The sequence below is a fragment of the Ixodes scapularis genome, unplaced genomic scaffold, assembly GCF_016920785.2.
Source record: "Ixodes scapularis isolate PalLabHiFi unplaced genomic scaffold, ASM1692078v2 PGA_scaffold12__126_contigs__length_90152505, whole genome shotgun sequence".
Taxonomy (NCBI): Eukaryota; Metazoa; Arthropoda; class Arachnida; order Ixodida; family Ixodidae; genus Ixodes; species Ixodes scapularis.
Window position 1 is genome coordinate 82,924,879 of NW_024609838.1, and position 60,948 is coordinate 82,985,826.

Sequence of the window (60,948 nt, forward strand, 5' to 3'; positions counted from 1 at the left end):
GCATTCGCATATGTGTTCAACTTCACTGAGTGAGTCATCCTACTATTTCAAGTAAAGCACCGCCAGGCTCGTGCTGCAGCGGATTGTGACTCAGCTTTGCCCGCTGGGTATTAGTGATGTGTGCGGCCAAAAGCGTCGCTGTGGTCAGCTTTCAACAATTGGCCAAACCATGGGCATATGAGCACCGTCAGACCGTCAACTTTGACGGTGTTAGTTTCGGATTGAAATGGCTCCTAGCTTCTACTGCGCTTTTGAAACACACCATCGAACTCGTCGTCGCCCGCGATCGTAAGTAGTGTGGGGATTGTGATCCCTCAACATTCTGGCGCGTCAGCGTTTTGGCGCGCCATGGCGGCCGCGCTGGCGTAGCGAGAGGTGGCGCTGCTTACCACTGTGAGTGGCTTCCTCCTCTCCCCCCTTGGGGCGATTTCCGTAACGAACCCCCGCACAAAGGAGATCGACGTGTCGCTCCTTGATTGGCCACTTCGCCCCCGCCGTTATCTTAAAACCAGCGGACAGCAGTATCTCCGCTCTCTTCTTCCTGGGATTCGGCGGCGTCGACAAAGGGAAACCTTCCGGCGCACCGGTGAGCGTTTACCCCGTCCTTTGTACATTTGTGAACGACCGTTCGGCCGTGGGCGATCTCCACACCGACGGCGTTAACCAGCTTATAGCCGCTGTGTTGTTGTTATTTTGTTTCATTGTAAATAAACAGTTTATCACCGTTACCAACGTGACTGGTGTCTGTTTGCGCTCAACGAGCAGCATGCCACGCGAGTACGAACCCGCTTCGCGGTAGAGCGTCTCGCCGCGAACGTGGTACTCCCAAAGGCAGTGGCCCCAAGGAGAACCACAATTTGGCGCCCAACAAAAGGGCTGACGATCAGAATTCCGGTACGTCTGTGTGTGGCGACTGCTGCCGAGTGACGAGTCCTCGCGCGACCAGCGCTTACCGTGACGATGCAGACCGACTTCTCGGACTTGCTCACGCTGGCGACCGCGGCCGACGCATTCGCGCGGCCCCCACTTCAACGGGAAGCCGAAATGCCAACCCTCCAACGAGAAGCGCCCTACGGCGCAACCCTGGAGCCGAGCGTGGTTCCGACGCCATTGCGGACGGGCGCTATCGCTCCCGGATCTTCCCTGAACGCACGTGCTCCGCCGCCGGCACAAAACGAAGACTACCGGTCTCCCCACGGAGAAACCGCTGCGGCGCCTTATCACACCTTGCTCGAAAACGCGGCACGTGTAACTGAGAGTCTGACAGGTGCCTTGCGAACGACAACACTCGCACCACCGGCCCAACGACCGCCGGTCCGAATTCCCGTCCCGACTTATCGGGGTTACGCAGACACAGCGAGCGCTACGGACTTCCTTGGCGATTTACGGAAGTACCAACGCGCGATGGGAATGTCCGATCGTGAAATACTTGAGCGCATTCTGCCGATCGCGCTCGTCGACGAAGCCGCCCGCTGGTTCCGACTTGTCGGTGACCAACCCGGAACGCTCGATCAGTTCCGAGAGGCGTTCCGCCGCGAATTCCTTCCCGCCGACTACGAGAGAAGGATGCGGCGGGAGCTCGAACAACGAAACCAGCATCCGGACGAGTCCCTGCTGGAGCTCGTACGAGCCATGCAAGAGCTCTTCGAGCTCGCAGAACCCTCAGCTCCCAATGCAGAGCGAGTGGAACGCGTCATACGCCAAAGCCACCCGACTTTCGCTGCGTATCTTCGAGGCAGCCGTTTCCGCGACCTGAACGAGCTCGCCTCCGAGGCCCGGCGCCTTCAGGGTGACATTCTCGCTGCCCGTGCGTACCGGCCTCCGCCTCCAGCGTCAGCGGCCCTCGAACCGCGCTGCGCGTGGAGCGGGGACACGCCATCCCGAGCACCAAGGCGCTACGATTCCGCAAACTATGCGGAAGATCGGGGCCGAGACACGTACGCAATCTCAGATCGTGCGCTGGACCCGTACTCCTACGGTAGACGAACAAGCCGGCCGACGCCGCAGTTCAGAACCACCGACTCGCGCCCCAACGAGGCAGCGAGGCAGGAGGAAACGAGGATCCCCCAATCTCAGCGAGCCGATGCACGCTACGACAGAGCCGGCGAAAACCAAAACGCACGGCGGAACCTCCGCCGAGACGACGACAGAAGATGTTTTCGGTGCAATCGCCCCGGTCATCTCGCTCGCCAGTGCCCGGAGCGGCCGAACACGGAATCGCACCGTGCGGGAAATGAGCAAAGCCACCGGTAAACGGCCCTTGGACGGACAAACCGGTGGCTAACAAAGAATCAGAGGGTCCCATGGCCACTCTTTTACCAACCGCCTACAGAATAGGCTTCCCGACCGGCACACCGGCCCCGTTCATTTCTGTAACGATCGCCGGCAAGCCATTCAAGCCACTCCTCGACACCGGAGCAAGCGCTTCGATGTTCGGCGACGAAGTGTTGACTCACCTCCGACAGAATTCTGTCCGACTCCGAGAATGCAACACTGCCTTTCGCCTAGCCTGCGGAACTGCCCTTTCGGCTGGTACCGCGCGGCTGGTCGCGAGATGGGAGAATCGAGTAAGACGACAACGCTTCGTTCATCTCCCTGGCCTATCGGTGCCCATTATTTTGGGCAGAGACTTCCTTGCCAAAACAGGCATTGTAATCGACGTCAGCAGCGCACGCTATCGGGAGGGCACGTTTGCACCCCTGAAACCCTTCTGCGAACCCCCGGCCGTACCGCCAACGCCACCATTGGCGCACGCGACGAGCCGTCGAGAGGAAGCGAGGGACTCCCTAAACCGGGTCACTGACCCCAAGACACCGAGTCCAGCGCCGATGGCAGCGAGCGCCGCCCCCATCAGGGAAATGACGCACCCACTGCTCACGCAATCATGCAGCGTGTCAGGGCGAGAAAAAGCCCGACTGTCGTCGTTGTTGCGCCGCTATGACGCAATGTTCACGGACCGACCTGGCTGCACAAATGAAGTGCGACATCGCATTGACACGGGCGACGAACTGCCAAGAAGGCAGAACGCTCGACCCGTAAGCTTGGCTAAACGAAAAGCCATCGACCGTGCCCTGGACGAAATGATCGACACCGGAGTCGTCCGGCGATCTAACAGCCCCTGGGCATTCCCCGTGGTGCTGGTCCCGAAGAAAGACGGCAGCTCACGTCTTTGCGTGGACTACCGCCGTCTCAACGACGTCACACGAAAAGACGCCTACCCGCTACCGAGCATCGACTCGATTCTGTCCAACTTGGGCAGTGCGCGGTACTTCACCACCCTGGACGCTAGCCGAGGCTACCTCCAGGTTCGGATGGAGCCAGGTGACGAGGCAAAAACAGCCTTCTGTTGTCACCGCGGGCTTTTCGAATTCACACGAATGCCCTTCGGTCTGTGCGGAGCGCCAATGACGTTCCAGCGATTGATCGACCGAGTACTGGGAGAAGCCAAATGGAAACACGCGACGACATTGTCGTCTACCCCAACACCTTCGAAGATCACCTACGTCATCTCGAGGACGTACTCGACCGGCTAAAAGCCGCGGGAATGACCCTGAACCCCGAAAAGGCTCAAATAGCCGAAACCCGCATCGCCTTGCTCGGGTTCGAACTGGATCGCGGGCGCCTTGCGCCACACCCCGACAAACTACAGGCAATCCTGGAGTTTCCTGCGCCAACCGACGTGAGTTCCCTCCGTCGCTACCTGGGAATGGTGAACTTCTATCGCCAATTCATTCCAAACTGCGAGACGCTTCAAGCACCACTGACACGCCTATTGCGAAAGTCCGTGAGTTGGAGCTGGGGTCCCGGGCAGGAAGCGGCCTTTCGCCGCACCTCCCGAGCGCTCGCGGACACAGCTGAACTCAAGCTACCCGACTTGAACAAGCCCTTTCTGATCCAAACAGATGCCAGCAATCCTGGCTTGGGCGCGGTCCTGCTCCAACAGCACGAAGGTGTACTCCGACCGGTGGCCTTCGCCAGCCGCTCGTTGACGCCAGCTGAAAGGAACTACAGCACATGCGAACAAGAGTGCTTGGCCATCGTCTTTGCACTCCGGCGTTTCGACATTTATGTCGACGGGACCACTTTCGTGATCGAAACAGATCACCAAAGCCTAATATGGCTCTCTCGACTTCGCGAACCCGCTGGTCGCTTGGCAAGATGGGCTTTGATGCTGCAAAAATACGACTACGTCGTGCGGTACCGGAAAGGCAGCACAAACGTGGTGGCGGACGCATTGTCACGAGCCCCCGTAGACTGCACACAGATTTCCGCAAAGACCCAGGCCTGACACTCACAGTGTCAGGCGAAGCCGTGACTCAGTCCAAAAGGGAGGCAGCAGATCTGACCACCCCGGACGAGACGATCGACCACCTAGACGCAGTGAGCGCCGTGGGAATCGGGTTCAGCAAAGAGCTTCTGAAAGCCCAGCAGAATGATCCGTTTTGTCGAAAGGTGATCGACGGACTCGCGGAAAAGTCGGACGCCGTGGAGGCGGGCGGTGCGACCGCCGTGCGCAACACTACTGGTATTGTAGTAGGCGCCGAGTGCCGGGACGTATCTGGTATTGGTGCGGGCACGGAGGATTCATATCTGCTGAGAAATGACGGGCTCTTGCTGAGGTACATACCCTCCGAGAACGACTCCGACGAGGCGTTCAAGGTAGTGGTACCCCGCAGTCTGAGAAACGCAGTTTTGCGCTACTATCACGACTCGCACTTGGCCGGACACGCGAGCGGCTCCAAGACTTACTCTAAGTTATGTCGCATCGCCACCTGGCCGGGCATGAAACGGGACGTTTTCCGTTATGCCCGCACCTGCCACTCTTGCCAAAGCTTCAAACCGAGAGGCGGCAAACCGCCGGGCCTAATGCAACCGATTTTGAGCCAGCAATCATGGTCTCTGGCAGCCTGCGACGTGGTCGGCCCCCTACCGAGGAGCCCTAAAGGACACCAGTATCTACTGGTTGTAACTGACCACTTCAGCAAATGGACGGAACTTTTTCCGCTCCGTAAGCTGACAGCCCGAGCGATCACGGAGAAGCTCATGGAGGTTTTCACCCCTTTTGGGTTCCCCGTAGCTCTTTTGACTGATCGAGCGAGCTACTTCGTCGGGAAGGTATTCGTGGACGCGTGCAAGGCCCTTGGCATAAAGCACAGAACAACCACGCCGTACCACCCGCAGTCGAACATCACGGAGCGATGTAACAGAAACATCAAACCAATGCTGGCCGCCTTCGCAGAAAGGCACCGTGACTGGGACGCATATATCCCCGAGATCGGGTTCGCACTTCGGACCACTCTCAACCGTTCGACGGGTTTCACCCCCGCTTTCCTCACATTCGGGAGAGAGCTTCCGAACCCCATGGACCGTGTCCTAGGGGGGAGCGCCGGGGTGGACAACGCGCAGCCGACGCAGACGGACCACGCGCGGCAGCTACAAACTCGGATGACGGAAGCCTTCTCAGAGGCGCGTCGCAATCTCGGGGTAGCGCGAGCGAAACAAAAAGCTCAGTACGACCGCTCGCATCGAGATCTCCGCTACAAAGTGGGCGATCTCGTCCTCAGACGCAACCATGTTCTGAGTGATGCCAGCAAAGGCTTCTCGGCCGCTTTGGCTCCGAAGTGGTGTGGCCCGTACCGAGTGCAGGAACTTCTCTCCCCACTCGTGTACAAGCTGACAAACTTGCAATCAAGAAAAGTCGGTGGGCCGGTACATGTGTGCGATCTGAAACCCTACTATGAGAGGGAAAACGGGGCCAACGAGCAAACTCAGCCCCCGCAAAAACATGCACCCGCAGCGCGAGATAACGCCGACGATGAACAACAGGCGTCTCGCTACAATCTGCGTAGACGGAGGAACTATTATCCGAAGTTTTCGTAGAGGCAGCCCCATTAAGTGGCGAAATGTCACATTAAGGGAAGTGCAAAGCACAATACACCTGCTGCCTTCGCGAACGCGCCAGACACCATTGTTTACTGGCAAGCAGTGACCTACATACGTCACCTCAGCGTTCGCTCCCGGATGAACCCGTAGGGGAATCCCCCAATATTAGCGGAAAACAAACAGCGCAAGGACAAGGACAGAGTGGAAGGCGGTAGACACACACAGCGCTGACTTACAACTGAGCTTTATTGGCACTGACAACATGTATAAATACACAATTTGCCCTGCCCAAAAGCCAAGAAAAGAAACACTTCTCTGTCCTTGTCCTTGCGCTGTTTGTTTTCCGCTAATATGAATGACCAACTAGCCCAATCGTCAACACTACTGAATCCCCCAAACACGGCTTCCGAGGGAAAGGGTACGCGTAACTGCCATTGGTCAGTTATTGCCACCTACGCTCACGTGTGCCACATGTCAACACAAGAGCGCGGTGCGAGCGTCGTCACAAGCGGTCGGAGACCAAGTGGACATTCTACCGCAGTACGTTCCGCACCTACGAAGAGGACCTCCAGGCTTTGCTTCGCGCCGTTCGTGAGCTGCTGTCTCCTGGCTGCGGCAGTTCAGCGGCGTCCAGGGACCACGGCTGCGCGTGACTCGTCAGGCGGCCCCGCTACCCCAGCCGGCCGCGAGCCAAACCAGCAGCCCGTCGTTTTCGTGGGCCGTCAAGATCGACATCAGGCCAGGGGCGGCCCGCTCATCATCTTCGGGACCCGCGCCGCGGTCGGAAAGCTCGCCGACCAGGGACCAGCTGTTCCCGTTCGTCCCGTGACAAGTCCAAGGGCCCCAGGGACCTGGCCGTCCGGAACGTGCTCGTCAACGAACACGGCTGCCGGGTCGCCAACCTCGGACTCTCCGGGAGCATTAAAGACCCCGAGACGGACGTCTACCAACAAAAGTTCAAGGGCGCCCTCCCAGTGCGGTGGATGGCTCCGGAGTGCGTGCAACTCCTGGTTTCCCCTTCAAGTCCAACGTCTGGGCGTTCGGCGGACTACTGCTGTGGGACATCGTCACTTTGGGCTCGACGCCCTACCCCGGCCTGGGCGCTCAGGAGGTGACCCGCTAGGTGCGCGACCGTCACAGGATGACGGAGCGGACCGACTGCCGCTGGGAGCTGTGCCGCTGGTGAGCGACCGCTGGACGAACTTTTGAAGCATGGACCTATGAGCCGGGCTGTTGTTTCCCGTGTAGTTGGAGCCGCCTTTTTCTTCTATTTTTTTATTATTTTAGTCTTGTTGTGTGTTTGTGTTGGTCCACCCGTTTGCGGGTGACTATTGGCTAAGGAGGGGGGAGTGTTGGGATTGTGATCCCTCAACATTCAGTCGCGTCAGCGTTTTGGCGCGCCGTGGCGGCCGCGCTGGCGTAGCGAGAGGTGGCGCTGCTTACCACTGTGAGTGGCTTCCTCCTCTCCCCCCTTGGGGCGATTTCCGTAACGAACCCCCGCACAAAGGAGATCGACGTGTCGCTCCTTGATTGGCCACTTCGCCCCCGCCGTTATCTTAAAACCAGCGGACAGCAGTATCTCCGCTCTCTTCTTCCTGGTATTCGGCGGCGGCGACAACGGGGAACCTTCCGGCGCACCGGTGAGCGTTTACCCCGTCCTTTGTACATTTGTGAACGACCGTTCGGCCGTGGGCGATCTCCACACCGACGGTGTTCACCAGCTTATAGCCGCTGTGTTGTTGTTATTTTGTTTCATTGTAAATAAACAGTTTATCACCGTTACCAACGTGACTGGTGTCTGTTTGCGCTCAACGAGCAGCATGCCACGCGAGTACGAACCCGCTTCGCGGTAGAGCGTCTCGCCGCGAACGTGGTACTCCCAAAGGCAGTGGCCCCAAGGAGAACCACAGTAGCCAGAATAACAACTGGTGACGTCACCGCGAGGCAAATCCCAGTCGTGACGTGACGGAGGGAAACCATAAGAGAGCGCCACCGAAACATCTCGGCGCTAATAATGTGTACACTAAGGCGAGAGAGAAGTTTGCAGCGGGCATTGGATGCCAGCAAACAATGATTCATGAAATCCCTATCTAGAGATCTGCGGCAGAAGATGTTCCCACTGGTCAGCATAGTAACAATGCCCCAGCATCTCCTTAACCCTAACGCCGTCGAAACACAAAAAAAAAAAAAAAGAAAACGCCGCCCGAAAGGTTTTTTTTTTCTTTTTTTAAGAGGCGGGAGAGGTATTTCTCCAGAAATGTAATGAAATACATTTCATCTTGATTGTATCGTGATACAAAGAAACATTCCAAATGTATTTCGATACAGGAATACAGAAATATTGGTAAAAAAATGTATTGCGATACAGACATACAGATACGAAATGTATTTCTGAAATACTATCGCCACACATTTGTATCACGATACTGCCCGACGCTGCAGGTCTCTAACTCATATTTTGGACGCTGCATTGTAACCTACCTATTACGTCATATTACATGTTTCAATTGCGAAAGTGGCTCCGCACGTTTCTTGCCGACCCGGTGAATAAGTAGGCGCGTGGCTGAAACAACTCAAACAGCCAATTACCGCCAGTTGTCTCGGGGAAACAATTGTTTACTGGTTAACAAAATGCAAAAATAAATCAACATGGAGCCAATAAATATCCAAAAATCACGAAAACATTGAAACCACCAAAGTACACGAAGTCGCTCTGAATTAGGCTCTCACAACACATGCGAGAGGATCTCAGGTTTGTCCCTCCATTTTAAAGGCGATTAAACATTATTTTGTAACTTTCCTCTCTTTGAGATAATAAGGAGAAATATATCGTGTTCACCCTGGGGGGTGTTGTACTCCCGGTGAAATGCTGCATACCCTTCCTTCAATAGTCAGCGCCTCTCTACTGCCATACGCAGCAGTATGCAAACATCCCGGAACTTTTATATTTAAACACCAAAACGTTTTGATTGGCATGACCACTACGCGGGATAAATACTATAGGGAAAAATATGATAAACTTTTATACCACAAAAATCTCTCCACAAAAAAAAAAAACACACGAAAAAAAAACACTGCGTGAAATAAGTTTTGTCGTGTTATCCGAACAACATATAAAGCGAGCTGACGAGAGGGGGTATCTGCGCCGTCGTCTGCTCTCTCTCCTCCTGACTACGTCACAAACGATGGTAATGATAGCTAGCAAAGCATTCCCTGTATTTCCCGCACGCCGCGAACTACACAGAACGATTTTCCAGCTCTTGAGCCCTTTATTGGTGCTCACTAAACCCATGTTGGCTGACGGTATCTGATAATGGGTGACGCGCATTTTACACCGGGGGACCTGTACTCGTGTACCAGGTGACCCGTATACGTGTACTGGAAACCGGTATAGACGCTTTGCAGCAGCTGTGCATGGACGCCGCCATAACTGACCTTCAGTTTTTGTTTCCTCTCATTTCGTTTACTTCACTTCATCATTACCATAGCAGGCCAGGTTATTGCCACATTAGATCCAACTGTGTCCTTTTCTAAAGCATCGGCCTTCGTAGAGGATCGTCAACTACCGTTTCAGTTGCTCGGCATCTCGGTAAGACAAGAGAAGGTCAGCAATGGCGGCTGTAATTTAGCGCGTGTGTAAAGCGTCTATAAGCATCTTTGTTGACTGTTTGTCAATACTGGTGGCCGTTAGGGGCCCGTATATACCGGTATAAAGACGTACACGCTTTCGTCTAAAGGATTATTATTAAGAAGTCAAAATAAACCAAAGCACGTGAAAGCACAATCAGAAAACGTGCTTCGTCTTAAAGGACACATGCAAAGGAAAAAGAAAAAAAACATGTTTTTTAAACAGCTTAGATGGAAAGAGAATATCATAAAACAATTTTGCAACGAAGGAAAAAGATTAGAGCTATATTTACGGCGCTATACGAATTTGTAGTTGGCGCCCGCGCGAGTCGCCGCTGGTCGCGAGGTAGGCCTTTGCGCCGCCGCGATGCGTCGCCTCCGCCGCAAAGTCACGCGGCCGCCGCACGCTGAGCATTGTACGACGCCGCTTCAACGCGTTTCTCCACTCCGCCGTCGCCGCCGCCGCACAAGTTCGTCCGCTTCGGGGCGCCGCCGACGTCGTCTGACTGGCGCACAGGTCTATCACGTCTACTTGCGCTTCTTCAGGAGTTTCCTTTGGGCTCTAAAAGTTACTTATTAATCATCGTTTTTTTGCTATACTTAAACAAAGATGAATAAGTTACTTTTAGAGGCCATAGGAAGCTTCCGAAAAGCGGAAGGCACCACGTGATCAAGAAAGACTAGTCACGTGGTAAATAAGGGCCACTCTTCCGCGGCGCCCGCGGGCGCCAACTACAAATTCGTACAGAGCCGTAAATACAGCTCTTAATTTTTTTTCTTATCGGTAAAATCGTTTCGTGACGTCCCTTTTTTCATCTAAGCTGTTTAAAAAATGATTTTTTACTTTGTATGTCCTTTAAACGTCTTTTATAAAAACGATTTGGTGGGATAGGATATATCCTAGGCGAATGGTGTTCCAGATTTCTAAAACTTTTTATGACAATTTGGGTATCACAGCTATGCAAGAACAACTGCAATAGGACTGCAAAACATATAAAGCAGTTGTAACGCAGCACTGTACAATTTCGTGGCTTCGAAAATTGGTGGTGTTCAAAGATGTGACTTGAGACAGAAAAAGAGCTTTCAGCAAAAAAAAAAACAAAAAACATCTCATATGATATGAACAATCAAGTTTGCGGGCCCCTCAGTGTTCATTTAATTTTACAACTCGCTCTTCGGGTAAGGGCAGTCATCAATCGTGTAGTTGAACACCGCACCTTTGCAGTGCTCTTCGAATTTTCTCAGGCATCTTATTGGAGGATCCATAAAGCCCTCTCTGTTCACCATCAGGTTACAGGCTGAAAAATAAAAGCACCTTTAAATATAACATCCAGCTGTTGTCCGTCAACGATTTGCACTTTATGCTTTGTTCAATACTGCGCTCAAACAAAACGTGAAAGCAATCTTTCGTTTGTATATCCAGGATTTCAACATACAGAACGACTGCAGCACGCTGGTGTATTAAAAAAGCCGCAATTGTCCAAATTAAAAAAAAATTGAGGTCATGTGCCCCTATCTTTCGCCAAAAAATAAACAAAATCGTTATTAACTTATTACCTTCAAAACAAATCATAAAACGTCCTTAAAAAGATACTATAGCTAAATTTCAAGCTCGCAAAACAAGGCTGCAGCAATCGGCGGGAAGCTGCAGAACCCAAAAACAACACTCATACAGTGATGTCTCTAACGGATAACCGTATTTTGGGAAAATGAATGGCGCGATTGCACAGAGTCGACGAGCCCCAACGAGACATTCCCTTCCCCCTTCTTTTCGTTTCCTCGAGATGATTAACCGAAGCCAGGAGGACAAAAGCGAGGCCGCTTCGCCTCATGTTCAAATGTTCCAAGAGGACTGTGACGTCATAGTCCTCGCTTGATTGAGCCCCTTTCCAAAACTAAGGCCATCCGTTTAAGTAATCGATGTATGAGTGTGGTTTCAGAATTTGTAGGGACCCGTACAACGCGCTTCGTCGGCCAAATTTTTTCAAATCGAATTTCCGGTTCAGCATCTTTTAATGGTAGTGCTGGGGAGATGTACTTCAAAACGTATAGCGGCATGCAGATACTGAGATACAGGCATTTTATGGACAAAACACGAATATTCAGGTACACTTGTTTTAACGCAATGGGATACCCCTGAAATACTTCTGAAATAACGGGAAAAAAGTAACTTGGGATACAAATATTGATACATACAAAGATACATTATTTCCCGAACGTGGCGCTTGCAGATAGTGCTCGCGTTCAGGCCACTGTTTACGTCATATTGGGATTTTGTTGCAGGACCCCGGCGCCAAAAATGTGGTTTTCAGTTTATTAAAAAACAAAATAATTTTCGACAACAAACGTAACGAAACGTTTCAGCCTAGCAGAGTGTCTATATAAAACGTTACGGTGTAAATACACTTCGCTAATCAGATACAAATGTATTTTTAAAATGTATCTCCGTACAGAAATACACTTATATGAAATTATTGATAACATACTGCGATATATTTGTTTCGCGCTTTTGTCCTGCCCTAATCTATTGCAACCGTTTAGTCGTTATTTATGTTTTGTTGTGTTATCCCGTGTGTAAAGCACTTGCATTTTATTCTCTGCTTCGTTATTCTTTGTTTAATAGAAAAAAACACCTTAAACATTTTAGCGTGATACGTCGATTGAATCGTAAAACCGTTTAATAATATACAGGCCAATAAGCATGGATATGACAAAAACAGGTATTCCGTGGTGCATGCCTTACATAAGTTCCCTTATAAACGACGCCTCTGTCATAGATGTTATCAGTACACGCTGGAACGAGGCAACTCACATCTGGAACGCAGAAATTTGAAGCAAAAAGGCTTTTTTTTATATATGTACTCTTTTTAGGGGTAAGTGTCGGCCTCATAAAATTTGCTTGAAGTGTGGTCACCAAAAGTGACCTCAACACACAAGCGGGGTCTAATTTCATGCAAGATCTATTATGGCGGCGGGCGAGGAACTGCTCCATCAGGTAATTTCAAGGAACAGCCCTAGGGGGCAGGCCGCTTGCTGGATAGTGGACACGACAAACATTTTGAAGGCCAGCCAGTCTATACTTATCACCACCCTTTAATATGAAGGTGTATGAATGGCGTTCCAAAGCAAGGGTTTAAATGATGCAATTACTAAACACTCGATGTTTCGACGGTATGAAGACGAATCTTACAATGGGCCAGCTGAACAAATCTACCACGCAGAAAAAAACTCCAGTCACACTACTGGACTAGTAACTGTTTAATGCTTCTGCTTTTCTTTTTGTTTTTGCGTGTGATTGATGATTTCTTCTTTATTTTTATCACGTAATTCGTGTTTCCTTTTGTTTTTCTTTAGGTCGGTTTTCTATTCTTTTTTTCTGGATTTTGGCAGTTGCGCATGCTTTTTCAGGGGTGAGGCTGGCGTATTTTTCTTTCTTTTACACTTCCCCGGACACCATAGCTCTCCCCAGGAACGCTTGCTTCTGGTGGTAGAGTGCAACTGAAGGGCACTAGCACATTTCTCCCCGTTGACCTTGACTGCAAGGATAAAGGGAAAATCGCATCGCTGGCAACTTTGCTATGTTGTCTCCTGACCAGCAGCGATTATGCCCTTGAGTGAGCCACCACCCCTGCTCGCGAACTGCTCCCCCCCCCCCCCCCCCCCCGCTTCCCCCCATTGAGCGCTGCATCATGCAGTACTTTTTAGAATGCCACCAGAGTAGAGCTCCCATGAGGTAAGACAACGATCCGGTGTCCAAATAAACTTCATGAGCAATGTACGATAATTTTGAATGCAATGTTTCATTTCAGTCGAGCACTTCTGTATAGCTAGGCTTCTATTCACACATACTAAGTGTGTGCGCGGTCTATGCTACGTGCCGATAGGACCAATCAAACGTCAAAAGCGCAATGTTACGGTATTCTTTATGGCTATCTTTGTGTTCTATGATCGCTTAATCATATAATATATAGAGACGATCCAGTAACTTGCGCGTAAAGTATTGTGCACGTGATTGTATCTAATTATGCATTTGACTGCGCTCGTACGTATCATGAAAACAAAGCACAGATATAAAATATTAACATTTCCCTATAGCTACCGGAACTAACACGTAATTATAAAACGTTGTAGCAAAAGTCTTGTAACTAATTTGCGCCACAAATTATTTACCGGAAATGAAACGTTCCTGTTACACAGAAAAAAAAAACAAGAAGCAGAGATGAATAGAAATAAACCGTTATCGTAAGGGGTGGTCGTTCAGTAACATATAATATTTCATCACTAGCAAAAACATTCATTGTTAGGCTAACTTTCAATTTTCCAATTTTGTGAATAGAGCACTTTTAACTTTGCGTTCCAAAGCCACATCGTTGGAAGCCCTGCGCGGGCCGAACACCACACTACCTTTAGATAACTAAACACGCCAGCCACCTTCAGGATAAAAAAAAATGTGGGCCACCAATCTCTCGGAGCACGAGAAATTGAAAGAGGACCAAGACTAAGGCGAGGAACATTTCATTTCATTTCATTTCATTTATTTGGCTCAGGAGAGTCGGGAGTACAGCAGAAAGGCCGAAGGCCCATACCAGTTGGTCTGCAAACACCCAAACTAAAGGGGGGGGGGGGGGAGGGGGGGGGGAGGGGAAAGCAAAAGCAACAAAATACTTTTGACAAATACAAGTTCAAAGAAAAAAAAAAAAAAAAAACTAGATACTTGCACAAAGGCTATGTGAGCGAATGACGGAGATGGCTAGTTACTCTATGGCAGAAGTCCTTCACTTCGTCTCGTGCCGTGGGTGGGCACAGGGTGAAGCTAGGTGGCAATGATCGCCAGTGCGTCACAGTCCTCACAACAAAAGACTGGCGATGCCTCTCAGTTCTGGCTAAGATAGGCTGCAATGAACCGGTCCGATTTTTCCTTAAAGGCAGCACAACGCCAGACTGGCTTGAGTTCAGAATCAAAAGGTTGGTCAGCAGTCGTAGGGAGGCCACCTCTCGCCGTAAGGCAAGCGGGTTCCACCCAACAGCTTGCAGTAAATCGCCCGTTCGCATTTCCCGGTAACGTGCTATGCGTGTGTCGTGCCGCCTAACCAAGGTGGCGTACGCGGCCCGACGCTGGACGCTCTCCAGTGCCGCTACAAGGTGTTCCTGGTGGGGGCTCTATATGGGGCAGCAATACTCAAGTTGAGGAAGCACAAGTGCAGTGAAGAGATGTCTTAAGGTCTCGGGTCCAGCCCCCTTGGTTACACGGAGACAAAATCCGAGCTGCCGACGCGCCCTCGAAAGTACCTCTCCAACGTGAGCGGAGAAACGTAGCTGGGCGTCCAGGGTGACACCCAACAGCTTTGCGCTTGATGTCCACCTGAGGGCAACACCATCAAGGCAAAGACTAGGAGGGGCCAGGGGTTGCCGGGCGCAGGATATCACCATAGCCGAGCACTTGGCAACATTTAGAGGGAGCCTGTTCTTAGTGGACCAAGCAGACGCTGCATCAAGGTCATGTTGGAGCTGCTGTTGGTGAGCAAGGCTAGAGATCGCGTGCAGAAGAGTGACATCATCTGCATAAAGCAGGGGCTTGCAGTACAGGGATGTAACAATGTCATTGATGTAGACGTTGAAAAGTGTGGGTCCAAGCACACTGCCCTGAGGAACACCGGACAAGACCCCAACTGTATCAGACACTGCACCACGGAACACAACGCGCTGAGTTCGCTCACATAGAAAGTCTGTGAACCAGTTGAGGAGTTCGCCACATACGCCAAAAGCACGGAGCTTGCATATGAGGATCTTATGGTCTACTCTGTCGAATGCCTGCCGGAAGTCCAACTGAACAAGCGCAGAGGGGGTACGGCCATCCAGGTACTCACTGGCAGTGTTGGCGAGAACAGCCAAGGCCGACTCGCAGCTCCGACCGGGCCGAAAACCATGTTCACACACAGTGAGTAGATTATGCTGTTCGAAGTGAGCAAGCAGCTTTCTGTTTATTACACGCTCCATGGTCCTGCAAACTACGGAAGTCGTGGAGATGGGGCGGCATGATGAGGCAGTGTCAGCCGGCGCCTTGCCACCTTTGTGCACAGGCGTTACCACGGCATGTTTCCACTGCCGTGGCAACTTTCCCGCCGAGAGGAAGTTGCCAAAAAGCTGAGTAAGGACTGGGCATAATCTGGTGGAGCAGGCTCGTAGGAATGCAGGGTGAACGCCATCAGGTCCTGCACTTTGGGAAGCGTTGAGGCAGCGCAGCGCTTCTTTAGTGTCGTCCTCTGGGATCACTGGTCTGGTAGGTACATTACAGTCAGATGATTGGGCACTGGGAGTGCCGAGAGCTAGAGGCACATCTAGGACAGCGTCGGAAGCCCATACCGAGGAAAAATGGTCACTGAACAGCTCAGCAATAGTTTTAGGGTCACTGAGAACCGAGCCGTCCCTTTCGAACTCTGGGACAAAGGAGGACCTGCGCTGGCTCTTGACGTATGCCCAGAAAAGCTTGGGAGAGCGCGCAGCTTTCTCGGCGACCACGCACAGGTACTCCTTGTGGGCCGTATACACCAACTTTTTCAGGTCTCGTTGTGCTCTTCGTGCTGCAGCAAGGACGTCTGGACGATTTGTCTTCTTGGCTTTTCTGAAGAGTTTCCTCTTTTTTGGGAGAGGCGTATAATATCATTGGAGATCCAGGGGGTCCTCCGACGGCCGGACAGATGCTTGGAAGGCACACAATCTGCCTCAATGGCGCTCATGATGTCCAGCCACATGTCGTAAGCTTCATCTACAGATGGAGTGTCGAGGACCAGACTCCAGGGTGCGAGATGTAGGAGGCTGTTCAGGTGCGGTAGGTCCATCCTGGAGAGGTTCCGTACCATTTTAGAATAATGGCCAGACTTCGGCAGCGTCAAGAGGCTCGAAAAGCGAATTGCGTTATGGTCGGACCTAGACAGGCTCGGTTGTATGGAACAGTCAGTTATGAAGGGAAGGTTGCTCACAAACACGAGATCTAAGAAGGAAGCTTTGCCTGTGATCGACATGTATGAGGGTTCACCGCACACCTGAACAAAACCAGACGTTTCCATAACATCAAGGAGAGCATCTTCGTGCGGGTTGAGCAGGACAGGTGCAGAGAGGTCAGACCAGTCTATGTGAGCGTTAAAATCTCCAAAAGCGCAGAAACAGGAGTAGGCCGAAACGTCAACATGTGCCAGAGATTGCCCCAAGAGATCGTAGGAGGCAGCTCGCGTGCTAGGTGGACAGTACACACAGCAAAGCAACATCTTGCCCTTCCGATGTGTAACTTCGACAAAGACTGCCTCAAGGTCCTCTGACTCTAGGTCGCGCCTCCGACGGCAGGGCAGTCGATGGGGCACCATGATCAATACACCACCCCCATAAGACGCACGGTCCCTCCTATAGACGACGCGCCTGGCGGTATCAATGAGCTGACCGTCGTGGACAGACGGGTCGAGCCACGTTTCGCAAAGACCAAAGACCGTGTCTGGATCCGCCTCGACCAAGGCTTGGAAATCAAGTGTTTTGTTTTTCACTGAACGGACGTTTGAAAACCACACTGCGATGCGGGAGCTCCCAGGTGAAGGGCCGACCGGAGCCGGCGACAAGGCGGGCTGCTGGGGAGCGGTGTCCGCGGGCTGGCTGCTCGGAGCCGGAGCGGAAAGATCGTCATCCAGGGGTGGGAGTGCACAGACTCCGAAGTACCACTCGGTGGATGAAGAGGAGAGTCTCCTGTAGGCTTTAAGTGACAGCAGCTCACACTTGCGATGGTGCCAGGAGTCGCATCCGTCGCACTGCAGCGCAGCCACATTCTCGAAGACCGGTCGGTCACAGCGGGGGTAAGTAGGCCGCGGCCCAGGATTGGGAGGAACGTCTCCGGCGAGGAGGAGGAGCAAGGTGACGGGCGCTTGCTGGAGCGAGCGGGCCGAACGGGCTTCGAGGGCAGCCGTTTTTCTAATCCCAGTAGGCTTAGCCCATCCCACGGCAAAACCGGCGTCACGGGGGCAGGCGACCGCGATGTGCAGCCCAAGTGGTACAGGCAGGCGGGCGAGACGTTCATCGATGCTCGAGATAGCAGGGCATTGCCGGCGAAGGCTTGCAAGTACGAAAAGATAAAACAAAGTACGGAGACACGCAATCTCGGACGCCATGTTTGAGGTACATCAAATTCGGAACTATGGCGGACTCGAAGGGTAAGAGCAGTCTCGCGACTCATGCTACCGAACGCCACGCAAACTAAGTAGGGGAAGCAGAACCAACTCCGCCTCTCAGTACTATTCTCCATTTCGCGCTAAGTGGGACCGCAGCCGATGCTAGGACTCGATGGAGCCAATCAGGCAGCGGCAAAAGTACATCATCACGGTGCTAGTCGTCTTAGTGCGTTGTTATAACCAATTAAAGCCAATCACGCCTTGTAATAGCTCCGCGATCTTGCACATGTTTGTGCGTGATTCGTTTAGCCGCTGATAGCAAACCAACTAAATCAACGAACGCCATGACACTGCACTTTTGGCGCTCCATGATTGGCTCCTTTAGATCGAAGTGTCGTCGCAGGCCGGGGTTGAAGTGCAAAGCAGTATAGAAGAGTTAACGACGCTTTTTTCGCCCAGTGCGCGAGAGGGCGAAAATGAGTGAGTGAGGGTACAAGGCTGAGAGGAACTCTGACGGGCGTGTCCTTAAAGACCGACGTGCACTTCGCGCTTGCTACTTTGGCCCGCCTCCTTCTTTCCTATATCGTCTACACTTTTTACCTTGCCCCAACTGTGCTCCCCTCGCAGCTTAGGAAAGGAGGAGCGCTAAAAAAAATTATCTCCCCTAAAAAAAAAAAAAAAAAACGAGGTAGTACGTTGGCCTTTAAACTCTACTCGACTTAAGTCCAACTCCACGCAGTCGAGCGGAGAACAAATGCACACCTCAACTCATGAACTATTTAGCTTTAAAGGCGGTTCCCGGCAAGCCCTCCACAGACTAATTCGTCGAGATTCCGTACTCCAATCAACCGCTCCCGTGGATGTCTAAGACGGGTTTATACCACATGTTTTGTCTGAAACGTAGTTATGGCAAAAAATATGAATACATATATGGTCGTTATCTTTAAAAATATTGAAAACCCAATTTAAACTGAATGCACCAATTCAGTGCTTGAAAAGCACTGAAATGGTGGATTTGAAGAGTTTTTGTGGCCAGCTTCAATTTATATATATATATTTTTTTTTACGTAAACAAGCAGAAGGGTTTGCCAGTCTGTCTAGAGTTGGCAGAAAGACTTTCGAATTCGAGTACGTTTTGAACCTTTTTGTGTCCTGGTATCTTTGAAGTGTTTTCTACATTCAGCTATTCTAACCGTATACATTGCTAACTGGCCCAGTTTTATCGTTAGCATCCTTTGAAATGCTGCTGCAACATGAAAAATGTTGAACATGATTGTAAACCTGAGACTAAGGCAGAAAAGAGAACACAACAGAAGGTAGTAAAAGCACTCTGCACTCTGACTATTTTTATGAAAAATGTGGGTGTCCACAACAGCCTACGCCCGATGAGGCCCGCCTCGACCGCCGCGAACGAGATGATTCAGCGGACGATACGGAGGAATCGTCCGCTGAATCATCATACGGAGCGAGAAGATACGAATGATTTCCTGTCTCAAAGTTGGATTATCCGGAGGCAGTGCTTTGTGCTTTCACCGGTCCATCACCAACAAACAACCCTTGAGCTCGCCGCCCAAGCTATGCCTCGTGACATCTTCTATTCACCTGGCCTCCGCGTGCTTATGTCCGGCCCGCTCTTGACCACGGTCCTCACTCGTCCGCCCCTTCAAATGTGAGACTGCGAGGGCTCTAGAACCCGGATTCTTCTGAGCCTTCAAAGAAATTGCCCTGGCCGAACAGGGCCGCGTCCTCGACGGCCACTGGAACAGCGACTGGCGTGGAATTAATTCTTTCTGGGCGAAGACGGCTTGTTGCTTCGCTACATTCCTACAATCGACGAACAGGAGAGTAATACACTCCCTTCAGGTCTCTGTCTCGCTACTAAAGAGGTTTATGGCCAGAGACTCCGCTCTGGCTGGTGGTAGTAATGACAGCAAGACTTTCTAAAAGTCATGTCGCGCTGCTACCGGGTCGTGGATAAAACGGGACGTACTCAGGTACACTCTTGGATGCCCGAATTGCCAGAAAGAAAATTCAAAAGGCGAGAAGTGTTTGGGTTTGATGTTAATTGTGTTAACTGAAATTGCCAAAATTTTCCCCAACGCCCGTTGAAAAACCCTATCTGCTTTCTGTTCCTCAACAAGCTTTTCTGTGCTTCCCACTTTCCCTCAAGTAACGAGAATCTGCTCTCCTGTGTAGCGTCCTTAAACTGCTACGATACCCATCTGGGAATCCGCGGTCTTTCCTGTCCACACGCAGCCGGGCTCCATGGTGTCCCCGGCTGGCGGAGGGGGCTGTATACGCATCGAGGTCCTGTAGAAAATAGTGAACCTACATTCCATCAGAGAATGTCGACTATGTTTACGTCGGGACGTTGAACCCCGGTCGGGGAAAGACGTAGCCCTAGCATTCCCAACATCCGCAACAGCGTCTCGAACGTAGCCGTTGAGCTATGATCGCTGGACGCCGGGACATCCGTGCTCCAGGCATGGCAACCAATTCAAAGAATAGCTCTGCGGGCGACATACGAAGCATGAATTTTATGGTAACTTGTGGTCGTATCAACGAGTGATGTTAAGAAAACGTAGTCGAACGCTAGTGAGTGCATAGGCTTTGTATATTTTTCGGGGCTTCTTGTTTACATGAAGCAATAAAAATGAAAGAAGGTGGAACACGATAGCTAAATATAAACCCTCGCTCGTCCCCAAACCGTGCAAGCTTGTTTGCGTGGCTTACTCGGTAGCGTGTCTGGCTCGCAACCAGACACGCTACCAAGTAGCGTGTCTGGTTGCGTGGGTTCGATCGCGCTCCGCTTAAAATGCTTCGTTCTTTTATTTGAAGGCAAATAAATTACTGATCGACCAATCATAATTTTCTCGTCCTGCCGTCGTCGAAGGTGGCTTTTCTGAGGAACGAGCTCCTTAACGCTACCAGTTTAGAACACAGGAGAGCAATTTTGATGTGTTCATTAGCAGCAGCTATTCAGCGGACATGCACAAGGGTTTCAGCCCACAGTTGAAAATGAAAGCCGTTTACAACTCCCTGTAACGCCGGATTAGAGCGCAACTCTTTAGGAGGACGAGGGGAAGGGTGCTGAGGGGAAGGAATATCCCTCCTCGCTCCTCCTCACCTCCTCATCCTGTCTGCTTCTCCTCCCTTCGAGCGGCGTCGTAGTCGTCTCATGAGAGCCACGTGACCTCACGGGGGTCACGTGACGATGACGATGACGTCATCGGTGACGTCCCTGATGACGTCACCAGTGACGATGCCGATGGGGATGCCGATGACGTCATTAGTGACGTCACTCCTGATGTCATCAGGGACGATGACGATGACGATGCGGATGCCGATGACGTCATCAGTGACAATGACGATGCCGATGACGTCACTGATGACGTCATCAGTGACGTCACGCGTCCCATAATGCACCCCCGGGTACGCCGACGGCGACGCCGACGCCGCTCAAGCCGGAAACGGGCGCCTAAGAGCTCCGCTGTAAAAAATACCGAAATGACAATTCAAGCCCACACTGAAATTAGCATGTTGAACACATGGTTTATACTGACACTATCACAATCATTAACTCCTCGGTACCAGATGCCTGTGGTTTCACACCAAAATGTCTAACTAATACGCGTATTTCTGCTGGCGTAGAGACGTCAAGAGGCACCAGTACTTGTCATGAGTGTCACGGCTGCATTTGGGATGATGCCCACGATAAAAAAAAAAAAAAAAAAAAAAAACTGGGCTACTTAGGAAACTCCGGTAAAAAGAACTCACTGCAAAGCACATCTTCTAAGAGACAAGTCTGCAACAAATGCCCGATGCCTCGTTAATTTCAGGCAAGAAAAAAATGGCCACTATTCTTTTTCTCACATCGTTACCGGACAAGAAAGAGCTTATGATCTTTTTAAGATAAAATGACTAAATATTTTACGCTGGCTAAAGCAAAACTCGAAGTCTACCAATTGAATGCCTGTAAAGCAGATTCGTTTCAAGGTGACCGAAATATAGGTGCATCTTTTGCACAAAAATTATGTTTTAAACGAAACATGCAGGTATAATCTCGTTTGTAGAAATCCCCGGCAAAGCTGCAGAGGAGTACGAAATTTCGAGGAACTCATTCGTGGAAGAATCGCCGAGACGTATGTAAATGCAAATTCCTCTTGAATGAATGTGGATAATTTTTTCTCCACTCCATGGAGTGGAGTTGGAGTTGGAGTTGAGTAGCGTCTTAGAATACGGCCGTAAATATGTACAGTGACTTGAGTCAATCAAAATTACGTCATACACAAGCAAGATGCTGCTTGACGCAGAGGAGTGCGTAGTTGTGGCTCTGCTGTCTTCTCTAAAAAGATACCATGGTAATAATAAGTGACGCGGTGCTGCCCACGGATCTGACATGAGCGCTACCCCAAGTGCACAGATTTGGACATTCATTGGCCAATTCCTTGAAATGGTCCTCTGGCCAATAGCCAGACAGTGACCGGCCATTGGCTGATGATTTGCCTTTCTCTGGCCATTGGCCAATGACCATTGGCCATCAGTCATCGGCCAAGCATTGGCCGATGAATGGCCACCGTCTGGCCACTGGTCAAAGGACCATTTCCAACCATTGATCCATGATATGACAAATCAGTGCTGCTTGGAACGTCAGCGTTCGGACTTGTCTTCAGACAGTGAGGACACAAGTTTCAGCAGAGCGCCGACGCAGCACTCCTGTTCAATATTTGGCCGCAGATTTGGCCTCCTATAGGTGACGCTGATATTTCAGCACTGCGTCCTTGGTACTCTGGAGGTGCAGGCGTTGGACCGCTCTCGGACGCCAGCAGCAGCAAGCGATTGCCGCACGTCCCCTATAGCCAATGCTACCAAATTCATATACTTTATTAGACAAATACTGGATACTTTTATAGCTCTCGAGACACGGAACTTATAGAGATGCCAAGCCAAGGGAAGGCGGTCGCTTCAATGACTAAAGCCTAGCGGGTAAGCAGGCCTTTCTGTTCGGGCGGAGTGTTCGGCATTGTTTATTTATTTATTTATTTATTTATTTATTTATTGTACCCTCAGGGCCCGAAGGCATTACAGAGGGGGAGAGCGTAGGCAGGGAAAATATAACAATTCAGCAATACTAAAACAAATAAAAAGTGAACAAACAGGTCAGAAATCAGCGCAAAAATGGTTATTTATGGCACTTCGAAAAAGATTAGAGTCTGTTATGGCAGCAATTAAACCGGGAAGGTGGTTCCATTCTTGAGCTGTGCGTGGTAGAAAAGATGAATGAAATGTGTTGGTTAATGAGCTTGGGACTCCAACTTTGTGCTGGTGATCTACACGAGGCGAGATGTAATAGGGGGGAGTTATGAAATGGTCGCGTAATAGGGGATTATGAAAATAAATTTTATGAAAAAGGCATAAGCGTGAAATTTTACGGCGAAGTGAAAGAGATGGTAAAGATAAATTATTCTTCATTGACGAGACACTGGCGGTGCGGTGATAGTTCGATAGAATGAAACGAGCTGATCTATTTTGAATGGATTCTAAAGCAGTGATGAGGGTAATATGATCGGGATCCCAGATGGATGCTGCATACTCAAGCTTAGGTCTTATTAATGTTTTATAGAGGACCAATTTAAGTGAAACAGGTGCTAAAGAAAAATTCCGTTTTAAATAACCCAGCATGCAGTTAGTACGATTAGTGACATATTCTATATGGGGTTTCCATGAAAGGTTAGAAGTTAAGTTAACACCAAGATACTTGTATGACGACACTTGTTCCAAGGAGTTGCCATCAAGGTAGTAAGAAGGGCTCTCACTAAACTGACGGGTTACTCTCATGTGTTTACATTTACTAGTGTTTAGTTTCATTAGCCACAACTCACACCAACGAGACACAGAGTTAATATCAGACTGAAGTGTGAGCGTGTCTTGGTTACTTCGGATTTCACGGTATATTACGCAATCATCGGCATAGAGACAGACGGATGATGACATATTAACTGGTAGGTCGTTAATATAAATTAAGAATAGTAAGGGGCCTAATGACCTTCCGTATTTAACATCGCCGGGAATTATTAATTTTGAGTATCCAATGCCTTTCCTGAATAGAAAAAGCTCCAAAGTCTTCAGGTTATTGTTGCGTACACTAGCATCATCTCTTCGTTAAGTTTCTGATTTTAAAATTTGTCACTACCAGACCGTTTGCACTTCTGCAGGGTGTAGAGACTTCACCACTAGTAAAGTATTTCCCGGAGCGTCCAACGCTCAAGGGTGGTACCGCAATACAGGAAACAGTGCCATGTACCATCCGCACACAGTAAGGGATTTGCTACAATAAATTCATTCTTTCAGCCTATTAAATTTTAGTAATATTACATTTTTATCATGACACAACGTGCTGTGGCATGAAATTGCCTGCATATATTGAACTTTGTGAGAAGGCTGTTGAAAAATGTGCTACACTAAAGTTATTCGAAAACACTTTCTTAGAGGTGTTTGCCCTTTAAAAACAATTTAGCAAAGGCTATTTCAGTAACTAGATCGAATAATATTTGCTTATACCAAATTATTTTGGATAAATTTATTGCTGTTAGATATATTATGCTTTGCGTAAAATACTGACGTAAACATAGCTAAATTCTGGTAACCTCCTTAATTGAGGAGATCACCTGATAATAACTCTATTTGGTTGACGAGTTTGTTAAGTGATAGAGCAGTAAGCAGGGTTGTGATTCGTTGATATGCCATTTGCTCTGTTTATAGGGAGTATCCAGGTGACATCACGAATCGCTTGGTGCGACGTGCACGCCATTTTATTAAACTGCATTCGGCTGTGCTACATTCTACAGGTTTGTATCAAAAAAAAAAATAAAACAAGGGTTCTGGGCTTGCATAAACAAGCTAAGTACTGCTGAAAGCTGAAATGCCACGAAAACGTAGTGCCAGCGGTGGTGACTGAATTCGGAGTATTTAGAGCATGGCATTACTTGAAACAAATAGAAAATACAAACTAGTTATATGAGCCAAAGTCTTCCTCAACCTAGTATTTCTCTAAAGGACATACAACATTGTCGCCGAATGTATCATTTATTGTAATGATAAAAAAAATCTCACCAAAAGAAAAGAACTGTACATTCTTTCTTGCTAAAAAGATCGTTTCCTTACTTTAGTAACTGCTTCGTGAATGCTACATGCGTCCACCATTTCAGATCTTGCTTTGATAAACATTGGCTCTGGGTGTTCTCCGGCTCAAGTACAAATTGGATTTTTTTTGTGTGTTTTGATTCAGGTAACGTCATGTTCTCAAACTTTTCCATTTTCTCCCCACAGTAGCGTCGCACTCTAACGGAGTTCCAGCTTTCTGTGATGCGCAATTTATTCATTCGACCAAAAACCAGGCTGTATTTATTAGATCAAGTCTGATGCTTTAAAGTGAACGCCAGTGCGGGTGCATACAGACTTTCTAGGCTTTTTGCGTCTTTGCCGCGAATGTACGTTTTCGAATGAGCGTGAAGTGGGCATCATGATCTTACTTTAAGGGCCCATGAAACGACTTTTCTACTTCTGCTAAATTCTACTCAGATTCCATTTCTAACGTTCATAAACCAAACAAATTTGCCTTACTCTTTCTTTCTAAGCAATGGATGTAGACAAAAAAAAAATCAAGAAGTATGAACATCGCTCATCCCCTCAACTCGGAGCAAGAACCTGAAGTATAAACAAACTAGCTCAACTTAAGCCTGTTACCGTTGCTTGGCTTTTCGCTCAGGAAAATCGCGAATATGGGGTGCACTCTAATGAAAACACGGTCGTGGTTTTTTATCGATCTTTATCCAAAAAAATCACGGTCGTGGTTTTTTATCGATCTATCGATTTATCGATCACGCCGCCAAACTTGCATTAATCGAAGAACTTCCTTTTTGTGAGCGCCTTTTCTGCTTGAGTTTGCTGGAAACACAGTTACTTCGATCCGAGGCAGTCGATGATAGCGTTGTTGACATCAACAAGTACGCGACTCAGAGAGTACTGGTAAACACCAACGTTTTCGTCACTCCCGACGGTTCCCTGCAAGCCGCCGGCAGTGTAGAAGCGTAGAGCTTCGAGGACTTGTTGTTCGACCGTCAGCACACGGGGCCCTTCGCGACACCGCTGGAGCTTTCCGCGAAGCTGGTCGCACAGCCAGCGAGTCAGCCGGTATTTACCCAGAAGCCTCGCATCGCTCGTCTCGAAATAATCGCGGTGGTCTTTAAGAACTCGATCCGCTGGCGAACCCAACAGTAGAGATGCATATATTATGGTCGCCATCTTTTACGATGCAGAACGATCTCCGGCTTTGTCTCGACCGCTCAGTAAACTGCCTCGTCAAGGTGCACCGGACGACATTTTGACGTCCCAGCCAGCTGCATCATTTTACGAGCATAACTCGAACTGCATAGGAAAAAACTACATTTCAACGTCATGTCACGTCACCCGAGAGAATAGCCAATCAGTGCCCGGTGCAGTTTTCTACATCATTTAGTTCGCGTTCCAGCATAGATAGACTGCTGAAAACAAGTGAGGTGGGCAAGAATTGCTGCCAACTTGATGTGTGGGACGGCTGTAAGGGTCCTCGGCACCAGCATAGCGAGACCGCTTGGGCCGGGACGAGGCGAGTGACCCTGCCGGTGAGTGCGCTCACATTGTTCGAAAAGTATTGTAATGCATAGGGAAATATAGAACGGCATCCAGAGAAAGAAACTAGCAGAAGGTAAGTGAGAAGGCGAAGTGGTGAAATTTATACATAAATTAACCTGGGACAGGGAAGGAATAGAAAGACGCATTACCGGAAGTGACAGCACACAGCGTCTTGGGGCACACCTTAGAGTTTATTGAAGACAGGACCCTTTTTTAGGGACAGGGTGCCTCAGTCAAAGCCGGATAATTCTTTACAAGATCACATCTACAGCGCTTTTACATGGAAACAATGAAAGCCCTTTCTCATAAGAAGCAGGCCCGGAAACCAGCAAGAGACCTTGATCCCACGCTAGTATCCCTCGCACTTTTCTCGTCGCAACACAGCATGCACAAAAAACAAAATATTTATTCATTTATTTATCAATACGGTTTCCCCTAATCAGGTCGGCTACAGGACCAGAAGAAAAATGCGCGATTACAAGTTGTAACAATAGACTTCGTGCACTTTATGAGAATATTCAAGCGTAAAATGATCCGCATACACTGAAAGCTAAAGTTCCATACGCGTTAAACTCTCCAGCTAAAGGCAGCATTATTATTGTTCTGTTCATAATATCACAATGCAGCTCGTTCCATAATTGTTTTGCAGTTTTAACAGCCAAATAACATTTGTAAGTATCATTATTTAGACATTGCATTTCAAAGGTTTTATTGTTTATCAACCATATAGACGAAGTTCTTAAGCATTGTAGCAGATGTGGGAAGTGTCAATGTTAAGCAGTCTTCCATAAAGCTGAAAAGAAGTTTAAGTTACACTTGCAAAACATATTTGGCTTGCTTGTCTTAGGCAACCGAGAAGACACTAACACAAATTCCTGCAGAATTAATACTATAGTATCATTTAATGCTGGTTTAACCTGATTAGATTCTCTCCTTACAATTCTAGTGTAGTTTCATTCCAGAAGAACTTTTGTTGCACTCTTCTAACTGTTTTAAATCTCTTCATTAGGCGACTTCAACGAAACCCCTCTAGTTTATTTTAAACGTTTTAACGTTTATGCAGCGGCCAGCCTGACTGAAGTACGACAAATAACAGACCAAATCGATGAAACATAATGGTTTCTATGAACGCAATAACCGGATATGCGTGCCTTGCCGCGCAACCTTGCTGAATACCGTAGAAAGGCGTCAGCTAGCTAGGGCGAAAGTCAGTAAAAAAAAGCACGAGGTGCGCCTAAGCGCTTATGAGTTGTAAACACGAAAGCAAGTACGTCATTCTTCCGCTCCCTTATTTCGTCTGCAGCGTATTTCCGTCGACAGCGGGGCGCGCCCTCTTCTCGTCGCTCTGACGTTGGACGTTTCGTGTTAGCGGCGCGCTGACGGATACGCAGCGCCATGGGGTGGCGGTGGCTGAAACTGACACGCAGCGGCCAAGGGGAGCCTCGTCAACGCTCGCCAGCCAATGGGACCGAAGCCGAAATCCATCAGCTTTACTCCGCTCCTTTGGGATCGAGAAAACCACGGCCCATTAAAGGGCCCGTTTGCTCGAAGCGCTAACCGCGGCAAAACTTAGCCGCAGTACCTGGGTGTCACGATTGTGAAGGAGAAAGGAGAAGAATCAGGGGAAGGCGAGCGGCCTACAGGCAAGCCGAAGGGTAGAAAGAAGAGGAGATAAGAAGCAAAGGGTATACTTGAAGAAGGACGTCCTTGGCTCTGCTCCGAGGCGAGGCCACCAGCCACTGGCCACGCTCCAGTGTAGCTAAGCAACCTCACCGATCTCCAAGACTCTGAACTAGCGACATCGCACCCCAGAGAGGACCACGACAAGCAGCTGGCCCGGCTTCAGTATTCCAAGGTCGTGAGTGACGATCGACATTCAGGGGACTGGGTCACGGGGACCGATAGGGTTGGACTTTTGGGTTTTACTTTCTTGTACATAACAGTAGTGTTCTTTACGTTGTAAATATATGAATTATTATTCTACTTGCTCGACCTCTGCCTCCACTGATTCAGTGTACCGTACTGGTCCAACGCGACAATTTGGCGAGCTTGCCAGGATGCCCTTAATTTGATCACGCCGGCCGGAACGTGCACAGATTGGTGGGGTCGTGTGAGGCAGTAGCAATAGCGAACGATTATTGGTGGTGGGGAAAGAGTTAGGCTACCAAGGAGACGAGATGAGGAAATGGTTAGAAGACGAAAAGGCTAGCGCAAGGGAGGAAAGAGCGATGGCTTGGCAAGAACGAGAGTTAGAATGCGCTAAACTAGAGAAAGTGAGAGAAGAGCGAGAGAAGAGCGGGAAATTTTGCAACTTAGATTAGCGGTACAGGAAGCCGCAGGGACCTCCTCTGAGAGAAGTAGGGAAAATAGGGAAGGAGGGACGAACGGACAGCGACACCACTTCAGTCCGCACAAGCTGATTCCCCAATTTAAACGATGCCCGGGATGACCTCGATGCATATCTTCAGCGGTTCGAACGTACGGCGGTGGGACTTGATTGGCCCCAGCAAAAATGGGACACAATGTTAAGTCTGTGCTTGACCGGCGAAGCACTTACAGTATTCGGCCGTATGTCCCCAGCGGACGCATTGGATTATTCGAAAGTGAAACTGGCACTCATGCAGAGATTCCGATACACGAAAGAGGGCTACCGAGAAAGATTTCGAGAAGCAAAACCCGATGACGGAGAAGCGAGAAAACAGTTTGCCGCCCGACTAGCAGGGTATTTCGACCGATGGATAGAGATTGCAGGCGTGGAACGAACGTTTGAGGCCCTCCGGGACAAAGTACTCGTTGAACGGTTTCTACAGAGCTGTTCTAGTCGCTTGTCGGTGTTCCCTAGGGAACGAGACTGCCACACACTAGAGGAGGTAGCTTCCAAAGCCGGTTTATATCTGGAAACCCAGATACCAACAGGAGCAAGCAAGCCAAAGGTGGAAGAGCTGACTAAGAAGTTGAGCACGGAAGACACAGAGAGAGCGGCCAAGGGTGGAAGTAGAAAGACCATCCGCTGCTTTCTCTGCAACAAGGTCGGCCACAAGGCAGAAAACTGCCCCAGCCGTCCGTCCACGTCCAAGACTTTGACTTGTTGGAAATGTGGCCGCACCGGGCACCGAGCGAACACTTGCGGGTCGACACTAGACAACCGATCTGAGGCGTCCTGTGTATGAACGTCGCCAAACCACAGGAGGGGTACCGAGGTAGATGAATCCTACGTGACACTTCAGGACGGCGCCAAGATTCCAGTGGTGAACGCTGCTGTTGGACGAGCTCCAAAATTTCTGGTTGAAAACATGCCTGTGGTGGAGGGACGTCTTGGTGACCGCAAAATAACGGTTTTGAGAGACACCGGTTGTAACACGGTCGTATTACACCGTGCCGTGAGGTATGTTCCGGAAGCGGACATTCTGTTAAGGACCCCATACTTTACGGGAAAAGTAATGGCAAGATGCGTGAGCAACCCGTTGTACGACTTAGTGCTCGGGAACGTGCCCTTGGTGCGAGGCGTGAACGACCCCGACCCAAATTGGAATCAGGTTGAAGAGATGAGACCAGCTAGGAGGTTGGTAGCGCGGACGTCGACAGGAGAAAGAGAGGAGGACAGCCGGGAAGGTATCGTCGAAAACGTTCAAGAGGGTTCGTCAGAACCATTGCAAACGGCCGCACCAAGCTTTGAGCCGCGCAGTAACGAGCCTATGTTCACTACGAACACGATAGAGGCGGGAAAAAATAAAGATCTACCAAGACAACCGAAAACCGGACTGATAGCACCGCAGGTTTCACCATTAGAGGCAACAGTGGAAGAGATGCTCACGGAGCAGAGAAATGACGAAAGCCTCAAGAAATGTTTCCGTAACATCGGCAAGGTCACTGCTAGGCACGGTGGCAGAACGACGCTGAAGTTTTTTTAAAGAACAATTTGCTTTACAAGAGTTGTACCTTCAGCTCGGGAAGGAAAACAAAACAGCTGGTTCTTCCCGAAAAGTTTAGAAGAACTGTCGTCCCCATGGCCCATGATGGCATAATGTCGGGTCACCAGGGAATTAACAATACGATAGGCCTGGTCGCGGAAGAATTCGTCTGGCCAGGAATGCAAAGCGAGATTCGCCGATACGTGCGGTCGTGCCACGTGCGCCAGCTGACCGTGCCCAAAGGAAGAGTGGGCAACCCTACTGAAAAAAAGTATATGAATCTATATAAGAACTGATATGAAATATCTCAAAACTGATATGCGACATATGAAACTGATATGAAATATCCAAAAACTGATATGCGATATAAGAACTGATATGAAATACCCAAAAACTAATATGCGACATATAAGAACTGATATGCAACATATGCCAACTGATATGAAATATCCAAAAACTGATATGCGATATAAGAACTGATATGAAATACCCAAAAACTGATATGCGACATATAAGAGCTGATATGCAACATTTGCCAACTGATATGAATGTGTCCAATAAACATATAAGAAATAAATTCATATAAGTTTCTTCAGTATACGACGTGCCGCGCGGGAAAGCAAACACGTGACTTGGAACCGCAGTGGAGCGGCTTGATTTACTGGCTTTCAAATAATTACGGCATGAGCGTTTACTTTTTATTAGGAGATTCGTCCCCTGAGCCGTTCTAAATACTCTCAGAGGTACGACATTACTGAAAAAAATCCAACACGCTGAAAATATTATTTATTGCGTAGGAGGTCACCGAAAAACTTCGTACTTACAAAACGACCTGTATAAAAGGCGGAAACGCAGAGCTCCGAAGTAGTTATTGGGTGTGCTGTTGTATTCATGTTTGTTGTGCCGTGTATGTGTATATGCCCTCAATGTATTTGTTCAACTGATGCTAGTGGTATGCGTAATGTATCTACATGGTGGCGTGAGTAAATAAATATATTTTTGCAGCACATGAATTGGGCGGTACCTAGCGCCACCTAGCCTAGTGTAACTGATATGCGGCATAGGAAACTGATATGAAATAATAAGTTCTGATATGAAAAAGGTGTCCAATAAACATATCAGAAAAAAATTCATATAATTTTTTTTACTAGGGAAAGCGCCCTTGGGCACAATGCCAACCATAGCGACGCCCTTCCAACGGGTAGCCATCGGTATCATTGGCCCTATTTCGCCCAAGTCAGATTCGGGAAAGCGATACATACAGACCATGGTAGATGTAGCCACTAGATACCCGGACGCTGTGGCTTTGCGCACAATCGGGACCCCTGAAGTGGCAGAAGCCCTAATGGACATGTTAACGCGGTACGGCGTACCGGAAGAAATTCTCAGCGATCGAGGATCCAATTTTACATCGGATATTATGAAGGAGGTGATCCGTTTGTTGTCGATGAGGCACCTCCTGACAACCCCTTACCATCCTATGCCTGGTTAAAGGTTCAACGGCACCATTAAGCAGATGCTCAGGCGAATGTGCCAAGAAAGACTTCGAGATTGGGACAGGTACTTACCAGCGCTACTTTTTGCTTCCCGAGGGGTGCCCCAATCTAGCTCAAGATTTTCTCCATTTGAGCTATTGTATGGAAGGAGGGTACGAGGAGCGTTGACCATTTTAAGAGAAGTATGGTCCAATGAGGCAATGACTCAAGAAATGAAGACCTCTTACGGATACGTCCTGGATTTAAGAATTAAGCTCGAGGAGACGTGCGAGAGGGCACACCGCTGTCTGGAGGGTGCTAAAGAAAGATACTAGGGCCATTACAACCAGGAGAGTGTTAAGCGAGAAATGAGAGCAAAAGACAAGGCGTTAATACTCTTCCCAAGTGACATCAACAAAATGCTGATGCAGTGGAAGGGTCCATTCGAGGTCACTGCCAGAAGAAACGAGGTAGATTACGAGTTGGATATAGGAAGTAAGAGAAAAGTGTTCCATGTCAACATGCTGGAGAAGTATGAAGAAAGAGAAGAGCACAAACAAGTCGCCCTAAGGTGCGATTTCGCAGTGGAAGTCGACGGTGACGATGACGTCAATGACGATGGAGACGGGGACGATGTCCCAACGCTGCCACTAAAGAAACAGCAAGATGAGCAAGATGTAGTCATTGAGGCCACTTTGGACACGGAGAAAAGACGCCAAGTGTTGGACTTGACGGCTGACTACAGAGAGGTCTTCTCAGATCTACCAGGCGAGACTAACATGATCCAGTGCGACCTCAAGTTGACCACCTATACACCAATACACATAAAACAGTACCCATTGCCGTTAAAAGTACACGAGGTGGTGGAGGAAGAGATAACGGAGATGTTGCGAATGGGCGTTGTAGAGAGATCAAATTCGCCGTATAACGCACCTATGGTGATGGTGAAAAAATCGGACGGTTCGAACCGGTTTTGCATAGATTTCCGGCGACTGAATCAAGTACTGGTGTCCGATCAAGTACTGGTGTTCGTCTGTGCCTATTGCATAAAGTCTATTATTCCCCTCTACTACATCAGACTCTTCTCACTCCGCCAACCTATTCGTCCTCTAGACTAGATCATCATAAAAAAATAGCCCGGCCACGATGTTTTTCCACAGCACATCAAAACGCCTTTCTCCCCGACGCAATTGTGGACTGGAATGGCCTTCCCGGTGACATCGCAGCCATCAAAGATTCCGCCTCATTTCGCGAAGTGATTGAACAATAATGTAATACCCACTCCCCTCTCTAACGCCTCATGGCCTTGAGGGTATTGTAAATAAATAAATAAATAAATAAATAGATGCAGAACCCATACCAAGGGTAGACGTCACTTTTGCGAAGGTGGGACGCAAAAAGTTATTTTCTAAACTTGATTTAGTCATAGGGTATTGGCAGATCCCCATGGATGAAGTGTCTAAAGAAAAGACAGCATTTTCATCATCGAGTGGGCTGTATCAATTTAGGTTCATGCCCTTCGGTCTGAAAACCGCAGCAGCAACTTTCACGAAGTTTATGCGGAAGCTGCTAGAGGGTATACCGGACGCATACCACTACATTGACGACGTGCTGGTGGCGGCAAACTCGTGGCAAGAACACATCGACACACTGAGGGAAGTTCTGAACAGGTTGCGCTCTGCCGGTCTAGCAATAAAACCAAAAAAGTGTGAAATGGGATTTCACTAGATAAGCTTTTTGGGGCATCGGATAGGGTTGGGATTAATTGCTCCGAAACAAGAGATCCTGACGAGAATACAGGACTCACCGAGACCAACTACGAAATGACAAGTAAGGTCATTTCTCGGACTGACGGGATTTTACAGGGAGTTTATACCCAACTACGCAGGGCTCGTAGCTCCCCTGACAGACCTGACAAAGAAGGGGGCACGAAATGACGTGGAGTGGGAAGAGGAACATGAAGCCGCGTTCCCTCACTTGAAGCAGTTGCTAGCTGAGCCACCCATCTCTATGGCTCCGGATTTGGGAAAAGAATTTACATTGCGGACTGACGCTTCAGACGTAAGCTTGGGAGCGGTGCTCCTACAAGAGAGAGACGGGGTGCTACATCCAGTTGCTTACGCCAGCCGAAAACTTAGTAGGGCGGAGAACTTCGCATCATAGAAAGGGAATGTTTAGCACTGGTTTGGGCGGTGGGTAGATTTGGGATTTATTTGTACGGTCGAAACTTTCAGATTAAGACAGATCATCAACCACTAGAGTTCATTAATAAGGCAAAATACACGAACAACCGTATCATGAGGTGGAGCATGAAGCTACAAGATTACAGCTTCCACGTGGAGTACATCAAAGGGAGAGATAATGTGGGCGCTGATTTCTTGAGTCGGATTTAGACGAGGGAGCAGATTTAGATGATAATCACGGAGGAGTGTGTCCTAGTATTTTTTGGGTTAACTTAGTGTTTGCTGGGGGATGATTGAACACGAATTAAGGGACTGAGGATTGAAGAGTCCACAATCCTATATTTTGTTGTGTATAGGGTAATTGCAGGTCAAATCACGTACCTTCGTTTCCGAGGTTGAGAAAGTCCTGCTGCGACACAAGTGCGGGTGGTGTTGAGAAATAGAATAGGGCTAGTACCGCACCGACGGTTTAGTACTCGGTTGGGCACGCGGGCGCTGGGCGTGATAAGCAGTGCGCTATGAGTGAAGTGTCCAGATCAGAGCCGTTTATACTGAGAGAGTTTGGCCGATGGGCGGAGCTTGTTGGCCGCTAAAACAAGCGGATTTCGCGATAACACAATATGGCGTTACTTCTTTGTCTTGTTCATTCCTGAGAAATCGCGTAGAGTTCCTATGAGTCAGAGCCACAATATGGCGGACGGAAGTAGTCATCCCCCGGTTGTCAGACTACGCTGCTGTGGTTGTCAGACTGTCAAAATCTCCTTAAGAAGGCCAAACTCTCTCAGTATAAACGGCTCTGGTCCAGATGTGCCGTGCACGTGACAGCTGCCGAACAATCGCCTACGGAGAAAGGACAAGAAAATGGAAAACAGAAGCAAGAAAATTCATTGTATGAATTTCTGGAACGTCGGAGGCATTGTCACGATTGTGAGGGAGAAAGAAGAAGAATCAGGGAAAAGCGAGCGGCCTACAGGCAAGCCGAAGGAAAGGAAGAAGAGGAGATAAGAAGCATCAGAATTAGTTGGGGGGCTAGTTGGTTGAACATCTAGACGATGGTTTAAAAGCGCAAAGGACTAAGAAGAGAAGAAGGGGACAGGACAGAGCGCTTACTTACAACTGTCAAATTTAATAGAGCATCTAGAGAAAGACAAGGTGGAAGTGAAAAAGGAGAAAAGAAAAATGAAATAAAATTAAAGTCACTGCTGCTATTAAGAACATATTTGGTTTTAGAAATCGAAACAAAAATATTTTGACTGCAGCTGAAGGCAAAGTACTTGTCACGTAAAAAAACTGTCTATACAGCAAAATGAAAAAATAATAAAAAATTGAATAGTAGGAAAAAAGAAAAAAACCATTAGGCAGAGCGACCGGCTAAAACGTCTTGAGGTAAAACACCGCTAGAACTGAAGTTCTTTTTGTGTTTCAAGTCTTTAGGGCATACACCGAAGGAACTGAAGTTCTTTCTGTGTTAGGGTCACTGATGGGGCGCTTATACACTTGTCGCCACTGGTGAGGATGACTTGAGCCTCGTACAGCTCTCGAATGTTTCTGTCACGGAACCGCTTCAGAACTTTGGTGTTGGTGAATGTTGGTGAGCATTTGCAGTCTCTGACATGCACCGCAAGATGTCCCGATGGTGCCGATTTCAACGTTTGGGCATGTTCTCTTAATCTCGTATTGATACATCGCCCCGACTGACCTACATACACTTTGCCGCAAGTAAATGGTATTTGATATATCACTCCACTTTGACATTCTACATACTTGAGTCGATGTTTTACACTGCATTCTTGCTGTTGATGCTGTTGGCAATTGATCTTAGGGCAGAGCCTTTTTAGTGGCGACAAGTGTATAAGCGCCCCATCAGTGACCCTAACACAGAAAGAACTTCAGTTCCTTCGGTGTATGCCCTAAAGACTTGAAACACAAAAAGAACTTCAGTTCTAGCGGTGTTTTACCTCAAGACGTTTTAGCCGGTCGCTCTGCCTAATGGTTTTTTTTCTTTTTTCCTACTATTCAATTTTTTATTATTTTTTCATTTTGCTGTATAGACAGTTTTTTTACGTGACAAGTACTTTGCCTTCAGCTGCAGTCAAAATATTTTTGTTTCGATTTCTAAAACCAAATATGTTCTTAATAGCAGCAGTGACTTTAATTTTATTTCATTTTTCTTTTCTCCTTTTTCACTTCCACCTTGTCTTTCTCTAGATGCTCTATTAAATTTGACAGTTGTAAGTAAGCGCTCTGTCCTGTCCCCTTCTTCTCTTCTTAGTCCTTTGCGCTTTTAAACCATCGTCTAGAGATAAGAAGCAAAAGGTCTACTTGGAGAAGGACATCCTTCGCTCTGCTCCGAGGCGAGGCCACCAGCCACTGGCAACGCTCCAGTGTAGCGAAGCAACCTCACCGATCTCCAAGACTCCGATTTAGCGACATCGCACCCCAGAGATGACCACGACACGCAGCTGGCCCGGCTTCAGTATTCCAAGGTCGTAAGTGACGATCGACACTCAGGGGACTGGGTCACGGGGACCGATAGGGTTGGACTTTTGGGATTTACTTTCTTGTACATAACAGTAGTATTCTTTACGTTGTAAATATATGTTTTATTATTCTACTTGCTCGACCTCTGCCTCCACTGATTCCGTGTACCGTACTGGTCGAACGCGACACTGGGTGAGGGATTTGGAAATCGCGTGACTGCCTCGGTAGGGATGCGGGGAAACATGGCGGTGCACCGGTGTGTGAGCGCCACTCGCTTTAAAACTAATATGTCGTTGTAGCTGCGCTATCGGGCGCGTTAGTCAGCAACGAATGGTGCAGGAGGCTTTCGCTTTGCCGTGCCTCACTTAAATCGCAAAGCATGAGCAATGACCTGGCAGCATTTTTAAAATAGTATTTCGATGCTGGCCATCCCTAAGCCTAAATGAACGCGATAATTGTCGGCATGGCAACGTTTTTGGAAAGGGGATTGCCTTGACTCAATCGTCCGGGTATTGATAGCACGCAAAAGCAGACAGCGTCAAAATAGACCTTTTTCGAAATTTTCCAAGCACCGAGGTCCGTCCTACAAGTGTAGTTACACGCGTTTCACGTGCTGGCGTCTGCAGTACTTATTGTTCTAAAGCAAAAAGTCTAAAACCAATTTGCCTTGCACGCGCGTTCGTCAAAGCCTTATTGTGATTATTTACTTCGAATGTTTTATAAGAGGAAGGCCATCGTACGCGGGCCATAGAATCACACTTTCAGCGTGCTCCCCGATACTTGGGTTATATAGAAAAAGGCCTATTGGGACGCTGTCTGCTCTTGTGTGCTATCGATACCTGGACGATTAAGTCAAGGCAATCCGCTTTTCAAGGACATTGCCGTGCCGACAATTATCGCGTTCATTTAGTCTTAGTGATGGCCAGAATCGAAAGACTATCTAGAAAAAATGCGGCGAGGGCACTGCTCATGCCTTGCGATTTAAGTGACGTAAAGCGAAAGCCTCCTGCAGCATTCGTTGCTGACTAACGCGCCCGATATTGCAGCTACAACGACATATTAGTTCCAAAGCTAGCGGCGCTCACTCACCGGGGCATCGCCATGTTTCCCCGCATTCCTACCGAGCCAGTCGGGTGATTTCAAAATTTTTCTCCTAGGTACTGCGGCTAACTTTAGCCGCGGTTAGCGCTTCGAGCAAACGGGCCCTGGTGCCGGTTGGCTAGGCTTTTCGCGTGGCTTCATAGCTGGGAGCTGACTGGAGAAAAGATTTAAGGCGCCGTTTGGCGGCAGCTTCAAAGCTGATGATGTCGGCTCGCTACATGACACAGTTAATGCTTTCGCATTAAAAATATTCTTGCGCGAAAGCGCGACACCAGAGGCTTCAGGTTCTGAAGAATTATATAGAAGAATGAGACAAACCCAACTCTCCGTTTTTTTTTACACTTCTATCCATAAGTTAAATAAAAGATTCATCCCAATGAAAAAAAAAAAAAAGCTCAAAGCATTTTCCTGAAGCAAGTAACCACGAAAACAAAATGATTTTGTATCTTAATAGAGTGACACCTTTCTCCGGTGATCTGGAAGGCCATGCAAAAATCACAGTGATCCTACAACTAAGTGCAGGAACGGTGTTGAGCATGCGACATACCTTTGACACGCAGTTTTTTCCAGATCGGGTAGTCTGGCATCGGCAAGAGCGAAGGAATTTCAGAACGCAAGTGGGCGGTTTCATCGAAGTTCGCATAACTCAGAGATCGTTTTTTCACAGTGTCAACAATTGCTCTCCTGAATATAACTCCATCATGACTATAAGCGGAAAATCAGATCCGTTGGAACGTGTCGCAAAAGAGTTGGTTAGTATCCCTTCTGCAAAAACTGTGTTGGTATTTATTTCGTTGTCTCAGTCAAACAAGTCAGGACTTTTTCAGGTATAAAATGTATTTTGTGTGTATGTGTTTATGCTGTGGTGCTACGAGAAAGATTGAGAGGAGCGGGGGGCCGCGGGGGGGGGGGGGGGGGGGGGGGGGGTTGTGTACTATCACGGTGACTTGTTGGGTTCCGGGAATGCATCCTGTGGTTGTTTCTGGGGGAGAGTGTCGCCAAGTTGACCTTGTAAATAATTTTCGTCGACGACTGAGGTCTGCAGCCTTCGTAAATGGGATCAGTCTTCAATAAAGTATTATCTGTGTTCGAATGCGTTGTGTGTTGTCCCATACATGTATGCGTATTTCTTCTTTCCTCCCAGTCCCAGGCTATGTTTCTGTGAGGAAATCACTGTCTAGTGCATTTACAGGATTTCGCACGCAGAACAAAAGTCTTAGAGTGCATCTTGTTTGCTTAGTGTGGGCGACGGGCTCTGCTTTCTGTTGCGTGGGGGGACGCAATTTGAGAACCCATCACTTTTTTTCATATTCCCCACTAACTTTAGTGCTAAATTGTAGCAGGAAAACGAAATTCGTCTATTTAAGTACTTAATAAATTGCACGCTGATCATATTTTTGTGGTAGCTAATCAGTTGCATGAAGCAATGCAGAGTGGATACAGAAAAGGTAGATGGTGCCAATGTTTCGAACAGTCAACCTACGCCACTTGTGCTCAAGTTAGTTTTTGTACCCACCTTTAGTATATCTGGGGTTCTTTATTACCATGCACGACTCCATATTGGAAAATAATATCTCGCGTGCAGTCGTTGGTGGATATGATTTTCCTGTTATTGAGTGAATGAAATATGGTCAGACACATATACTCAAAGTATATTACGAAAAAAAGATTATTGCGAACAACCCGAATAGCGTGAAACGTGTGATTATTTTTTAGTGATTGCTGCGGCATTTTAAGCATTGCACTTAATCCTAACCGGAGACGACGGGCAATAAAACAAAAATCACCCAAGTCTCAAACGCAGCGTTTCGGGTAATAGTATACATAATCTTAACCAGTTCAACTGTTTATTATACTTTTCTTTTTTTCTTTTTGAAGCGTACCGGCAGTCTCGTAATTTGTATATTGAAGCGCACCTATACTTTCGAGGTTAGGACAAAACCTTAGACTGCATAGTAGATTGAAATGATATTGATGGCACATATACTAGTTAACCTATTCTGGCAAGATGGAAGCCGGGACGTCGAATTCTGGTCTATATTCATAAAACATGCAGGGTATTACTAGCTAGAACGCACTTGTTAAAAAAAAAGCATTAGTTCGATGTAAAAACACAACAACTTGTACCAGTGTTTTGACAAGTAGAACGAACTGGAGGAGCAACCACCACCAAAGGTGCTTAAAGGCCGCCGTACAGTTCGCGCTTTCCAGTTTTTCTGCGTTTCCTCCTCCCCTGCCCTCCTTTCCTTCCTTCACCGCCCCCCCCCCCCCCCCCCAACCCTGTTTACCGCCCTTCCCCGAGGGGACAACACGGAGAATGGATTAGGAGACGCCTCCGTTAATCCGGCCTAACCCGCCGAAGAGGGGGCCTGCTGCTTGACCAAAAATTACTTCGCTGCTCGAAAAAAAAAAAAAAAAAAAGAAATGAAAAACGCCGCGGGCAGCGACCGAATGCGCTTTGCCGGATGCGAAACGCTCCGTCCGCCTTGAACAAGCTTGTATGCATTGGACTAACATTTTTCGCAGCGCGGCAGGTTTAGTGTAGGTCCTATCATATGGTCCTGCAAGACTTCCCTGTCCGCCACAAGCTAGCCAATAATTCAAGAACATAACGACGGCAGCGTATTCAAACAGTGTAAAATAAAATGTATATAATATTTATAAGAACACCGTTGTCTTCACTGCTTGGCTTTCAAATTTTTAGCGTTGCCAATAATCGTAATCAAACTATTTTTATGATTGAAGACCCCTCGTCGTGCATCGACCCCAAGATTACGCTTACGTGAAACATGATTCTGCGCGGAAGCGGCTCGAGTCACCGTAAACTTCTTTTTTTTTTTTCAACGTGGATTTTGCTTTTTAATTTAGCTGAAATAGCACTGGCAGAACACGAATCGCATACTTAGAAGGTATATACCGTCTGAAAACTCATATAGCTGGTTGAGTGAATGCAATACTATCGCATTCGTTGAAGCTTGATTTGTTGATTCGAACTTCAACAAATCACACGCACCCATTCTCCCTATTCCTGTTTACCCAGTCATAGTCGTTCCCTCACGATGCAATAAGTGTACAAGTAACTGCAGTTTATGCATTGTTGACGTTGCATAGCCGTGATCGCACGGTTTTTAGAAGCGCTATAGAACGAGCACAAGCGTTGAATTCCGGTACACTGATTGATTTCTGTCTCACCGCCGTGACGCCACACGAGAAAAGCGATTTCGTTCTGTCTGTGAAATTAGGAACACAGAAATCAAGCTATAATCCCGGTGATAAAACAAAGCGAATTGGATCTCTGTAGCCAATACCCAACCGTTTGCGAGGTGACTAGGCGAAAGCATATATTACCTCCGTACCTTTACCCTCTGCACACCGCCATAGAGAGTCATACAAACTTTTTAGAGCTATTGCCAACACGATTGCGTTTGCAAGCCGGTAGTTTGACTCGGCTGAGATTCGTCCCTTTCATAGCTCTCTATGAAACCAGAAAGGTAGATACTTTTCTACATAGGGTGGGTTTGCCCGGGGCCTCCAGTTATTTACGGCCGAAATCACACTGGAGGCGCTTCAGCAATGTTCACTCTGGTCGACATACGTGCACTGTAAAAATGCCAGTCGTCTACTCTTTCCGAAAAGATACTTGACGAGCCAATCTTAGAGACCGACGGATAACGAGGCCGAAATTATGCTTATACCTAAAAAAATAACACAAATTTGGCCTCGTCATTCCCAAACTGGTTGCCGGACGAAACTCTCTATGCGAATTGCAAGCCAGGGTTGGTAATAGTAACATAAGATACGTACGGCAAAATACCCTTCCATAAATAAAATTATTTGGCTGACGCCAAAGTAACGCGAAATTGGTGCAAAGAGTTTTGCAAAAGGGAGCGTAAACCGAAAAAAAGGGGAAAAAAAAGACAGAAGAATAGGAGAAATAAGAAAAAAAAAACTCTGGTGACGTGGCCAAAAAAATTTCTGTTCGTGTGATTTTTATTGTCACGTGACCGAACAAAAAAAAATAAGCGAAATAAAAAAAGAAGACGAGAAAAAAACCATCCCCTGCCCGGTTTCGAAGATAGGCCCTCTTGATCGTGAAACTAGCGCGCTATTCGTTGCGCCTAGTTGCGCCAACATAACTTATTTTTTTCTGCGCCAACATAACTCTGCCTGTAATGCTCACGCATTCTGACATCATAGGAGAAAGCTTAGGTGCCTTCGTAGTTTTTCATGCATGTGTTATTTTTATTTGTGTCAAGTGTTCACGTTCCAGAATGCTTTTAGAGTTTCGGAGCAAAACTAGTTTCTTCATCTGCCTTCTAGAGCCAGTAGACCGCACTGGGTCCTCCGGCTAATCAAGCAGCTATTTTCAAATTCTCTGACGTGCCTGTCCTCGCATCCGAGGTCGCCGTTTGACAAGCTTATCTTCCACCTGGTAGCCGGAACCCCCAGCAAAGCGCACATGAAGGCTCCCTACCCACGGCAGCTTTGTTTAGTCCCCACTCACGCTCGAGAGGATGGCTCGTCCCAGGGCTAATCCCCATTCTTTAGACGCCCTTTCCACCCAACGCTGGCCCTTTCCCTCCCCGTCTCCAGCTTCGGGAGAGAAGGTTCTTCCCTGCAGAACGTCCCGTTTGTACAGCGGCCTTTAAGTAACGATTGAATTCCAAAATGAATGATCGCTCATAAATATTAGCGATTTACCCTAACTCGGTGCTGATATAGCTATAAAAGCTACGTGATTTCCTACAAACTCCCTGAATAAGTAAAACTAAGTGAACTCATAAGTAAATATACATCTTATTAAAAAAAAAAAAAAAAAAAAAACGAACGCTGTTTTTTATGAGATTTTTGCCTAGATTTAGAAAATGAGGTTTCATAGGAAATATTTCGGCTTACTTCGATGGGTGCCCATATGAACTGTGTAGTTGGTCACATTTTTCACATAGTACGGTTGATAATGGCTGCAAATTAAACACGTTAAATCTCCGATTTGTTTGTAACATACGAATGATACAGATTTTTTTTTAAATATAAATGCATTTAGTACTCACAAATGGCCGTCCATGTAGAGGTGAAAAAAAGCATACATTCCGAAAGTTTTGTTTCGTTTTGTCCGATTGTAGAACTTTTGATAACCACAGGTTAAGTTAGCAAAATTTAAAACTGACTGAAGCATGTACGTTTCAGGTAGTTTCTTCATAACCTGCAAAAGTATTTACATATCTGTACAAATTGTGAAATCATGTCAATTTAAGCACCTGAAGAAACTGAAAAATGAACTAGCTTTTTTTACTATTATATTCGAGATCAAACCGTGTAGCCACCCTGCGGTCGAAATTGGAACTAGGCGAAAGTGGTGATACCGACCGCCGTGCGTCGTCTGTTACGGGTGCGCTTTCAGAAGCATGGATCTCGACGACGCAAGCCCGTTTCCGTCTGAACTGAGCTCTCCTCATTAAACGTTTGTTGTTTCTATTGCCCTTTTTTTCTACGAAAGGTTGTGTTGTACCGTTTCACGTGCGTGAAAATTCAGCGAGGCGATTAATATTAAGTCGGAAGCTTCCCTAATCGTAGTGTTTTGGCTTGTATAGAACCACTGGTCCCTTTTATGTTTGTAATCTCGCACAAACCGTTGCTTTCATAAAACATTGAATGTTGGTGGGAGCTACAGTTTGACTAAAAAATTAACCCGTCTGATGGCTGCCCTTTTATGGACTCCAGTTGATAAATCCGTTAGTCGTTTGTTGACCGGTTATATTGCATGAATGACGTTAAAATATTTCTTTTTTTTTACTATTTTTGTTATGTCATAAACCGCATACTTCATTCCCATTTTAAACTTTTATTTTGTGACGCCTGCAGAAACATCAACAATGAAAGCCCTTTAAAGAGAAGTCATTTTTAAGTTATTATTTAAACGGTATAATCAACCTCGATGACAATCGAAAGCAGGCTGAAGTGGTTTACAAGTGTACTAAAAGAAATAAACACGTAAAAAATATTAAAGCCCGCATTTTATTTTACTTTTTTCTTATCTTCAGCGCAAAATTTCGATTAAATGGCAAAAAAAAAAAGCATCGCAATTAAAGCATCACTTGAATAATCTAAGGTGATTTGATGAACTGCCCAGTCCCGATATGCGTTAGCTGAGGGCAGAAGGAGATCGAAAAGAATCGCGGGAGTCGCTGGCCCTCATTAGTAAGAGAGCGTCGCTGCAGCAGATGCTGTGTCGTACTGCGGGCCGTTTGTTGATGTAGCAGACTCTGCTATGTTAGAGTAGAAGATTATTTAGCCAGAAATATATAATATTAGCCTCTTGGCATATGCAGGCAAATTGAAGCGTGTGAACTCACATTACCGAGAAAAGCATCTAATAACATGCACGCTACTGCGTTGCTCGGTTACCACCGTTTGTTCCACTCGCGGCAGATATATCAGAAGAGTTGGTTTCACTTGTTTCAGTTTTCCTGCCAACAAACAGTTTACGGATTGTAACTAGAGGAGGCAGTTCATCTTCATAGCAACGTAGTTGATTTTTTCTGACTCCGAGAAACTTAGCCATACCATGGCAAAATAAAGAGAAAACTTGGCTGAGCAGGACTGTATAGTACGGTAATTTTTAAGACAGCCCCAACTTTTCTTAATGCTAAACATTTATATACCTGTAAGAGGTAAAATAAAAAAATAATAATAAAAAAAACATACAACTTGCAATATCATAACCCAGAGTACACCATGTATTATATTATCCGGGTTAGAATTCATTGTTTTGTTCAATTCCCACGATGATGAACAGATGCATCTTTTTTTAAAAAGAAACAAATATTTAATATAAATAGTGCAGTTCACCCGGAGACAGGCATCCGTCGCGGTGATCCACGCTTCCAGTCATCCATCCATGCATGAATCCATCGCATGCATCGCATCCATGCATGCGATCCATGCATGGATGCGTCGTCTGCCTAGAGCAGGCGACGCATCCACACGTGTGATTACTTAAAATTAAGCCATACGCTGGCAACACGATTCGATCTTCACAGAAGCAATGAACCGTAGCGCACCATTTTTCCTTAAAATTGCCTTTTTACCGATATTAGCCGAAAAAATAAACGCGAGAATTTACACTGTCTCGCGGCTGAACGTGGAGAGCCTATGGGGCGGCCATAATTCTATCCCCGCTTTGATGATGATGATAGCGCGAGAGTAGCGCCACATCTAGGTGGATCACGAGGCTAATATGATGAGTAGGAAAAACGAACCCAAAAGCGTTCTTCTACTTTCGTGAAGAAGGAAGACCAGCGGAGCTGTACTCGAATCACTGCTGCAACGCACAAGCGCCCGGTTCGCTCTTCTTTTCTTCCGACACGCCGCCGATCGTGGATACGTCTCCGGCGAACCAGAGTCGGTCGCACGCGGTGCACGTGACGCCAAACGGGTTCTCCCCGAACTCCCTCCGGAACCTCGACGTCGCACCCGGGAACTGTTCGGCCGGCGTGGAGCGCAGTTGCCGGACCTCGCGCTTGCGCTTGGTCTCCCTCGCACGATCGTCGTCCGTGGCGTTGGCCCGCCGGCGCCCTTTACATCGCTGGTTGTATTTTCGGCGGAGGCTTCACAGGCAAGCGATGTGCTCTTCTTTGGCAAGGGAATCTGAAGCGCTGGGCGCAGTTGAAGTGGAGACGACAGCGGCTTTGCGGCGGTTGCGGACCCATTGGCGTTGCAGCATACGTCGCCGCTCCTTCCGCAGCCTGTCTTCTTTCCCCGAAAGAGCGCGCGGCCGACCCATCCTGAGTCCAAACCGAAACCGATAAGAACGTAGGAAACAGTGCGCAAAAACAGACGAGGACGAAGAAACACAGGCTGCGCTTCTTACGTGTGCTTCTTCTTCGTCGTCGTCTGTTTTTCGCACTTTTTCCTGCAATGAAATCCCACCAACGCGCCCAACTATACATTCTTCTATGATAGCTGGAAAGGTTACCGCCATCTATGAGCGACGGCGGCAACCAGACTTGTGTTGTGCTTGCCGCCGTCGCTTATAGATGGAGGAAGCTCTTCAGGTAGGTTTGTGTCGACATGCGTTTGATACCGCACACGATACTGGGGAACCTAGCCCTTAACAGCTCCGCGGTAAAAGAACACGTACCGCAGCATTCCTTTTTTAAAGGGAAAGCTTCAAGAAGCTCGTGTCGCAGAAAAGCCGACATGGGGGTCGGTGCCGGTGGGACGGGAAGATACTTTATAATGAAGTTAAATAAAAATGTGGAAACGAGCTGGACAATAAGGAAGAAAAAATCAATGGAGAAGAAGAAGAAGGATGACGAAGGACAAACACAAATATCCTAACATCGCTGGGTGACTTGTGCGCAACCGAAAAAATCCGCATTGCCGTGGTATCAAACGTTTGCATTCAATTACATGATCATTGATAACCTTAAAAATGCAAGCCGTTCACCCTTGTTGGTGTTAGACTGGTGGCAGCTGATAAAACCCGTTTGCTCTACTCACATCACACCTAACTCCTGGTTAGCTCAGTTGGTAGAGCGCTCCAGTGGAAATGAAGAGATCCCTCGTTTGGTATTAGGACCAGGCGGATTGTTTTTTCGGACGCGCACAAGTCGCCTAGCTGTTTTTGGAGATTTGTGTTTGTCCTTTATCCCCTTTGTTCAACTTCTTTATGGATATCCGAATGGTCTCTTGGACAGCGTGTGTGAACACATCTACACAAAACTAAAGTGCAAAGCATCGGGCGCAGGAGGAACACAGAAGATAAAAGCTAAACAAAATATCGCGATAGTACCCTACATCCATGGAATAACGCACCAATTAAAAGATAGCTGCGGCGCTGGACGTTAAGGTTGTGTGCTCTGCACCCAACAAAGCATTTTCAGTCTTGCGTAAGGTAAACCAGGACATCAACCACATGAAAACCTGCAACATTTCTCACAGGACACGATATTCCTCATCTGAAAAGGGGGTTGTATATCATATTCTCTTATTGTGTGGCAAGTGTTACATTGGCCTAACTGAGAGATGTACTAATGACAGGACAAGAGAACACGCAGCATCTTTAAAAGGAACAATCATAGGTTATCTACCAACCCACTGCCGCAACTGTGACTGCAGTACCAAGTTCAGCATCATCGCAAAGCACAAGAACCAGTATATGAAGGTGAACATTTCGGGAGACATCTGCCTGGCTGGGCTAAACGTTATGAAGAACAAACGTCAACCAATCCCCAAAAGGTCGTAGGGATCCTTCGATCTATAAGGGATTGATTGGCGTTTGCTCTATATTTATAAGAACCAGTATGTACGAGGGATCATCAAGACCATAGCCATAGAAGAAAACGAAGCAGCGTCAGTCAGCGAACCTTCGATCAAGTTCAATACAAAAATGTATGTTTATGTTTGCGGTGTTTTATGTTTCGGTGAAGAGCGGGTGATTCAAATTTAAGTTAAGTTAGGTAATACGATATAGGTTGTGTGTTTTTACTGGCGTTTAACAACAACAAAAAAGAAAAAAAAATACAAACTCAAGGCTCAAAAAGAGGAAGAAGTAATAAACCACGTTGGTAGTCGAGCGGTATGTCTGACCCTTTTTCCATTTACATTCTTTTCTCATAAGTTTGACAGGCCCTGGTATAGTTTTCCCTATTATAGAGCAAAAGCCGTCGGCAGCGCGGATATTTCCCCCCGCGGTACGAGCGTAAACTGAAAGAGCGACACAGCGTCGACAAATCAGCAGACTTTAACGTCACACTGTTGTAAACGAGGGGCATCGGTGGCCGAGTGCACTAGCGCGCACCAGCTCGGAGCAGGTGGAGCGACAGCTCGCGCTGTAGAACCCAGGATCCTTGGTTCGATTCCCACCCCTGCCCGTTTCGATCTGGTAAAGCGTTGTACGGCGTGCGGTCGTGTATCACTACTGCGTGGTGCACGTTAAAGGCCCCAGGCTAGCGGTTGTACTGCAGTGGTTAGATTTTTCGTCTACAGCCGGGAGACACGTGACCATTTGAGGCAGGCCAAGTTCTAGGCTGTATAAACATACACACAACCCAATTTTAATAATGAAAAGGACATTTAAAGCGTGAAATAGAAGCGTTCAATTTCGCAGGAACAATGATCGCAAATACGCTATTTGCTCTGGTTTGAAACGCGTGTTCTTTTATTCCACAGATGAATATGGACATGACGAAAAGCTCAAACACGCCTAGTTTTCAGTCACCAAGAGTTATACCTTTCTACTGTAGCGACGCTAAAACAACTTAAATAGACCATTTGCAATATTACCCAAGCATCAAGGAGAACGCAAGGATTGGTGTTCCACGCGCCATACACGCACGCCTTTCCCGTATACACTCCGTGCGGGAACTATAGGGGGCGCTTTGAAAAACGCGCGCAGCGCCGCTAGCGGAGGAGCTGGCGTTCGACTGCGAGGCGCGTTCAGCAGCCTGCGGCGTCTTTTTGCATGCCAAGCTGTGGCGGCGGAAGCGCGCACGGACGGAACGTTTGCTTTTTAAGCCGATAAGGTGAGGATGACGTTGCATGAGTGCTGGGGCAGATTTAAGACGGGCATTTAGCTGTTCTCCGCTTCTTATATATTTAGTTTGAGTCGTTATTAGAAGTATTTTTTTTAGTTGCGATCGAAAAAGGGGCTTGAGGAATTTTCCGAAAAGCGAGACGGCCGCCACCATAATTGCTCTCAGTGGGAAATTTGTTTCGCTCGTCGCTGTAAACCTAGGACTGCTGGAATGATGATATTTGGAGGCGAGTGAGATGTTCACTAAGTTTGTGCACGAAGTGTGCCAAGTTTCTTTAAGACAACAGGTGGGAAAGTTATTACTTCTAACGAATAAAGAAATCCAATATTGGACTCAAAATGTTGTGTTATAGCGGGCTGTGCAAAGTGCAGATTTGGGCACACAGGTGCTTGGACTTGACAGTAACATGACACAGCACTTATTATACAAAAGAAAAAGGTGGCGTAGGGAAACCAGGTGAAAATTTGGTTTGGGCGGCGTAACTTAATGGGAACCGGTTTTGACCATGAAAAGGCTGTCAAGATAATACCACTGATTGTGGGAGGTGGAGACTTTACAGGTAGGAAGGGACTGGTGGACTCTACTTCCAATTGAAACAACTTTACGGAAGGTGGTTCCAAAGCCGAGAAAACAAAGATGTCGGCCAACACACGGTTTGGCAGCCAAGGGCTTTTGCGGTCAGCTGTTGTGTAATAACCTGTTGTGCGAGGTGCTGATTTTCGGCGCACAGGTACTTTGACATGACCGTCACTTGGCACAACACTTATTATAACAAAAAGAGTTGGCATAGCGAAACCAGGTGGAAATTTAGTTTGGGCGGCGTAACTAAATGGGAACCAGTTTTGACCGTCAAAGGCTGTCAAGATAATATCACTCATCGTGGGAGGTGCACACTTTACAGGTAAAAAGAGACCAGTGGACGGTACTTCCAGTTCGAACCACTTTGCGATAGGTGGCTCTAAAGCCGAGAAAAAAAATTGTTGTCTACAGAACTCAGGGTGTCAGCGTTTCCACATCCAAAAGGAGGCTGATCAAGAAAGAAAGCACACCATATAAACTTCCATATACAAACGTCGATTCTCCAGTGATTCCGAGTTTCATTGTTGTTTTCTTTAGATTTATATTTGTTACTTTTTTACCGTTCGAATCTTTCTTCATGAAGTACAGATTGCGTGCCATACACTTGTCCGGAAATATCATCGACACGTACGATGAGGACGAAACTTTTTTGGAGGGCATTCCTCCTGCATACCCGCGAGTGTGGGATGGCATTTCAGTTCGTCCCATCGGCGCTGACACATGCAGGCGTTACTGGTACGAAAACAAACGCAGAGCGCAAAGCGGCAGTGTAGAATATGTCAGCCGTGAGGACACAGTGGCAGGCATGATCGGGAGACCAAATTTCTCGCGTCGTACGGCACGGCTCCATCGTTGTCGCTGTCCCACAAAACATCGGCGAGGTGAAAAACTGTGAAACTTTGTCTCCGCGAGATACGACGCATAACTATTGAAGCACTTAATGACGCAGCACAGCTGTGAATGCTGTGAATCCAGCGCAACCGCACCACTCCGACTTCAGTGCGTACCAATGTACGCGGCGTGGTTTCGGTTTCGTTTTCTCTGGGGTTCTCACGACCTACCTTCGCTACCGGCCGCGCGGCGGCGCGCCGGTCGCGTCGCACGGAGTGTATATGAAGTAAACAACCAAAAGAAAGCGTTGACGAACGCGCGTGCAAGATGCCATTTGTTTTAGGTGTTTTCTTTAGGAAAGTTGCTACTGCTGACGCCAGCACGTGCGGAGCGTGGAACACCAATCCCTGCATTCTCCTTGATGCTTGGGTAATATAGCAATAGGTCTATTGGTGGAGTCACATTTATAGAGCTCACGACCACCGCTGGGTGCTGTTTCGCGGCTTGTGATTGGCCACGAGATGCTACACTATTCAGGCGAATGAATGGTCAAACTCTCCCAATATAAGGCTCTGGCACGAACAAGCTGAACTAAAGCTCGTTTCTTTCGAATTGTTACGCAACTATCTCACGAACCGGGCAGAGTTTGTAGTAATTAATAATACAGATTTTGACACTGAATATATACTATAAGGTGTTCCACAAGGACCCTCGCTGGGACCTGTGTTGTTTCTTTTCTATATTACGAATATTGTATCCATCCCTCACATTTCAGGCGTTGTTATCTGCGCGGATGACTCGAATTTGTTTCGCTTATTTAAAAAAAATTAAGAGCCCTTCCTTCCCGTGAAGAGGGAAATCCAGCGGAAATGGTCAATACCACCTAGAAAACAAGGCCTCCGTATGACGTTTCGTTAGTAGATCCCCGACCCGCTCCAAGCGGCAAACAGCCCGAAGCTTCACGAGAGTAGGGGCCGCGTCCCAACTACGTCGAATTCACTGGAAGCCACAGCTCTGCGCGCGACTGCGAAGAGCGAGCTGAGCGAGCTCCCAGTTCACTTGCAACCTGCATACGAACACTCCCTCAGCCAGGAGCGCGAGCTAACACGGGCTCCTGGCTTTGAGAGGTGCATTTCTAGCGCGCGCGCTCGTTCTGCCGAAGAACGCTTCAAAGCAGCGACCCGGAGTACAAACAGCGCACTCACAAATGACGTCCAGTGCCGCTCGCACAGCAGTAAGGCATTTCACTCACGCATTTGACATTCCACGTGAGTGTCCAACTTCATCGTATGCTACAGAAACAGACACTCGGCGTGAGCATCATTTTCATTATCTGCTACACAAACCACTGAAGCAGACGATGGAGCAGACGATATTTCAGCCGATGTAGCAGACGATGGTGCTCATCCGGGCTAGCTAGGGGGCGCTGAGGGAATCTACTAGTGATGACGTTTAGAGGTGGAAACGCGCAGGCCTTGTGCTTTAGGTGGTATTGATCTGGCACTCTGGTTGGATACGCTATGTCGGGCTGGCAGCAGCGGCAACGGCGGTTTCAGGTTGGCGGTGTGGTCATTCTCGCTTCTGGGCGCGCCGACGCTCCTCGTACTCCCGCTGCTCCTCTTCGGAAGGTACAACACGGGTGAGAGCCATGTGAAGTCTGATGTCCAACTGATAAGGACAGGGGCACGATCTTCGGCAGGTGGCCGCCGAAGAGCGCGCGGCATTGCGCAATGTCAAGGGAAGATAGACAACGCGCGGGGAGAAGGGGCGCGCGTGCGGCGCCGGCGTCTGCAGCATTAACTGTACAAAATTGTCGGTCTACGCATGGTCTGACCCTGGAGACGATCTGCCGGAACCGAGCCATAGACAGCTTCGCTGTAAAATCTTGTGGGTGTCTACTTTAGCCACCGTCCGATCAGGCCCCGCCTCGACCGCTGGGGAGGAGAACACACAACGCAATGTACGGAAGATCTACTGTGTCACAGTTGAACGACCCGGAGGCAGCGCCTTGTCCTTTACCGTTCCGTCGCTGACCACCCACGAGCTCGCTGCCCAAGCTCTGCTTCGTGCCGTCCTGTTCTTCTCACTGTGGCCCCGCAGGCCCATTTCTGGTCCCGTCGTGGCCACGATCCCCGCAATATTATATCTGATTTTAGGGGCGAAGCTCCTTAGGGGCTAGCCATGTCCGTATATCCGTCCGCCGTCGGGTGCACGTGTCCTGATCGTGGGCTCACGTGCTCACGACCACGTGATCACGTGCTCCCGTGCTCGTGTAGGGCAAAAAAAAAAACCGAACCTCCACGTGGTGCATAATGTTGATTGGGGCGAAGCTCTGGTGGTGCTTGTCTGAGTAGACGGTGAGCCGCAGCATGCCGAGCCTTTCGTTCGTTTTGATCCATGTCAGAAAGAGAATGTGTAGTATGGAACGTGGTTATATACGGATTTGAGCATTTGACCGCAGCGTGACATGGATGAAAACGAACGAAAGGCTCGGCATGCTGCAGCTCAGCGTCTACGCAGACAAGCACCACCATAGCTTCGCCCCAATCAATATCATTCACCACGTGGAGATGCGTTTTTTTTTTTCTCATAAATGTATTTAAAATATCTACTCAAATGGCGTGATGCCAATCAGCTTCTTGTAAATTTTATGTTTATATTTATCTATTTTTATTTAGTTATACATACTACCAGCCGTGAGGCCAATGCACGAGTGGTACATATTAGACACACAGAGTCATGTAATTTATACATGCTTAAGGTTTACAAACTCTTTTGGAAACGAAATCGCATCAGTACAGTTGACTGTACATCTAGGAAGGTTATTCCAAAGATCTGACAAAAAAGAGTGCTTAAAACTATCTGTTCTATACCAACTTGGTTTCCCATTTTGATTGTGTTGCGTTCTCCTCGGCATAGTTTCAAAGAGGAAAATATATCTTCAAGCGTCTATCCTGTAGTGCTCTTGGATTATATAAAAAACGTTTCATTCTACTCATTTCCATTCTGTATTTTATGCCGGTTAAAGTTGCTCGGGCCTTGAGTACGGAGACAGAATCTGTTGATCTTTAACTATCATAAATAAATCGAACAGCTTTGTTTTGGATTCTCTCTAGACTATAGATGTTTTGACCGATGATTGGTTCCCACACAGGGCTCGCATATTCAATGGTTGGCAGGATCAAAGATTTATAAGCAGCTAATTCAACTTCCCGACTCGCATGTCCCAACTTTTTTCTAAGTATCCCGATTTTTTTTAAATGCCTTCTAAAATTACCTGCTCAACATGGAAGTTCCGGCTAAAGTGTAATGTGAGGGTGACCACTAAGTACGTATACTCGGTTACTTCATTAGGTGGAAGACCTTCAACATTATATCTATACGCTAGTGTTGTTTGTTGCGTGTTACGTTCATATATTCTTCATATTCAAATCCATCTGCCACCGATCACACCACGTCGCTAACTTACGCAAATGTCTGTGCAGACCTTGTTGGTGATGTATAGAAAAAATATTACAATAAATTAGCGTGTCATCCGCGAAGTGGTTTGAAAGTTATCGTAGAATCGAAACCGTGACCGATGTCACGGATATAAAATAATGAAAAGAAGGATACCAAGCACTGAGCCCTGGGGAACACGGGATACTACTGTCAATGGGTCAGTTGTTACTTCGTTTAAAGAAACCAACATTTCTAGATCTGATAAATATGCTTCTAACCAATTTATAATCTGGTTGTTCTTTAGTATCTGAATAAGCTTGTATAATCTGACAATCGATTGAAATCTTTTGTGAAATATAAAAATACGACATCCGTCTTCCCTCCCTCATCTGTGTTAATGCTAAGGTCATGGAAGACTTCTCTCAGCTGCGTATTCGAATAAAATTCCCCGTCTGAAGCCATATTAATTTTTACCCAGAATGTTAATACTCTCTATGTAGTTCAACAACTAGTTAACTATTTTATGCTCCAAAGTTTTACAGCGTGTGCTGGTAAGTGAAATTGGTCTGTAATAGACTTTTTTTCCAAAATTCAGTGCAATCTGGGGGCTCAAAATGGCGGTTCAACTTTTGCCGTTCTAATGGCGACAATAAACCTGTAGGGTGCAGTACTTTATCTTGCACCGTCAGTTTAGCAAGTCAACCGCGAACGAGAATGTGCTCATCACTGTACAATTCTTCTCGATCATCTCTTTCAGTGTCGATGGCCACAAAAATGCAACCAGTCAGAACGAAGCGCCAACCCAGATAGAAAGAAGTCTTGATGAACTTCCGTACATGAAGGGGATTCGAAGTCAATTCTGGGCTACTAACAGACTAACTGGGCCCAAGTTATTGAAATGAACGCTACAGCTTTTTGATTCAGTTCCTGCTTCGCAACGTGCTAATGTCTCGATTGCGTAGGCCTCGAATCCTCTCCTTAGATGCATCTTCAAAGTGTTCCTTTATCAATAAACAGAAGGCCGCCATTAGTACAGCAGATGTGCCATTTTTTAGATGAGGATGATAGTGGTCAAAGTGGCCAGTCTGAATTTCGCAAAAAGGTATTTTACCTACATTTGTTGTATCGCGCAGTTGAAATAGGCGGAATCAATGTTCCGCATGAACAGAACACCTTTGCTGAGTGAGACGGTGAAAACTATCTCGAGGTGATGGGAACACTACTCTGCGTATTTTTTTAACAACATAATTGGTATCTCGTCTTGTCCTGTGGGCTTTTTATCATCAATATGAAGTAACAAGTTAAACAGGCCTTTATATTTATTTTATGTTTCCTACGGCAAGGTAACTATCAGAAACGTGGAATACGGGAAGGTGACCATCATTCCCCGTAAACACAGATCGATAATAAAGGTTAAACTATAAAGCAATCAGACCTATATCTGTTATGATATAATAGTTTTCTACAATGTTAGTCACTGTTCCCTTTGATTGGGATAAATGCTGCCAAAATTTGTCGGGAGAAGGTCTCATAAATTTTAAAAGATAGTTATATATATATATGAGCATCTGGCACCTCGTACCTCTAGTCTTAGACTACTAGAATGAATAGGCAGTTCGTCTCGCTTCTCAGAAGTCTCCTCCTTTCATAGCTGTCGCCGCTCTCTTCTCAAACTATGTCTCAGGTAAACAATATCAACGAAACAAAATATGTTGTTTTATTCTTCAAATAATAAAACCACCAATCATACTAGCTTGATGATATTTCAGTCACAATCATTAAAGTGCATTTATGATTACAGGTATTTAGGAGTCCAGTTTCATGAAAGCCTTCGGTGGACGCTTCATTTATGTCGCCTGAAACGTAGTATCGCGCAATCTGTATGTATACAAAATAGGTATTGAAAATTACTTCATTTGTAGCCAAAATGTCAGCTTCATTTCGATAATGTTCATTCGCGTCTACATTATTGCTTTTGTTAGGGGTTACATATAAATCTGATATTACAAGTCTGAACTTTTGGTAAGGCGTGCGGTTTGTTCAGAACTTACCGAGCTTTGATCATGCTTTTTCCTAATTTGAACCAAATTGTATGCTGAATGTTGAGGATTTATAAACCCAGCAAAAGTCAAAATTTAATTTTTAAAAATTAGCCGACACCTTAATATTGTTTTTCCTCATATACTGCGCTACATACTACAATTTTAGACACACGTTTTGTAGAATCTATAACCAGAACAGAGCTATTCATTTGTCAAAGTACCAACCTCCGCAACGTTTATACTGACATATTTGATATATTGGAACTTACATCCTTCTGCAGACCTTCAGGAAACAACCGAAAATATATTTCTTATATTATGTTTATTGGTTTAATGAGGTTTATTGCGTCAATCGCTTTTATTTCAAAGTTTTGTTGTTGCGTTGTATGTTTTTGTATAACTAGTGTATTTTCAGTTTTTATGTTGTATTTGTGTTGTTCTGTCACCTTAAATGAAGAGAGCTCATGCGGTGAGATCACAAACTTCTAAGATCACTACGAAAATAACATCACACACCACAAAAACTGGAGATTCCTAAATTGCTTATATTCTCATACCAAAGAAATGACGGCTTATCTACAGCATTTCCATGTCTGGTAATCGTGTTTGATTTCTTCAACAGGCGATTGTGGTCACTTTTTTTGTTAATAATGTGGTTGTTTATTTCCACAATTGTAGGACATTATTACACGCCTAAAGGTGAAATATCGTTTCTGTTCGCCCAGCTTATAATAAATGCAACTTTTTGTTTGACCTTTGTAGCATATCCCACAATCAAATGGGACCTTGTAGACTGCACCGGAAACAAATGCGTCATATTTGTCCCTGTGTTTCTTCATGTCACCTCTTTAAGCTGAATTGAATTTAGTCAAATGTTCGAAGTTAATATTTGTGCGAAAAGCCACGCGTAAACCAAACTTCCCGCCAATTGATTCAAGTTGTGAGATTCCTAATGAAAAAAAAAACAAAAAAACTATATAATTACAAACTTTTTTGTTCGGGATTCCTTTTTTTATTTTCTTGCCCGAATAAACAATACAAAAGCTGTTGGGACAAGAAATCCCAAGAGCATCTTAGTGCCTTAAACTGGGAAAACATAATCCGAATGGATGTTTCAATCATGCGGAAATAAGACTTTTGGAGCGCGTTATTTATCAGTATTCAAACTAAACCTGCGTTTACGTGCTTTGAACGGCAACTATCAAAATAAAGTACTGGTATGCCCTTTGTCTTTCCACACCTCCAACAAAACCCTGGGACTATTTTGAGCTGGCGGTCGAAATACTGCTGTACGTTGTTTTCAGGCCTCTCGATGGAGAACCTTAACTCGGGAGCCTTCTTGTACACGGTATTCTCGATGTAAGCAAGCAAGTTTCAATCAAGGGCACGATCCAAAATGTCACCACATATCTTCTAATAAAGATTGAACCATGTGTACAGTTTTTGTCAACTCATGCAATTTTAGATACAAGCTTCGGATGTACATTTCTGAAAGGGAAAGAGCTACCGCTAAACATATACATGAGCCTTGACGTTGGATGAACCTTTGCCATTATGATTTACGACTTTATATCTCAAATATAACTCCTAAATCTCTAGAAAATCGGATATCTCTATACCAGACTGGGACTGGAATCGAAATGAATTATCCTCCAAAAACAGACCGGAGACCTAGAAAGAAAAATCGCTGATTAAAGTGAGTATTATAAGTAACTGATGTTCAAACAAAGTGTAGCGCAATGCTTTGGATGAAACGGTTCAAAATCTTATGTATCACTCAAAGAACTAAGTACTAAAGGGCTTCTGAGGTCTATAAAAGACAGACCATTTTAAAGGAAAGTGTTGCTTCGATTTGCCGCTGATCAGTAAATTTTATTTTATTGCAATATTTAGGCGAACAGGTATGCTCTACAAGTGCGTTGTTATATCTTTAATTGGCGTTGAAATTACGGACTCCTTTTTGAAACACTTTCTTCCCAAAAACGATTCATTTTAAACCAGAACCAAGGTTTTAGTTGTCATCATCAACACCACAGGGGTGTCACGTGAAGATATCGCGTCCCTGGTAGGCTGCTGCTGCTTCAAACGTCTCTGAGTTGTCCCAGTTGCTCGTCCCTTTCGAGCCGGGCCCGATCCCAGCAACTGGTGTTACAGCGCGAGGGTCTAAGGAAAGCTAGGGAAACACTCGCCAGCAACACTAAAATTGCTGGGAAAATCGCCCGGTCTGAAGCGGGCCTAAGTGATTTATTCTGACATCTTGCCACGTGCTCTTTACGTACGTCTATATTGCCGTATAACTAACTTGAAGTGAGTTACATGGCCACACTCAGTGTTGATTCAATTGTATTTATTTCATTGTTGCGTAAAGCGTAAATCGAAAGCCTGTTGGATGGCACCTCGTGTTAAGTGACTACAGCGCTACCCAAGTTACCTGTCTATCGCTTAGTATTCTCAGCTTGTTGGCAGTCACGGAAGTTTAAATTTTGAAACAATTTGGAGCACTTTGGAGGAGCTAAAGTGATAGCAAGTGTTGCTTCGCTTGCTTTTTGTTTGACTTCTCGGCAACTTTCCTTGAAGCTGAGAATGTTGCGGGCAGTTCCTTCGTTTGTTGTCGCTATGTTGGTCCTTCTGCACGCCCTCTCAGCATACCAGAACAAGTCAGTTATTGTTCGTGTGAGCACCTAATTGGATTCAGCATGGTCAACATAGAGATCGTGATGCGCCTTGAAAATATCAAACCATCCCCTCTAGGGGATGGGACTAGATCCGATTCACTACGCGTAAATTGTAAATCGCGGCATTTCTGTGGGCTGATACGATGGGCTAATTCAATTCACTGAGGTACTAACGCACCTGGGTTGGGTTACATGAATGCGATCGTAGCACATTGAATTGATCAGGAACCAAGCGGTTCAGCAAGGTGCGTGTGGCAAGCTATAACTCCAGCTCATCTCTTTTTTTAGCGCCCTGGACGAAATCTGCATGAGCGTTTAAGAAACCGAACCGGCTTAAACTTTTCGACAATCGTCGCGTGTAGGTATTAGTCGGCACAAGGACAATGTCCTCCAAACGGCGCATGGTGAATTTATCACTGTGTTCAAGTTTGATTAAATCTATTTTAATGACTGACCCAAGTGAATGTATTCGCGGTTGCGTTCGCTCAAAGATGTTTAATGTATACGTGCGACGGCTGACGGAAAGGCGCAGTCCAGCGGGGTGCTTTTGGCGTGCTATAACGCCAAATTGCATCTCTTTTCTGGGTAAGCAACTACCTGATTTTTCGTTTGTTTGTTTTCCGCCTCGCTGGACTGCTGCATTGTGAGATTCCTCTTCTTGAAAGCATGCTTCAGACTTCGGTTCCCACTAAGCTGCTTCGTAGATGTCGTTTGTTGTTATACTTTCGCCAGATCATTAGTTCGTAGGATTTATCGCGACTAAGAATGCTTTTTTTTTGCATTGTTACGCATTGCCGACTATGGGTGGTGTATCCTTTTCCTTGCCTCGGCTTGAGTGTAACGATTTTGTATCACACTCGGGCGTAACACTTTTCGCATAAAATACCGCCCAAAAACACAATGTGTGTTTAAATTTACTGTCGCGGTGATGCGGCTGCGGTTAATTTAGCGGCCACTTGCGACGCGAGATTCCCTCTACAAAGTGAGTCTTCGAACGGCATACATCTGCACATATGAACCTTCATGTACTACGGTGCAAGCTACTACAAAACCTCTGTGCTTATTGCGTCGCTATAAACGGGTTACAGTCATGTCTCGTTAATATGAACCACGTTAACGTTGGTAGCCCTCTTTCTGTACACCATTTTCGGGGGCAATCTGGGAAAATGCATACATTATTGTCTCGTTATTATGGACAACTCACATAATGAACGAGTTTTTAGGGGAACAGAGGTGTCCACATTAAAGAGACATCACCGTACATATATGGCATTTTCTTACCTCGTTGGCATCAGGATAATCTCCTCCGCTCTCTTTAGGTAAAATAGTATCGCCATGGGATAAGAGCGGTAATCCCAAGAAGACAAGGACAATCATTGCCTCTTCAATTTCAAATATACGGATACGTTCGAACAAGGTATATATCTGGGTATAGTGCTCGGTGTTTATAACAATACAATTCCTAAGGCAAGCTCTTCTGTTCTTTTTATTGAACCTGTCAATCAGCTGCTAAAGCACAATAGCTATTGTCAACGTAATAAAAAAAAATATTCTCACACACCTGTCTTGCGTGGAAAAAGATTTTTTCTGTTTAAAGGGCGAATGGAATGCCCACGTTCTACGTATACCAGAAACATGCAGTTACAAATTGCGCCTGTTAAGCTATAAGGTTCAAAAATCTTCACGAAAAGAAAATGCGTTTAACCCTAGGTATATTTTAAGCATGCACCGCCGAAGTCTACGAACTTCTCTCGGAAGGTTATTGTCGTTGCTGAAATATTACTTTAGTTTTTGTTAATAAAACGTGGCACGACAATTTCGGAATTAGTTATACGACTTTGCATGTGATCATTTAGGGGTTGACAACAACGATCCCTCTTGGCTAGAACGCACTAGAGTAAAGAAACAAATGAACATGAGCAGTGCTGTGAAAAGCGTGAAATGCATGTGAGTCAAAATCACAGCGCAGCGCGCCGCCGCGCGGCGTAAGTGTAGAAACCATCAATGACAACAACCGTTGTCATGGTTACGCCGCTAAGCGGCGCGAAGCAACGTGACTTCGGTTCACATGTGTTTCACCCTTCGATTCGCAGTACATTCGCAGTACACTCACAGCGATAACTGCGACACGTCACGGCGAAGTGGCTGGGCATCGGCGTCTTGTTCACGCAGCCTGGAGAGCGTGAACAAAAAAGTGCAGAGAAGATAGATGTTTGACCACTTTGTTTCGAACACTTTCGTTTCTTTTCTTTTTTTTTTTTTTTATCCGGGGCGCGTGAAAGGACGTTTTCCGTCGTGAGCTCTTGACATTTACAGTGCTACGACGACGTTCTGTTAATATTAATTTGCCTGTATTTTTTCTGAGACTACGGGCGGTAAGCATCGGGTACAACCCAACCATAAGTATAAAGCGGGTTAACACTGTGGCGCAGCTCTTTCATTTTGTTTCCGACTGACCATACGAGCGGGCGCAGAGTCGGCCGTGTGCGAGCTGCAATAACGGACAACACCGGCCGTAGTGATTATGTACCTTTCGTGCCCAAGGACTATCCAATGATTCTACCTCTCTTGCCAACAGCTGATGAGAGGAAATGCTTGATGATTCCGCATGACGATATCACAGGATGACCGTAACGCGTCGAGCATTTTCGGCGTCCGCTCAATCAGACATGAGTCACAGGGGAAGTAACCAGACTAGGGGCGTATCAAATGCCCCACGCCTGGCTGCTAGACGTGAAGACGGACTGTGCTAAGCAGATTCTGATCATGGCAGAGCGACTCGCTGTCAAGGGCCGACCATGCCTCATTGTTGACCCATTCCGGCGGGAGCTCCGTTTCAATCTGTACTGGGTGGCGTTTGACATCTCGAACGACGCCGTACAAAAGGTCTTCAGGGAATACGGTATAGTCAAGGAAGTGACGCAAGAGCAGTGGAAGGTGCGAGGCTCCAACGTAGTTTATTCTCCTATCCGACTGTTACTCCTGTAGCTCCGGGAAGGCATCAAATTCGAGCGTCTTCCATACCAGATTCGCCTCGGCCAGTGGCACGGTGATCGCGGTGGTGCATGGACGGGCTACACTGTGACTCCGCTGCTGTAGGACTGGCCATATCAATCCGGACTGTCGTGCTCCTAGCCGTACGGAGTGCCGAGCGTATGGGCACGAGCGGGCCTGTTGTGCCTGTTCGTACCCTTGAGCATTCGGCCGAGAGGCTACCGAGGAGTATAGTGAGGTCATGATAATTGAGGAAGAGATGGAAAGAGCAACTGAGCCTGAAAGTGGTGCTAAAAAGCAGTCCGGCACAAAAAAAAAAAGAAAAACATGAACGATGCGCTGTCCACTGTGTCGTCGCAGGTGA

At 47.0% G+C, this 60,948-nt stretch overlaps 1 protein-coding gene across 1 annotated transcript; it reads right to left on the bottom strand.

The window, feature by feature from the left end:
- Positions 1-10,671: 10,671 nt before the first annotated feature.
- LOC120847516 lies at positions 10,672-58,982 on the bottom strand. Its single transcript, XM_040219315.2, has 5 exons — positions 58,872-58,982; positions 42,536-42,687; positions 42,381-42,445; positions 39,001-39,090; positions 10,672-10,808 (listed from the first exon to the last, which is right to left on the bottom strand). Exons 1-5 carry the CDS (start codon positions 58,965-58,967, stop codon positions 10,672-10,674), a joined length of 540 nt encoding a protein of 179 aa, XP_040075249.2. The 5' UTR covers positions 58,968-58,982.
- Positions 58,983-60,948: the final 1,966 nt, after the last annotated feature.

What these genes read in the sequence shown, in the direction of transcription:
- LOC120847516 (XM_040219315.2), bottom strand. Translation starts at nt 58,967, where the DNA reads ATGATTGTCCTTGTCTTCTTGGGATTACCGCTCTTATCCCATGGCGAT. An exon ending in ATTATCCTGATGCCAACGAG is followed by an intron (nt 42,688 to 58,871) that starts GTAAGAAAATGC and finishes ATACTTTTGCAG; the next exon opens with GTTATGAAGAAACTACCTGA. An exon ending in GAACCCCAGATATACTAAAG is followed by an intron (nt 10,809 to 39,000) that starts GTGGGTACAAAA and finishes TTTATTTTTCAG; the next exon opens with CCTGTAACCTGATGGTGAAC.